This window comes from Lineus longissimus, chromosome 13 (genome assembly GCF_910592395.1).
Source record: "Lineus longissimus chromosome 13, tnLinLong1.2, whole genome shotgun sequence".
Taxonomy (NCBI): Eukaryota; Metazoa; Nemertea; class Pilidiophora; order Heteronemertea; family Lineidae; genus Lineus; species Lineus longissimus.
Genome location: NC_088320.1, coordinates 5,256,316 through 5,325,072, shown reverse-complemented (window position 1 = coordinate 5,325,072; position 68,757 = coordinate 5,256,316). Strand labels below are relative to the sequence as shown.

At 41.2% G+C, this 68,757-nt stretch overlaps 5 protein-coding genes across 6 annotated transcripts in view; 2 read left to right on the top strand and 3 right to left on the bottom strand.

Moving 5' to 3' along the window:
- The window catches only part of LOC135497801 (muscle M-line assembly protein unc-89-like), a 12,800-nt gene extending 4,719 nt beyond the window's left edge, over positions 1-8,081 (bottom strand). The window contains exons 1-4 of the mRNA XM_064787723.1: positions 7,955-8,081; positions 5,559-5,606; positions 1,708-1,899; positions 982-1,341 (exon numbers count right to left, since the gene is read on the bottom strand). Of these exons, the coding sequence (XP_064643793.1) occupies positions 982-1,341; positions 1,708-1,845 (498 nt within the window). The 5' untranslated portion in view covers positions 1,846-1,899; positions 5,559-5,606; positions 7,955-8,081. The remainder of the gene's footprint in view (positions 1-981; positions 1,342-1,707; positions 1,900-5,558; positions 5,607-7,954) is intronic.
- Positions 8,082-19,382: 11,301 nt separating this feature from the next.
- On the bottom strand, positions 19,383-22,064 carry LOC135497917 (UDP-glucuronosyltransferase 1A1-like). Its single transcript, XM_064787941.1, has one exon. The coding sequence runs from the start codon at positions 22,016-22,018 to the stop codon at positions 20,438-20,440; it is 1,581 nt and encodes a 526-aa protein (XP_064644011.1). The 5' UTR covers positions 22,019-22,064; the 3' UTR covers positions 19,383-20,437.
- A 24,106-nt stretch (positions 22,065-46,170) lies between these two features.
- LOC135498002 (cytochrome P450 2J4-like) lies at positions 46,171-52,786 on the top strand. Its single transcript, XM_064788107.1, has 9 exons — positions 46,171-46,217; positions 47,167-47,394; positions 47,796-47,911; positions 48,240-48,384; positions 48,982-49,202; positions 49,713-49,925; positions 50,253-50,441; positions 50,848-51,009; positions 51,319-52,786. Exons 2-9 carry the CDS (start codon positions 47,174-47,176, stop codon positions 51,510-51,512), a joined length of 1,461 nt encoding a protein of 486 aa, XP_064644177.1. The 5' UTR covers positions 46,171-46,217; positions 47,167-47,173; the 3' UTR covers positions 51,513-52,786.
- LOC135498003 (deoxyribonuclease-1-like) lies at positions 51,836-56,330 on the bottom strand. The gene is made up of 9 exons (XM_064788109.1): positions 55,985-56,330; positions 55,662-55,750; positions 55,233-55,319; positions 54,899-55,011; positions 54,406-54,518; positions 53,782-54,033; positions 53,533-53,584; positions 52,526-52,697; positions 51,836-52,076 (listed from the first exon to the last, which is right to left on the bottom strand). Exons 1-9 carry the CDS (start codon positions 56,156-56,158, stop codon positions 51,836-51,838), a joined length of 1,293 nt encoding a protein of 430 aa, XP_064644179.1. The 5' UTR covers positions 56,159-56,330.
- Positions 56,331-61,405: 5,075 nt separating this feature from the next.
- LOC135498494 (insulin-like growth factor-binding protein complex acid labile subunit) lies at positions 61,406-68,146 on the top strand. 2 transcript variants are annotated; one of them, XM_064788799.1, is made up of 3 exons: positions 61,406-61,721; positions 65,075-65,230; positions 65,741-68,146. In XM_064788799.1, the coding sequence occupies exons 2-3, from the start codon at positions 65,075-65,077 to the stop codon at positions 66,803-66,805; spliced, it is 1,221 nt and encodes a 406-aa protein (XP_064644869.1). In that variant the 5' UTR covers positions 61,406-61,721; the 3' UTR covers positions 66,806-68,146. The 2 variants fall into 2 exon arrangements, with proteins under 2 accessions (XP_064644869.1, XP_064644868.1); XM_064788798.1 differs by lacking the exon at positions 61,406-61,721 and adding an exon at positions 63,470-63,630.
- Positions 68,147-68,757: the final 611 nt, after the last annotated feature.

The window sequence follows — 68,757 nt, the reverse complement described above, 5'->3', positions numbered from 1 at the left end:
GAAATAAATGACATATATATCTTCACGGACACACGTTACATATTTAAACTGCGATGATATTATAAGCATTTGCTGCAAGCACACTTGTACATTTGAATACAAATATAAAGACAAGGGCCTTATGCGCGATACAGACAGACCAACAATACCATTAACCACCACCGCAACATTGATCAAAATTCGCAGCGAACACTCACGCATGACATAATGTACATACATGTACACCGCACTGATCGGACGTTACCAAACACGTGTTCTACTCACTACGTGCGTTCACTCTACGGAGGAATATTCATTTGCCCGTTTAATGGAGGTTCTGTTCTTCTGTTTTCGGCCTCCTGATAAAAATCTTAATACTTTTAAAGCAACTGCAGAAGGACACCAACCATCCTTTCTGACGAAAAGAAGGTCTGGTAGAGAAGTTCTAGGGTTTAAAATTCTATATACTGTGCTGTCCCAGGTCACGTCCCGACTTTGAAATATGATACATGTGTTCTTCGCGTATATCATGTTATGATTTTGGCGATATCTATTCGCTGCCTTCCCCAAATTTCCGAACCCGTTTCCGAAACAGGCGTGGATGTCAAATAATTTTAGTGGTGCGCAAAGCTTTGGTTTCATTCTTATTGGTAAACCATGGGTTTTTTCGTAATCGACAATGGATATGCCAGGTCCATTGGAAGGCTTTAGTGATGCCATCTGAACACAATTGCGGCTGTCATTCCACTTGTATTGCTTGCAATAAACCATCCGCAACAGTATTCAATATTGTATTCGAGCATCTGACCACGTAAATACCATACGCACTATGATGACGGTAATCGATTCAAACTCGACAATATTTTTCCCATATATACTTCATAAGTTGTTTGGCGAATTATGTGCGAAGTTTAGCAGCGGGTCCATCTTCCTTCCTTTCCAGTCTTACCGATTCAGTTTCAGTGGCAGCCAACCATCCCCGCTAATTAATCCCTTACTCACCATTTGCCTCTGCACCTTTATCATATCGGCCAAATTAAACACGCGTTTCGCATTCTTCTTTTTATGAAGTCGCCTCTTTAACTCGGATATGTCTCTCTGCTGGTTGTTTACTTCCTCCGCCTCCCGCCTCCTCTCCGAAGCAATGATACGCAATTTCTGCGGCTTTGACATGCTCTCCCATTTTTTCGGGTCAATGTTTCTCCCCGTCATTATCTGCTCGGCAATGCCTGCCATCCTGAATGAGTGATTACCCCCGCTCTTTCCCCATGTGGAGTTACTTGTACTGTCCGAGTTTTTATCGCGGTCGCGGCTGTCTTCGCTTCTCGACGTACTGGTCCCGCCCCTGGCCATACTGTGAGCCTGGAATGATGTAATTTGTTAAATGAGAACTACATGCAGGAAGTTGAGGTCTAATTGGTCTTCTGTTCAGTTCAGGGACTGGTCCTGTTTGATATATTGATAAATATATTCCTCGTACAACCACGTATATTTCTAATGTACGGTGAGATAGGAGAGACCCCTATTGACAACTTCGTGTAACTTAATATGACCTACCTGGCTTCTACCCATAGTCTCCCTTTAAAACTAGATCCCACAATGGCTGAATATATGATAGTAGCATGGAATGTTGCATTGATTTACTGAAGAGAATGACTCGTTCTATCGTCAACAGCTGACACCAAAATAATAAAAAAACAATAATATTGTCATCATTAATTTTCATACCTGCGAGCCAGATTCCGCAGAGTCGTCATTTGCTTTGTCCTTCTCCAAGTCGGCAGTTTGGTCTAGTTTCAACTTCTCCCGCAGCGCTAGTAGTTCGTCCCACTTGCTCAGCGAGGAACTTCTCCGATAGGCAGCCATATTGTAAGTGGTTTTCAGGCTTGGGTCTTTAAGTCTTGCTTCCCTTTTTTTAGTCTAAAAATAGAAAGAAGTAGTCATGGTAATCTCCCTGACGATTCAATACCGAATGTTTTGTTCTCTTCTGAAGGACATCAGTTGGTATCCGGCGTTTTTCGCAGTGTTTCATCCAATTTATTTTTAGGGGCTTCCCAATACGCAGTCCGACATCTGAATAGTGGTTTTCAGTGTCGAGACTTTCGGGTCTTGCTTCCCTTTTTGGAATCTGAAATCAGAAAACTAATCTTGGAAATATCGCTTAAAATTCTTATGAGTGCATGTATCTTTCTGTTCTTGGGGAAAACAGTTAATGTCCACCTACCGTGACAGCACGTCCATTTTATGTGTCCCGAGGAGCCCCCCGAAACGCACCATTTTATTGACAATGGTTTTTAGGGTCGTGGTCTTTCAGTTTTTTAACCACTTTACCGATCTTTTAAACACTAACGCAGGAAATATTACACGTGTTACGAGATGGTGTCACGTGATCTGTACCGGATGTTACCAATTATTGGTTTCTGAATCGCTAATTGTCCTTTTCTTACTATTAGACATGCCCTTATATTGAGAGACCTGGATCATGCGATGAATCGATATACCACAAGTTGGTCCGAGGGCAACAGCCAAGGCAATTATCAAGAACCGAAGGAACGGGAAAAGAGCGATGTTTTGTTTAATCCGGTTACCATGGTCACCGCATGGCGTACCATTAACCGTATTAACCATTAAAAGCTCCCAGTAAATGCTGCATCAGTTTAAAAACACTTGTTGCGGCTGTGAGGTTTAACAAAGCTTGGGTCTTCTATTCTCTACCGATGTACTATTATATGCATATGGTAAAATTCAAGAGGTAAATAGAGTCATGCATGTTGATAGTGCTTCCATCTGTGGGCGCAGTTGGGAGTCAAAGCCTCATCCCATTTCACCGGTCGCTGCGATGGAAAAACTACGCTCGGTCCAGTAGTGATTTGGTCATTAAAACCTACCGCTGGTCCGGTTGACACATTTTAATGATACATCCGCTACTGTATACATCTACCGCGCTGGGGGAAAATCTTAATTCTATATAAATATCCACTGGGGCCCGGCAGAGTCTCTTGAGTTTCCCCGCGGAGGTGACCACAGCTTTACGTACCAACGGGAATTAGGGCCCGCTTGTTGAAACATGCAGGTTAGCCACTGTAACTCTAACTTGTTTTGAACAACCGCGTGGTGGAAAATAATGAAATCAATAGAAATAATAATGGTGGAATAACATGAATAACAAGTTCAATACTTCTATTTACATTTCGTGACCACAACAATTCTCATCGGAGCGAAATTCGATACCATTAAACACCGACTTCCCAATGAACGAGCATAGCAATGCGGTCTCTAATGAGACACGAGCGAGAAACGTGAATAGACATTTTAATCTATATCTGCAGTTTTTAGAGGCGGCACTCATCTCCTTGTACCTGCAGGTCTGCTTCGAGCAACGCTGTCTACATGTACCTGATCAGACATTCTATTAGTAAACCCCACTAACTTGATCACAGTAAATTTTAGTGCAGTGCTTACATAATACAAGGAGCGTCTATTTTACGTGGAACCTGGTGAGGACCTGGTAAATCTATGTAATACTATCCTTAAGCTCATGATCAGGATGTACGTTGTGATAGGGTAGTTAACTACTGCCTCCAAAGGTATTTAAGCTTTTGAAAAACCTTAAATGATTTTTCGGCCAATGCAAATATGCACCCGTAAAGGTTAGCAAAATGAAAAACCGTTAGTGGTCTTTCCTGCGGAGTGCATACAGGTATTTGCGTTAGCCGAAAAACCCTTTCTCAAAGGCTTAAAATACTTTATTTCTCAGAGTGCAAGACAATATTTCCACCTAAAACATGCACGAAATAACGAACACAATAAGTTGTCCGTCTAAGTAGTTATTGATGACATACTACATCAATATTTTATTTAGCTACCATGGATACGGCGACAGGAAATCGGTACTCGGTCGAAAGATTGTCATTTTTGATTAAAACAAGTGGGGCAGTACCGAAGGAGATTATTGCAACAAATATTAACTCTAATCGACAGAGTCATCGTTAATTTTCCTGGCGTGGAGGTACTGTCAAAGTCTCCCTCTTCAATTCTAAACATTTTTGATTCACTGATTATTGGTAAACATGATCACGACACCTGATTGGTCAACATAACCGGTCCCAATATTTGCAAGCTTGTTCAATTGGAATCGCTTCTATCTTGGTAAAACCAAGTGCAGGGCCTCTGATTGGTCAATAGCGATCGGCCCCAATTATTTAAACATGTCAAACAAATTGTGATTGGCTCAAAATGATCGCGTCGACAAAAAAATTGTATCCATTGAATCGGATTGGCTTAGGCCGCGATATTTTCCCCGGTTCTGTCCCGATCCTTGGGTGGCGTCGCGAATCACCTGCACGACGCATACCAAAAGCATCCTGAACTTCAAGGCCTTTCACTCGCCATATTATATGACCGAAACGTGCGAGTGGAGGAGCTTACAACTAACCCTGGTAAACGAGCCAGTACCAAAAGCTCCTCTTGGGGCTCTTCTAGTAGATGCCATATAAGTTCGTAAATTGAGTAGGCCAGACTCGTAAAAAAACCGACGGGAATTTGATTCGTCACCTGCCGGCTTCCACGCAAATTACTGAATGGCTGGAGTTTTAATTACTTTCGACCCGGGTTGAAATGTACTTACCGGTAGATTTGAATGTTGCGGAAGGAATGATAGAAATGAATAAATGTTTCCTAAAAATTGGGCGGGGGGACACTTATTAATTTAATTCTTATTAAAGTAGACGTCAGAGCCAACAAGTGCACGCCCTAAGGACTTGCTCCCCTCCAACACACAAAAAAATGGGGAAAAAACAATCAGATTATTTTATCATTCGGAATCATACTCCAATGGAATTGCTGCCAGCACGAGGTGTGCACGTACAGTTCGATAAAACGTTGATGGCAACGTGTAAATGAGTATTTTGGGGTAGTGGCCAAAATCGGGGCAGTCACGAACGAGAAACTCGTTTCAATTTTCAAGTGGCCTTATGACGTGTGTGCATGCTGTCAGTGCTTTGTTCGTGGCTTATCGTTAAGCATGACGAAATATAATGAACTCGAAGCCGTTTATTCCGTTGCTATAGCCGCGAATTGCTCTTGTCTTCCTGGATGTCTAGACCGCTCTGGGCTCTCCTGGAGGCTATCGGTGTAAATATAATGAAGTGCAGTGGTGACTTCCTGACGGGTTCCCCCGACCTCTGGTATTTATTTCACCTTGTTCACATTCCGTAGGCGCGATGCTTTTTGAAGCCAGACAGTTTGCATACAAATGTATCGCACTGTCCATTGTTTGATCTGACCCGCCCATTGTCCCAAAGCTGATACCCCATTGTAATGCTCGGCTAGCTGTTCTGGGATTAGGCTCACGGCACAATAGGCCCAATCTTGGGAGGACCTGAATTGTTCGAATTTGGTTCTGAGGGGCCTGTAAACGTGATGTCGAAATCAATAAGCTGTCATAAACTCTCACCTAAAATCTCATTATCTTATACTTTGTGACATTTTGCGGCATATAAAAATATTTTGAAATGATATAAACCTGTATGCTTTCCAGCAAAAAATGTGACCTCACCTGGTATTGGAACTGAACTTACCCTTTCTTCACGCCTTGCTGCTTTAGCTTTCCGCGCATCCTCTTTTTCCTGAAAATAAAGGAGGGCTGTAATTTTAGCCAGTATATATTTTTAAATTCATCAAAACTTTCCACATTGTGAGTTCGGTACGATACGACAGGAAGAACGTGCGCTGCGTGGCATGCTTCGGTTGTGCTTTGCTTTTTGGCAAGACTTGGTGAGAGCTTCATTTCGCAGAAAGTAGATTCTCAAGTCTTTGACATCTTAAGAAGTTTATATGCTTCTTCTTTATTACGGATATTAGTGATACGAACCACGGGGGGGGGGGGCTGAAAAGTATGATGGGGTGATGATGATGATGATGTGATATGGGCTGTTAGAACTTGTTTGTTGGTGTCTGGTTGTTATAATACTTATAGCGCTAAATCTAACTGGTTTCTGCCGCTCAAAGCGCTTCACATTATCACCCCTATCTATTGGCCTGCACATTCGTGATTCAAGTTCCATTCTCTGGGAGCATTACAGGTGCAACATGGTCCATGTTATTAACTGCCTGTAAGTACTCTACCGCGGTCAGTTTTGGACAAACATTACTGAATACATTATTCGAGTGGTTCAACTCACTGATGAAGTTTGGTGATGATAGATAAAACTAAAACGTTTTGACCAAAGTACCACACTCTAACAGGTGCCAAAGTGCAGAACGATTAGCGAGTTCCGTTTGATGTATCCGTATCGATTTGCGTTTGACGTAACCGTATCGATTTACGTATGCGTGTTTCAAAAACCCAGTACGTCATACTTATGTAGATACATGTACCCACACCTCGTGCGTTGGATTTTTTTATTTTGAGAGACTGGTTATCAGCTGTAAATTTGGCTCTAGCATTTAAGATTGACACATTTTTGTAAAATACAGTACTACATTGTGATACACGTATTTAGCTTGATTTGGCATTCATGGTATTCGAGTTTATTTTTATTATTACTTTTTTTAAAAATTATTATTATTTGAAATATTTGTGATAATGGCTCGAAATGAGGAAACAAGGAAATGCCTCCAGCCATACTATATAGTTTCTGTGAACAAGAGTGGTTGCAATATACATGTACATTGTTTCTGCCCCTGAATAAATATCTATAAATCAATATCTATAACTTGGGGCGAAACGCATCCGTGCTATTCACAGCCTCTTCCGATAGCTGTGCCAATTATGATACCTTAGATAAACTAGTGTTATTGCAAAACAATTAATATTGCATACAACCATTATTATAAATCGATATTTGTGGAGAATAACGGTCGTGAAAATTCGTAAATGATTTAAAAATTTTTGAATGAAGTTCTGTGATGTAAATAGTTATAATAGTCTGAATTTGATGTGTGTCTTTTTTTCGGCCGGATGCATATTTGGTGTATTTTTGGCGCATTAAAAGCACCAGAAGGAAGGTCAGCAACATCAATTATCACTTTCAAAACACATTCCTCAATCTGAAAACATGGAAATGTGTCTAGCTGCTAATGCCGTTTTACAATTTTGTCTTTTTTAGCCTCCCGCCAGCCTATGTCTCCTAAGTTTGCAGGTGGCAGCAGAAGAACCCATTTTCATGTTCTACAAAGTACCACCATGATAAATTTGTGGTGCCGATATATATATTCAGAAATTAAGGTGTTTTGTGAAGCTTTTGAGGCCACTGGACCTTGTAAACTTGTTGAGCGTTGTTACCAAAGTACGAAATTAATTGATTTCTTAAATCTGGCCTAAACACGATTCACACACAGCCCGTTGCTCCGATTACGTATCACTCCGCGATTGCTTTCCTTTGAAGATGGTTGCCAGAGAACAACTTCCGGTAAACTAAAAAGCATTTTTAGTAAGAACATGCTCTTCACAGTCTATTAGATATTTGTTCGTGTAAAGTGTTTGTTTGGCTATCATGCATGGTGACAAGTCGAGCACAATAAAGATTTATGTCAAGACATGCTATATGATTTTGTCATTTCGTGTTCATTAGTGTGTCCAACAGTTCTTCACGGGTGATAGAGCCAGGCCAAAAGAATCTTCTCGAAAGGAGGATAAGAACTCGACTATTAGAACGAGAACGATTTGAACTCATAGTGATGCCACAGTGAAATGAGGAGATATTCTTTAATAGTCAATTTGCGAGATTTCTACCATGAAATGGGCTGGTCTCCTTACAGCTACAATGAATAATTTCGGTGATGGTGTCTGTTGTCGAATGCCTGACTGCATTCAAGCGGTTGAGGTCTCGACACCAGTTGTTTTCAAGATATACCCCCGTCACGAGTAGGAGTATCAAAAACCTGTATCTCGGGATGCGATTCTGATAAATTGACCCGCATAATTTTACTAAAACGCAAAAATGAAATAACGCATACAAAGCACAACACTCACCCGTTTTTCAGTTGGTATCAAATCATTCGCGTAGATATCGTCACACGCAGCACGAATAATGCTATCTCACTGCTTTTTAATCCACCCAGTTTCTCTAGCACTGTCGCTGCTTCGCTCCCAAGCAACAGTTGATATATACCTAGCTTCACAGTCTACCAGACGATGCTGTGCATTCAGCCAATACAAGTAATTGAATTATTGCTCGTTTCAAAGGAGTATTGACTGTTTCAGTATGCTGTGATCGATTTTTAATTCACCATCGGAAAGGTCATTTGTTTTCTGTTTAACAGCCCCTAAGGCATTTTTCACTTTCTACTTACACCCCCCTCCACCCCTCGCCCCAAGCCCAAAAAATGGCACCTAAAGCAATTTTTATAACCGAGAAGCATGTGCCGCTCTAGAAGGCAATGACACCTACCAGTTTTATTTCCTGCCTCCGACTGATAATCCTTTCCAAAAGGGGAATATTTTCTGCCGTTTTAGACATTTGTGGTTCCTTTGGTGCAATCTGAAAAATAAGAGTTAAAGGCTTCTGAGAAACCATTTTCAGCCAACACGAATAACCACCCCGTAGAGTTTTTTTCAGGCAAATGAAAAATCCTTTAAGGTTTTTCACAAACTCAACAACATTCAGGAGTTTGTTCGATCAGTTCTCTGGAAAACCTCTGCGGGGTGCATACTGGTATGTGTGTTGCCTGAAAAACCACTTAAGGATTTTTCAGCCAATGATATTTAGACGTCTTAATTCTAAAGTTAAAAAATAATGATTAAGTTGGGATTCTTCTCACCCCGAAAGGCTTAATCCTAATCTTACTCCATTACAGTTGTATCAGAAAGCAAGAGACCACTTTCAGAGGCTGCAAAAACGGGTTCAATGCCAAAATCCTATAAGCGGCGATAAGTTAAACGTACGTATAGCATTAGGACATGAGAATGTCAATAACAAGCACACTCTAAAATGCACAACTCAAGTATGTTCAAAAATGTCATACGTACAGTAGAGTGTGTACAACAAACATTCTCTAACACAACACAAATCAAACAACGTCAATTTGGGTAGTGATGTACTTGAAAAACCCGATTTCGACTAATTGGGCGTATATGTGTTGTCGTTGGGATGCTGACGAGATTAACCCTTTGAAGGCCGAACCACGTAGATCAACGTTTTCTATAAGGTCTATAGAACGTCAACGGTACGCACTGTTCACTTAATTTTTTTGTGTTGTTTTTGAACCAGTTGTACATCTATGGCTATGCTTTTTCAAAGTGGCAAGTGTCTATGATGAAAACTGTTGATTTTATGCCAATTCAAATGACGGATGAAAATCGACGGATTGACTCAGGTGGTAGTATATATATTTTAATGGTAACAACATTCCAAAGGCACGAAAAAATTATTGTCAAGTGTCAGAACTGTCATTTTAGTGGTAGAACTTTTAATAATTTGGTACGTGAATCACTGCGGCGTTTTGTGTGCCTGTCATCACTTTTGACGGCGGCATTTGCAGGAGTGTTGATGTTCTATCGTTTTTTGACCGCGCTATCGAACACCATTTTGAGATATACCTAACACATAACAGAGCTTTTAATGGCGAGTTTGCAGTTTGCAGCTCATCGGACACATAGTGGTACAGTGTAAACTGTATTGGACTCTAAGTAACCAGCCAGATTCCTTTACAGCATTGCTGTTTGGGAGGTCCCCATCACTGAAGTTAAGCACATGATTCTGAAAATCCAACCTGATTTGTTCATCGTTCCTTGTTTTTAGGCCAACGTACAATGTGTCAAAATGTTTTCTGAGTACATCTATTTATTCCATTATCTTCTTGTGTCATTGAGGCTCATCTTCTGTACGACCTACGCCTGGTTTTGCTGTGACGGATCATATTTATAGATTTTTTTTTCTGTATGAGTAGCATTATGGAATTCTCAGACCTCCATCCATTCATGTTAGCCAATGGCTGTTGGTCATGTTGGTTTCTTCACCTAACGACAGTCAGCGCTGGCAACCTTCAGATATTGGACCATCACACGCACGTGCACAATGTTCACATCGTATCGAATTTGTCTTCAAATAGCGCCATCTGTCGTGATTGATAGTAACAATCATTCACCACGTGGGAATCCGCTGTTTGTAATTTTTCGGAATTTTGTTAGAGTGTCTCAGAGATCGCAGGATGAGCAGATAACGGTCTGAAGGTAGGGTCCCTTTGATTTTCAGGTACAAATTGTTCCAGAAATTCCAATAAATTGTTTTAAGGTGGCTGAAGGCCAAGTGGCCGATAAAAGCAGCATGACGTAATCCTATGCTCCCCGGACATTCTATCCTTGGACATTTCAAACTTCCACAGATGTGTACATGTAGAAGTGAAGAAGGAGTGTAGAAGTGTAGAAGCGCAAATTGATTCGATTATACGCTTTACTTTCTGAGCTATTGGCAGTCACGGCCGCTACAGAACCATATTCGATAATCCGTCAAAATAAAATAGGGCGGGACACTTTTTCTAGGGGGACATTTTTTACTTCTACACCGGACCTAACCGCAGGTGACCCGTGTTGAGGATCTCACGTCGTATTTCCCTCGGTTGATTACCAGTCTTGATATATTTATAGAGGAAGGTATAATCCGTATAAGGGAGAATATCATTACGAATAGGAAATGGACAGCTGCTTACTTGATATAATCAGAGTCTTTATTGAAAGACTCTGATATAATGAATGTAAATATAGATAGTGAAGACAGTAAGCTCTTCTTCTTCTACTACGTTCAGATGTTACGTGCATGTTGCATCATATCCTCCGGTCATGTACCGTGACAAAATCAGCTGTTCGCTGGAGGTCTTCGGCGGTGAGCTCTTATAACACCGCACGTTATTTATGTTGATCCTTTGCTGTTCAAACCGAAATCTTATTTGATTTTTGTTCAGCTAAAAAGTTATCAGATTGCTCCGATTTGACCTCCAATTCGTTACATGTAGGTCAATATAAAGCACTACCCGAGGTACAAAACAAATTCAATTATACGGCAGACAAATTAAGTTAACTTAATATCCGTTGGCCGTAAGTAGATTAAATTCAGTAAGTAGAACACTTTTTATTTCAATGACTTCAGCTAATATCCCTCAAGAGGTTTTCTTTCGTTTTCTAACATGAAACACAGTGGGAAAGCAATAAGCCTGACTTCTACTGTAAATAGTCAAATTTTTCCGCCCCTTTTTTGACGAAAATTTCTTCAGACCTTAAAACGTTACGATTTCTAATTTGACGGATTTCTACTTCCACACACCTTATTGTGGTCAGTATCCATCTATTTTACTCAAAAAATCCCGCGTGGTCTTATCCTTTACGACGACCCTGAAGATGAATCTTGCGTAAAACAAATTCAATCTGCAAAGTGACTTGAAGCATTCGAATTTTCCGGTCAGCTTCCGCTACGAATGTCGCAAAATAAACGCTGTTTTTTGTTACTTCCGCAATACTCGCCGGTATTGAATACAACCATCGCCAACGAAACGGGATCCTAGACAGAATGGTACAAAAAGAATTCTGTAAATAAAGTGCCTCGGCGCGCTCAAATTTTCTGTTCAGCTAACACCAGTAGTGTCGCAAAAGGATCATGTTTTGCGACATCCGTCATGGCGATCTTGTTAGACTTCCTGGCCGGCGTGTCCTCGTTGGATACTTTTAGGCAATGACGCGACTAAAGTCACATCGGTGATTGAAATTTTACTGAACGAAAAATGTTTCGTCCCCCCCAAGCAAACGATCTTTTTTAAAGGGTTACAGATCTCAAAATACTCATAAATAGTGAGTCTGCCTTGATTACTTTCCAATGAATGCGTAATGTCGAAAAACATGTACAAGTAATGTACGAAAAACAGTAATAAGGCTTTAAAAATGTGAACTCTTTTGTCTTACTTGCAGAAGCGGTACCCACTCCTGTGCAAATACGCCCACGTTTCAAGGAAGATTGGTCGTCAAGTGACCAAACTGGAGCAAAATAGAGTTCAAACGCGACCAGGGTTGTCGCCCGCTAAGGGGAACGGCATACTCCTAATGCACAGTAAAATTTGAAACGTTCACAAGGTAACTAAGAGTCTTTTGGTGACACTGGAATTGAACTAATGGTTCCTGGAAGTCTCGAAGGGTCGGAGAGCCGGAACAGACCAAAACGATCACAAAGTTCATCGCATCTAGCAACCTGAACAGTATCCCGTGGTCTGGACTGAACCCCACGACTCTTCTTGCAGAGCCTGTTTGGGTTGTTCGCATGGGAATCTCTTTCCAGTGCCTTCATCATTACCGGGATTTGGTCCATGTGGTTTTCTAGTTTGCAGTAAGCTAAAACCTGGTGGAGAGCGGCGTGGGGGTTCTGCTCGATGTCTTCAAGACGCACGGCAGCAATGCGATTGCCACGCTTGTAGTAATCAACATATGTCTTTTTAAGAGCCAGCGTGCTGAGGCTAAGAGTTTCAAACCTCGTAAGCTTCACGAGTGCGTCGCCATGTTTTAACTGTTCGTAAAGTTCACCGTAATAATGCCTCAGTAATTGTTCTCGCGGAAGATTTAACCATCTTGCGGCCGTGGGGTGGGATTGGGCAAAGTGCAGCAGCCTGAATTCCACAACCTGGTCGGTGACGCGCAGTCTTGACGTGATTTGTGGAAGCGATGCTCGGTCGGCAAATAGCTGGTGAAATCTCGGAAACAGAGTGGAAACTTCTGGCACCAGCCTAATCCAGGTCCCGAGAAAAGCCTTGATTATGACCAAGGGGGTTTCGTACTTGCAAATGACGCGGAATGAACTGCGTAGGATTTCGAGGAACTCGAGCTCATTGTATTCACTCCTGTTGCTGAAGATCGGTTCAAAGCTTGTACACTCTGAAAAACTGACGCTGGGTTTGGCAGAAGTTTTACCCAGACGAAGCCGCTCCAGAAGTTGCACCAGCAGTGTTGACCCACAACGCTCCGTGTAATGGACCATGATCACTTCCTTGTCATCCGGGTCCCCTATCGCCTGCGAAATCCGATGAAAGGAGGAGATGGGCATACGAATCAGTCGTATGGCGAAGTCGTATTGATGCCTAAAGATCAACGGATACTTGGAGCAGCTATACAGGTCAATATCTGGCGGTACCTCGACGAAAATTGCTTCATTTCCCGTCACGCACATCAGTGACACTGCGTCGGATCTGATAACGTTTGGGTGCGTGAAGTTCCTGTGAGTGGTCGTGAAGTTTTCTATGCAGTTAGCATAAGATGGCATAGGCTTGAAACGCCAAAGGATATCCAGCACATGCGCTGATCGTTCGTACTGGTCACCGTTCCAGATTCGATCCAGGCAGGAGCCCACTCCATTGATTCGCCAAAAGAAACTCTGCACTTTTATGAAAACGTATCTCCCCAACAGGTGAAACTTGTAAATCAAGTACATGGCAAGGACAACCATATTCCGCCAAATTTATAAGTCGGCTGGTTTTGTTCACCTTCGGGAGCGACACTGCTCGAGTATTGAATCCGTTTCGTAGTGAGCGTATCCTAATCAATATTTATACAAAATAGCAATTCGAGCTGACAATAACAGCTGGTTATAGTTAGAAATATGCACAAAGTAATGCATGTAGTAATGAACTATCCTGTAGATGTGTTACAATTGGCTACATGATCATGAATTTCATATGTATACTGTTAAACTATGTATTGTGTAAAGTAGGCGTAACTTCCGTATACGACAGTCCAGGCTGACCGTGTGGATGTAATAACTCTCAATGCCGGATTTACTAGATTTTAGGGCTTTATGTTATTAAATTCGGTAGTTTAATAGCCGTAAATTGTGGTCGTGTAAAAGGGGACTTATCACCGTTTGTAACCTTTCTCAGTAGTAGCCTAACGTTTCTGCTGCAACCAGGATGCTGTAACTGGGACTCCGCTACATATGTATGTACATGTGTAGTACAGATGTGGTCTCTTCCATATTTAAGTAGTCGTTTCGTTCAGCATAAGTAGTCGTATACATGTATACTTCAGTATCAAACAGTTGTAATTTAGAGTAGCCAGCTGGAAGTCAAAAGGGAAAAATGTTCCTTTGAAGAGACAACATAGGTGGCAGCTAGCCAGGCAAAATAAAGTTACACGAAGTCGCCAATAGGGGTCTCTCACATCTCACAGTACGGCGAAATGATTCATGCTTGTACGAGGAATATATTTAGTGCTGAATCTTTCATGACCCAGGGCCCTTACTGTGTATATTAGTCACCTGATTATGCCCAAATTGGTCACCCTGTTCCTGTCTATAGTCCCCCTGCACAGATACCAACTGTTTACCAGCGTTTTTGCCTACGAAGGCTGTATTCGACTCCCCCGTTCCCTACCGTTCACGAACATGCCAATCACGCGGGAACGAGTTCAAGCAAATGACAAATGACAACATGTCAGTACACTTGTCACATCTGTTAGATCTCAGTGTCACATCTGCTACCTCCAAGTTGACACTCGTCCCCACGCTTCTGCTTTGACATAATCTCTGTACTGGAATATATCGGGTTATTCAGAGCATGAACTACATGTAGTCATATGAAAAACATTGTTTGAAAAATGTATTCTCAAAATTCAGGATACAAAATGTGATGTCGATTTCGATGGGGAGTTCAGAAAATGACTGCTACCACCGCCGAAACTTGAGAGTAACGGTGAAAGGAAAGACCTAATATCCGAAGAAAATAAATCTTATGGAGGAGCGTCGGAAAGGTCTGCTTCTGTGGACCCGATTCCTAAAGCCTCGGGGGCACATTCATGCCAGGAGACACCGGACAAAATTGAAAGTATTGACCAACGCAACGGACGCATCACCGGAGAAGTGAAGTCATTCGGAAGTGTATCGGATACAGGTACTGCTGTTCTGCATACATCGACCGACCCTGTGATCGAGAAAGGTTTTGCCGAAAAAACGCCGACGAAAGATGTAGCGGGGCAAATCATGGGATCAAATCAGGAATGCCGCGAGGTTTCCAAAGTAGCCTCTTATAAAGACTTGCTCCAGGACTTGGTTGTGAATGAAGTAATCCTCCTAAGCATTATCAACATCATGGCGAATTTCATGATGCTTTCTACCGCATATAACAGATCCATTAACGTACTGCAGGCAGAGCAATGGCAGCTTGGAATAATCCTCGGGCTCACGCCCGTCCTTCAACTTCTCGCATGCGCCGTAACCGGATTCCTTCTGCGGAAGGAAAACCTCTGAGTTTTATGGTGGTTTCCATTACAGCAACTACGGTTTCCTTGATTGTCTACCCTCTCATTACGAATGTCTGGTTGACTATATTACCAGAGATAGCACATAGAGGTGGGCGATCATGTGCTTATGTCTTCATTCCGGGTATGTACCACTTGCTGTTTGAGCACCGCCGCAAACAAGCCGCCGCGAAGGTGTTCGCTCTCTCGAAGGCATCCGTTGTGCTCGGACACGGAGTTGGATCATTTGTCGGAAACCAGTTCAAGTACGTCTCGTTCATGACCCTGTATTACAATGTTGCTGGCGTTGTTTTGCCGACGATTCTTATCGCGTTGCATATCAGGCATGTTGGGAGGAAACAACGCGAAGAAACCGACCATAAAATGTAATCAGTTCTTTATAACTTCGAAGTAACGAGAGACAAACTGATATATGTAAGCTTATGTATAACGCAGCCAGACAAGGCAAGTGCGCGTTTTCAACCCACTAGTACATCATGATCTTACTTGGCAAAAGACTCTCAACCTTATCGTATCGCAACAGATTCACGGAACTCTTTTTTATTGTGACAGGTCTAACTCTGATACATTGGGCAAATCAGCGATTTATGTAGCTTATTGCAATGATGGTTGATAGAACCAAGATTGTGTTTTACATGCAGAACAAAAATATTCTAATGTAGTTTTCAATAATGATATACAAATAGCGAATGTTATCACGTATTGCACTGAAGGCACAACTCAACTGGTGTATTTATAGTTTCTTGAACAAATTTTACTTCGCATTTAAGCGCCACTCGTTACTATTTATTATTTCTAGAAAGTCTTGCTTAATGAAGAATATTCAACGTATTGGCCTAAGACTAGCGGCCAATGTGGCAAATATCAAGATGGGTGAGAAATATCTAAATCACGATTGTAGTTCCGTTATTAGTTTTTCGTGGCGCACTCGATATAGCCGAACTTGGTACCCATCGCCCCAGAGTGTGCAAGACAAGGAGATTGCTATGTAATCGTGCAAGGTTCTACATCCTGATCGATGTCCTAGTAATTACCATATCCATTCCTCTTTCGTTTCTTCGGAAAAAAACGTCCGGGGACGTGGCTCGAATACGTCTGGATCACGACGCCTTATCAGTGCAAATTGAGTCGGCGCAGTGCTCGATAATGACCATCAGAACAGCTTAGGTTGCGGATGCTGAGATATCAAGCAAGACAGCGTATTTTTCTGTGACTTCTGAAGACGCCAGTGTGTAAACAAGCTAATCTGGTAACATTATTGAATAATGGATCGGTATATTTCTGCCAGGTAATGGCTATGCTGTAATTGATGAGTTCTATTCAACGCGATTCCTATTAATACTTCAGTATCACTGCGCCATGCAATAATGCCGCAAGTGGTCGATTTTCTTTTGCGTTGCACGCGCCACGATGACGAAAAAACAGACAGGATTTTTCACAAGCTACGTTTACAAATCAAAACAAACTGCTTTTCTTGCGATATGTGCAGGTCACCCGGACGTGTGGGGCTTGCGAAGCAATTTTCCGCCAAGGGGACGCCAACCCGAAAGTCGGTAACATATTCTGTGTGTATCCCAAGAAGTCCAACACCATGACTTGTAATAGAACAAGTTATTTAAGTGCTAAATCCTTTTAAAATTATGATACCGTATTAAGGAAGCCCTAAGAATCTTAAAATTGGCCCCTGATCGAGAATGTTTAAATAATTTGCCAAACTGAAATATTACAAGTCAGAAAGTGTGACGAAGTTTTTTTCTGTGACGCCCTGTGACAATTCTCGGGTCTCTTTGCTTAACCAGTCAAGATGTTTGTACATGTATGGCGATGCATACACATATACATGATATTTGCCGCGGTAACTCGTCACCCATATCGATTAGGTCAATCCGGTGCTTCAATCTAATCAAACGAACTGTACATATTGTACTCCCGTTGGTCACTTGCGAATATTAAACATTCTCTGAATGAAGACAAATAATTGGATTAGCTAGTCCCGACGTGTCTCTGAAGGCAACTGTCATGCCTCTTGCGATTCCTTATCTGACCCTTTGTCCGAGCACGTCACGTGGAAACGTGAGTGGCGTACCAATGAGAAGTGATGTCTAAGCATGATAAAGGGAACTTTAGGCAGGAACAGGAAGGGGGGGGGTTAAATTGGCCATTTTCGAGGGACAAATATGCACAGTAATGGCACCGGGTTCTGTTTGATTCAGCACTTAATATTTTCCTCACACAAGCGTGAATAGTTTTGACCGCCTGTGAGATGAGAGAGAGCTCTATTGGCAACTTTGTGTAACTTTACCTTGACCACCCAGCAGCGGTCTATCGAGTCCCTTAAAGGGAAGTACAGATATGAGGTGATCGGATACAGGACACGACGCATTAATAATTAGGAAGACGGGTTCAATAAACATCGTGACACCAGCTTAAAAAAATGGCAGAAGACGTATTTCATCATGTAAGAAAGAAGTTAGTAAATGATCTAACAGGTCTGCAGAGAATTTTTTCGTTGAGATTTTGCGTGTATCCTATACGTTTCCCTACAAAGAAAAGAAAAGAAAAGAAGCGTACGCATGTCACTGCAGGCCCTAGATTGTTGATGAACTATAACGGGCGTCGATCAATCCAGAAAGTGTCAACGAAAAATAGACTGGCTACAAGACATAATTAGCAATTTACCTGTAATGACTTTCTCTTCACGGTAACTAGTCATTTCCATACCTCAATTTGCCGGGATTAGTCTAAGATGTGACGGTAATAAGTAATTAATCACTGTAAGATTCTGAGGAGACTGATACCAGAAAAAAGTAGAGTCACATTTATTCTTTTACGCCGATTGTGGCTGCAGACGGGTATTCGAAAAAGCTGGATCGCTGGCCTGCTTCATTCACTGGATTGTGACTCATGGATCACCACCGCCTGGATGTTCGAAAAAATGGCTGCTGAGGCTGGAACTGAATGCTGTTCTGTAGTGTAGCCTACCAGTAGGATTACCATGCATGTTGCAATACTCGGCCTCGTGCTGTCATTATCACAATCGTTCGTGTCATTATCACAACCGTTTTCTCTCAGAAAAATCCACCAAGACCCTAGTACATGCTTTTATCATCGCCCACCTTGATTATTGTAATGCTCTCCTAAATGGTATTCCCACCAAGTTGTCAAACCGAATCCAACGGGTTTTCAATTCTGCCGCGAGAGTTGTGTGTTTGGTGGGAAAGTTCGACCATATTTCCCCTGTGTTGGTTCACCTGCACTGGCTCCCAGTGGCTCCCAGTTCAGGATCCAGTACGAGATCCTGCTTCTAGTGTTCAAGTGCTTGAATGAGGAGGCTCCAGGATATCTCAGATCCATGATTCAATTAAGAAGGTTTTACCGCCAAGGCCTTAGATCAGGACCTGCGATGTTCCTTGAGGTTCCTCGATTCAAGTGCCAGACTCTTGGTGGTCGTTCGTTTACGGCGGCTGCCCCAAAACTGTGGAACCAGCTGCCGCAAAAGCTTCGTAACACTGATTCCCTCCAGACTTTCAAATCAATCCTAAAGGCCTTCCTTTTTGCAGAAGCCTTTGGGAAAAAAGCGCTCTAGAATACCCACTCGCTGAGTAATTGGAGCGCTTTATAAATGCCAACATTGATTGATTGATTGAACCGTCTAATCGATTGCCCCGACTCAAATACATTATCATTCACACATTGACTTACTACTGGAAGTTCTGCAACTACATGTACAATACAAACCTTCTGTCAGCTTTGTAGTTCATGCCGGTAACAGCCTGGTGAAGAGTCTGATACTTGAAATCCTAAAGCCATTAGGTCTAGCCAAAATGGTGGTGCCTATATATGGTCAACCTTATTCTTTTGTTTTTATCGACATTTCTTGTGAGTTATTCCCGAAGTCTCCATTACCTTTATAGAGCCAATCCCAGCCGGATTATGATGACCATCATCCAGGAAACGAGGGGCTATATGCTCATAAACCACAGCATCTCATTTCTATTCTGCAAGCCAGGCTTACAGATGAGCGCTAGCGGTGCATGGAATCACTTCTTTTGGTATGTCGATCTGGTCTGGAGGTTTGTTTGACCACAAGAAATATATCATGAAGCATGTTATGTCGAAGCGTTATGCCGCAGTGATTATTGCAGAGAAATTAACATTGCGGCCAGTCGAGCGCCGTTGCTTCTACCAGAGTCTTTCAAATAATTTTTGAAAAACAACTCTGCTCCTACTAAGTCAACACTCCTCAGACGTAAAAATAACTCACTTAAAGGTAAGATGATTTATAACCACAATCACGATCGAAGACATAAAAGTTTCATGTTAAGTAGGACTAGCGCAGGCTGACGCGAATTCTAAGCTTAACCATGGCCGTTATACTTGATTTACAAAGATGGAGGGAACCTGTACATTAGAAGGGTGACACATGGGGCGTGCATTACAGTGTTTCACTCCTTTTTTAGATGTTTAATTAACAAAACTGCGACTGCGTGCAAGCTGATGGAAGCTATATAAGGTCGCCTCTCGAGATGGTATCATTTTATAAGCAGCAATATCTGACATGTGTGGATGTATTGAACAAAGTACATGCATCAACATTGATATATGAAAATGTGAAAGACGACAGTGCCATCTCGGGCGAGGGTGTAACTTATTTTCCGTCGTCTCTTTTACATCGAATAGCCGGTTTTCTTTCGCATAGCTATGTCTGTCGATCTCGGAGAATGTGTTAAGAAACAGGAGATGGGAAAATATCGGTGGAACATCTTCATTAAAGTTTATTAACAACTACAAGATAAATGGCGCCTTTGCAGACGATCCGTGTGCATCGTAAATGGAAAGAGACCATTTGCTTGATCAATACGCCTCAGCATCCCTGATTTCCCGTCTTTATTGCGTCGGTTTCCCGGGCCATACAATCTCTTGGTCATCTAGTCTAAACCAATGCTCCGGCAACATATATATTGGTCATTACTTTCAGATGATTGTCTTATTTAGTTAGCCACATCATTTGCCAGACGAATCACGCCTGGTTGCTAGGATCAGTGAAGGTCCATCTTGGACTGATAAAGTCAGTGTGATTGTACAGCAGTGTATTGCTGATATTGTAATGCGATTCGTAATCACAAACTGGAAAGTTCCTATTTGCTTAATCATTGTAACTTTTGTATGCATTTCTAATTCGTATTGTCTGGTTAGGCTTAAATCTGGTAAAACCTGGCACATCTTTCAAATTTATTTGGTTTTCTTCTCAATTCGCCCTTGTTTTGAATGGCAACACTTCCTACATAAGCCTATAACACATTTTCCTATAAGGTACGTAAGTAAACAAACCACTACTATCAGCGTCACTACAAAAATAAGCACATCGATCATCAGTATCTCGAACCAGGACATCTGATTGGTCCGACTCATAAGGTGATCGGCGCCATGTTTGATCACGTGATCGATCCAGTAGGCGGCAGTTTCCCGAGGCGACATCGGAGAACTCCGGAAGATTTTCGAGGCAACTGCCATATTTCCCTTGAAAGATGTGTCAGTGATGACCTGCTTTATTCCATCGATGAGTTTTTCTTTGGTAAGGTCTTGTGGACGGATGAAGACACCAAGCCAGCGCCTTTCCATCCGTTTCGCATTGTGCAACTGATCTCCAAACAGCGGGATACCTAGCATAGGGACTGCGTTATACAAAGCCTCATGCTGTCCGCCATTCCCACAGTGCGTTATGAAAAGCCGGATATTCCTGTGCCCCAAGACGTCATTTTGTGGAATCCAGTTCACCGCCATGACATTGTCTGGCAAAATTTGCCCCGGTTTTAATTTCAGTCTGTTAAACCTCCAAATAATTTTGTAAGGGACGTCTCTGAATGAATCCAAAAAAACTTCTATCAGTTTGCCAGCGGTCTGCCTGGCAATGCTGCCAAACGAGACTAAAATAAAACCCTCATTTGCAGAATCGAGGAACTGTTTCATTTTTTTATCCTTGACTTGTCCCGGCTTACGTACATTTAGACCTCCTACGTGTATCACATTTGAAGAAACCGGCAGCGCCGTGTCGAATATTCTGCTATTGTCATACAACCATAACAGGGATTGCTTTTGCAAACCGCTGATGAAGCGCGGAGAATAGTCACCGAAACCTCCCATGAAAAGCGAGTGCAACGTCGTCATTGATATGCGAACTATCCTCGTGAGGGTATTGTCCGATTCCGATATTAGGTCATCCATGTGCCCACGGATGAGCATTGGGCCCTGCAGGGCTGCGTCTGGTATGTCTGGAGGCAGGAAAGCCATGAAGTTAGCAAAAGGAATACCCAGTTTATGGGGGATGATCATCAAACATCGCATTAAACCGTTAACCACAACAAAATCGAATCGTTCCTTCTCTAGGAGTTCATAGAGTCTATCGTTTCTCACAATCCTTTCGCATTCCTGGTGGAAAAGTCCGAAACCAGTCACCTTCATCTTAAATCGCTCGAAGAAAGTCGCCTCTTCGTCCGAGTCAATGTTAACGTACGCTTGGAATGCCGGGTTAAGGAAAATTGGTACCACTCCCGTGTCGTATGCAACCTGCCTGACCCCTCGGTTGATGATTCCGTCCGGTGTCTTGCCCCTCACGTCAATGGGGATAAACACGTCATGTCCCTTGGCGATCAGGCCCTCTGCAATTGCATTCGTCTGAAGAAGGTGACTTACTGCCGGGGGCGAGAGCAGAAGGATCTTCTTTGCGCTTACTCGAGTGAGAAATGTCATGACACATCCGAACAAGAAAAGAAGTTCGCAAGGCGCTTGAACGCCGAACTTCCGGTCCGCCATCTTGCAGTATAGAACCGGTATTTTCTGTTCAATCCGAATTTGTGTCTTTAGGTCACACTAACGGTCGCAGCTAGTAGGCATATGATATGTGATGTATAACCGCATGGATATAGTCGAAATCCAATAAATGTTTGTAGGTTATCATTACTGAACTTATTTTCAATTAGGCTAGTCGTAGTAATCAGTCAAAGGTGTCAATCTTTTATTATGATACATGATCATAAAATTGATTTAGAGGGAGAATTTGGGTGTGGGATTTTAGGTGACCATGGGAGGAAAATGTGCTTATTTCCCTCCATGTGCCTCCTCGATGTAGCAAGAGACTAAATGCTAATCACCAATAACGATTTCCGCAAGTGTTGTAAAAAGGACATCCCATATCTTTTTTTCAACATGAACATTTTTTTTCAGGAAATATATCGATCGATGGACTTATTATCTCCAGCGTAACTTCGCATATGAACATGGTTTCCATTATTTCCCTTATCTCCTGACCATGTACTGTGTTACCAGGTTTCGTTGATAAGTAATTTCACAGTTGGGTATGCTTGCACTGGGAATGGTGATATCACAGATACACAGAATTCCCCAGGCGGATTATCACACTGGTTGTAACAATAACAGTCGGAAAGCAGAATAATGCAGAATAGATAAATTGACATTTTGACCCAGCTAAGTCCTCTCAGGATGGGATTTATCATCAGTACGTGCATACGTAAACGTTTTCTCCACATCTTTATGAGAATCGCCAGCTAGACGACTACTAAATGATCTATTTCGTTGTCTCATCATTAACTGATGCTAAATAACGATTTGTGGACAGGTGCGGCCGGCCAGACTCATTAATGGCATTCAGATGTCGGCAGCCCAGTCAAGTGCCACTCTACAGAACACGAAAAACTGACTGAATCAACACACTCTTCCGATTTTAATCTCCACTGGACCCGATGAGTCCTCCGTGCAGCGACCACCTTTGTGCGGATCCATCTTGGCACCGACGCAGATAAGGATCTTTGTCGCGGACTTTACCTCTGATTAATCACTTAGTGAACGAACATTGAGAGGGTAATAGTAAAATCACCTCTCACTGGCTGAGCCGATACTCACCTAACACATCTGCTCTGTTGACCAATGCGGCCCCGAATCTACTTATCATGCGTATTGTCAAATCTCGTGTAGACTATCAATATGCGCCTGAGGAGTTACTCCCTGTGATCAAAGTAATGTAACCACTTAAGGTGATGGCATCCCCCTGGAGCCAATTCTCACTTGCCTGCTTGCCGCACTTTTTGAGCTACTCCAAGGAAAGCCAATCGCAGCTTGGCGTCCTAATTGACTTGCATGACAAGGGGTAAATGGATGCGTCACATGTCGAGGTCAGTGGCTGATAAACTGGTGATAATAAAACAACCAGTAATTGTCGCATGGGCTGTCGGAGTGGTCCGCGAGAAACATCAGTGCTTGTCACCTCTGATCGAAGTCCCGGATTCACGCTACACTCATCTGTAGAGAGAACGACTCTCCTTCTAGCGTAGGTTTCCTCATTCCAGGGGTCACCAGTTTCCTTCTACTTTTATTAGAATCACCCAATATCGTTTGCAGAGTAATAATGTACCAGTTGAAGAACAGTTCTCTACTCAATATTTGTCTTATCGCACCAAGTCAACATTTGGTGTCATGTTTTGCTTCTTCAAAGGCTATAGTTGAAATGGTTTTTACTTGTACTACTTCTCAACATGGTTCTGAAGGGCATTGTATGATAAAGTGTGTGTACAGATGAAGCTGTCATTGCCAACTTTGGCCGTGTGCGATTGCCTCCATCGCCAAAGATGTGTTGGCTCTTTTTTTACGAGTGCAATGAATGTACAGGAATTCGCATGCCTGTAGCGGGCTATCAATGAACAGGCTTCCTACTTAATAACAATGTCAAGTGCACTGGTAATAACGTTAGATTATACATAGAAATACGGACGTTGTGTAGCTGAGCATGTTGTCATGTTGCGTGATATTTTCACAACCTCCAAGGCTAATGGCAAAGTTATGTTTCCACCTTTTATTGTCCAAATAATGAACCCATGTTGCATGACATAGGTTGAAAACGCAGAGGGGTACGCCGTTAGCAATTACTTGTGGTCCAGGATGCACAATCCTGTTGTGCAGTTATTATGCATACGAATTTACTGAAACTTGGTACTCGTAGTATTTGTATATCTCTACATACACAACGGCATTGTTGAAATCCATATTCATTTTACGTAATTCACAGGTAATTACGAACGGCGTACCCCTCAAAGGGAGTGCCAAGCACGTGCTCCTAACGAAACGGGTTGAGTTCCGATCTGATCTGCATTTGCGGCTCAGGCAATAGTTCAGGAAAACTATAAAGGCTACTGTGCTGTGTTGGTAGCTTTTTTACCTAATAATCTACGGGGTTTTGAAAAATGTCTACTCTGTAGTAGGATCCCGAGAGTTTTATCTCCATGATCTGCTTCCCGGCCTATTTTACTTCCGTGACAAAAAGCGACGTTGAAAGAAAACTCGAGTTATTCTTCCGAAGATGACACAGGAAGCTATGCGTGGCAGTCATTACCTTATAAAAGAAATCTCCCGACCTATTCAGTTCTCTCATGACTTGGAAAGGATCGATATGGTTGTAATTAATTTTTATCTGTCGGGAATGTGACGTATCTGTGCTATTATCATTGTATTAGAGGAACACCCATATGGCTTTCGAGGTGAGGCAAATTACTTTAACCCAATAGTCAGTTAACGACCATCTCAACAGGTCGTGCGCCGTGACAAATTCGGCTGTTGCGCTGCAGGTCGTCTACGTGTCCCCACAGCTTCTTTGTTGTCAGTGAATTTGACACCGGCCAAAAATTGTCAAAAGTGTCACATAAAATTGACACGAACTACAAACCTATAGTGTACTCTTTTCCACACAATTTACCTGCCAGCCGTAGTCAGACACCCCTGAACTCTCAGTCATGGAAGTCAATTAGAACAGCATGTAGGAATTGGCTTCCGTGAAAATGGCTAATAAGTGCGGCAGGTAGGCAAGTGAAAATTGGCTTCCGAGGGTGTACCGCCACATGAAGTGGCTACATTACTTTGATCAGATGGAGTAATCCCCTCAGGCACGCGTTGATATTCCATACGAGCTGTGACAATACGCATGCCAAGTGCTAGATGTTGGGCATTGGCAACAGTAGAGCGGACCGGATGTGGTGGGTGTCGATGAGGCTGGCAGAGGTGATTTGACACAATGATCCTGCCTGCGTCGGTCCGTGGAGGTAATCACTTTGTCGGTTCAGGTTGGACGTACTTACTAGGTCAATCGAGATGAGATGAACGACGTATGAATTTCATTGGAAAACGAGTTACAAGAAAGTGTTCGAATGGGTGAATGTCTTATGGTTTGTGATGATCATTACACCATGATAGCTGATAGCAGAATTTGTTATTTCTATGCAATGTTTACTGTACCTAGAACTGCCAAAGGCATTACAAGGCCAACCTATTCTTAGTGTTTAGTACCATGATCGCAAGCACTAGGATAGGATGGCCTTGCTTCTATCACGTTGTCATGGTCTTCGTGAGGTAAATCAGTTCCTTGTGCATGGTTCTCTGTAGTTAAGATTTTAACTAAGAGTCACACAAGAATCTTGTAACGAATGTATATACATGTACACACACTGAATATTTTAATATTCAGTGTGTGTACATGTATAAGATCTTAAAAGATCTTAAGAATCTTATCAGTATTTTCAACCTGGGTACTTTTATCCACAGAACAGTCTGTGAGAAAGTGCGATCCACAATACGCATTTTCCCAAAAATTCCTAGACCCCCTCTCGCCTCTTCAGGCGAACATACAAACTGGATGGCCCCATGCTATATCAGCTGTAAATCTCCCAGTCCCCATATTGATTACAAGTAAAAGGCTAATGCTGTTACTTGCTAAAACGTGGCTCAAAGTTTAGATGCAGCTATAGAGGGTCACGACTATTATGGATAAACAGGCAACATCTGGTCAAGGCTTTCGTCGATGTTAACCCTCCACAAATTAAATTTCAAGAGATGATCTCCTAATTTGGTTTCTGGGACCCAAAGTTGAAATTACCAAAGGAGTGACATTGATGGACTGGTCTGTTAAAGGAAATGACCTATAATGTACCTTGTCAAGCAGGTTATTAAGATTGGATTGTTTCTTTAGAATCTGCCCTGTAATACCTAAAACGATTTCAAGCAATTATTTAAGTGCCGTACGGTGTATATTTTTTTGTCGCAAATATGTGAATTTATGCGTTGATGTCGCAAAAGAAAACGACAAATCTTTTTATTAATGCTATTAAGCGTATAAAAGTCACGCCAGATAAGCAACTTCACGAACTAAAACCTAGGAAATCATTTGCCTTATCTCGATCCGTTGAAAAAAATCATCCAATTATGATCAAGAAGTTCTCGTATCAGGCGATCAAAACGCATTTTATGTCTGTTTAATCAGGCTTCGCCTCTCGCAAAACCCTGGATCTAATTCCAACTTTATTTGAAAGCGGGTATCGTGTCTCAACATAGTTAACATGTGACATTTCTTAGCTTGAGTGACTGACATGATTTGCAATTTCCGATTTTGTTCGACATGCACGATGCTTTCTACGAGGGGAGACTTTTTCACTTATGAATTCCGAAAGTTCGATCAGTCCTTTATGATTTGTGTCGTCTGGTCACGATCATTTGGCGTACAGTTTCGATATTAATATTCACTTACAGACGCATTTAGTCATCTATATTTGAATTCCAATTACCGGACATAATTTCATCATAAAGAGCCTCTAAATACTCTGTCTACTTTTTACCTATTTCCCAGTGCATATATTGAAGTTTTCTTCTGTGATATTTTTCCCCTTCTCAGCTACTTCGCCCGTTTTACAAATAAATGCACTTACATCAAGCTTATTTGAAAAAAAGCTTTACGTCTGCCTGTTTCGAAAGCGATAACACAGCATGTCAATACGGTCTTAGTGGGTTGTCACGTTCATATTTCTTACGCTACTCTCAAAATACCTCGGAAGAAAGACTAAGGATTGATTTATGCGAAAATTGAATTACCCAACTAGAGAATTGCAATAACTCGCTCCATTTGCAATTATTACGATCTTCATAAATCAAATGGAAGTTAGTTACTGCTCAATAAAATCTGGCGAAATCGATAATTTACGAAGTGAATTAAGCGACGCGGTGTGCCCGTTGCATTACCTGGGAAAGACGGATTGAAGTGAATGGGCACTCTCTCGAAAAAGTCGGTAGGTTTGGCCGGCGGCCCTGTATAGATTCGTTGCTCCTTAAATAGCCTGATACGAGTATATCCTTTACGCTTATCAGACCAAGAGGTGTACCATAGGGCCTGCAAAATATCCAGGGGAAATTCGCAGGATTCTTCTACGGAAAACATGAATCAATCTTTTATTCCCTGAAAGTGCAGTCGCTCTAAAATCGACCTTCCCATAACGCCACAAGGATTACCTGTGATGATTGATTTTCGATGAAAATCTCACTATTTCACCAAATACGATTGTTAAATCAATAGATATTGCCAGACATCATTAGGCTCCAGACAATCATGACAATTTGGCGAGACCACGCCGGCTTAAGAAGTCATTCGCGTGCACGGCAAGGACCCCTGAAGAAATTACATTTGTAACGTTAAAAGCTTTGGCGCAGCGCAAATTCAAGCCAAGTATATAGGCTAGTTGCGCAACCACTCGAACGACGAAGTACGGATCCGTGTAATAGTGACAGTAATAAGATCTTAACTAAGAATCTTACAGGACTCTTATCGAGATTTTCGACTTTGGGATTGTTTCCTTCAAAAAACTTTCTTGGTTGGCGTTCGCGATTGCTTGTCCTTGACACGGGAAATTTTATTTCACAAGTACAATGTACATATTCTTGGTGGGCTTTTCCCACTACGCTGCACGTATCCAATAAATAAAGCAATTCCTTGTTAATAAAGGCGTCTTTTATTTCTAAAAGCCTCCAATGAACAGCGAAATAGCCGTGAAAGCAGTTCTGACACGCATTTCCTGCAATTTTGGATTAGATATCTGTAGACCTTGTAACACGCCGCCAATCCCGTGACATGGCTTTTAAGAAATCGCTAGAGTTAGGAGGTATCTGGATCAATAGCTTTCAAACCTGTAGTCCGTCTTACCATTACAGTCACCAGTGTTGGAGGCCCAACCCGACTTGTAGCCATGCGAACTACACACTTATGTCATACCCATTCACCATTTCCTGGTGTTTACAACGAATCTCGGCAGGTCTCGCAACCCTAAAGAAAGACAGCTAGTGTACGTAAGAACGTCTACGAATGTCATCTGCAGTTTATTTATTTATACCTGCAATTGACATTTATTATCCAGCAACATTATCTCAGTGGGGTGTTAAATTCTCACACGATGACAGCTATTAGATGAAACTGATTTGAACGATTGCACCTTTGAAATTGATTTGAATTTAGTCATTGATAAAGGGCCTTGCCAGCTAAGTGTCGATTGTCCCTCTGGTTGACCATGAAATTCTGCTGAAACTGGGTAGTTGAATCTGCCTGGAGCCTGATTATATAGATGCTGTTCTGTTAAAAGGTATGCTCAACAAACTTTTCAAAAGCCTTCTGAAAGCCACGTTTAGATACGTTTCCTGCCATTCCTGTTTACCACCCTCAAACCCCAGACAGTCACAATGCACCTTTGAATAAAAGTTGAAACACCATTGGTAACGGCGATAAAATGAAAGTTGTCACATGGATCTATACGTCCTGGTTACGTATAAGTCAGTCGGCGGGGAACAATCCGCGGTGAATCAGACACTGATTTGTCTTCGCCGTCAGCTTATGCCGTATTCTTCAAATGTTGTGTTTCGTGTTGCAAAGTTCAAGGTACGCTGGTAAGCACACATCCAAGTGTAAATGTCGGCTGGTCTCTGAAGGATTACTGGTAAGAAGGATAACGATTCATTAGTTGAGGCTTGGGATGTGTGTTACGCCTTTCGAAAATTTGGGAAGCTGATTCGCCCGGGAAAATTACGGGTCATTATGTGATTGCAGTAACCGGAATAGGGCCATTTCTTACAGCAAGGATACGACATAATGTTAGTAATTACGGCTATGCATCTTTAGCTGATATTCTGCTACAGTAAGGTATGCCATCGTTAATCCTTCCAAACCCACCTTCTTAATGTCGTCCAACCAAACTATTTACTCCCCCCCTGGAACTCAGGTCGAAACGTTCGATACGATTCTGACGTACTTATTCAGTTTTGTAAAAATGTACATCTAACATGTCTAAATTCGTTACAAGATATTCTTGCAAGATTCTTTGTTTAGAACATTTAGCTAAGAAAGCTTTTTACAAGAATCTTTGAAGATAGATGAAGGTATCCTCAGGACTCGTCGGATGAATGAGTTGTAGTTGCTTGCAATCATCATCAGCACCTGCCCCCTCCGCGGGCCCGATCCTGTACTTTTATGCTTGACCCCACTCTTCATCTAATATGATTGCCATGGGAATACAGTCATATTTCTTTGTCTGGAAAGATTGGCTTCTCCACGTAATGATTAAAGATTAATCAAAGTAGCATATTGGAAGCAAGAAATATCCGTCGTAATCAATCAGTAGTTGTACAGCATCTCTGAAAGGTGCACCTGCTCATCATAGATAAGGCATAAAGCTGTTTTCTAAATCAAACGTAAAACCTGACATTAGCACGCATACACGTTTTAGTTAGCGATTTATGAGTTTTTTTCCATTCGTTAAGAGAGAGATTTACACCTGAAAAAAATGCGCATTTTTTCACTGGTTTTAGTATTCATTTCTGTAACCTGATGTTACTAGTAACACCAGTCGTAATGTTCACCTCAATAATATTTGTAGCACTGTTTTTGGTGTCATCGATATTGTGCATTCAAACCGATTAGTTCCCAGTCTGAAGGCGTTGCATGAACTATTGTCTCATTATGTGTCATTAGAACTAAACACAAAACGACGCTGTTTGATAGACCCGACCTTACCTTTGATTTTTCAGGGTATAAAGAAAAGAAACCATACCAGTAGAATAATCATGGTGTTTCTCTCACGCATGAGACAATTCACCCTGCACGATCAGGTACAAGGTGTCACAAAAAGAAGATATCACTTTTTATCTTGAATATCTCTGAGACTATATTTTCAGCTCTTGAATCTTTATGAAATTTCTGCCACGTGCAGATGTGATCAGTACTTTAATCTCCAGTTAGTATGGTTAAATTTTACATTTTGATACTTGAGCAGCCGAGCACACTATATAGGTCATCAATAAAACTCTCAAACTCAAAGGAATAAACTCCTCCCCATGATTAGTTTGATATCATGAGGATGGTGTAACATATAGACGTTTGCTTTCTTGTCCGATCAATCAAGCCCTCGGTGATACACTGCACAAATAACCCATTGGCAATAACGAATGAATGATTACTGCGGTCTGAGTGTTTGATTGGTGACTAATGACACCAGATAAAACCTACTCTACCGCAGAATTGTCGGAAAATGTAAATGTTTTTTTTGCGTATTGATGAATACAGGTAATGAAATGAAAGAAATTGGAAAAGCATTGATCTCGGCTACCTGTGGCCGAAATGTGGTTAGGATTGTCTGTTTCTTGAGGTGATGACACCATATTGAAATGAGTCCTGGGTTGGCAGAAAAACCTGTAAACCGTTTTCAGTAGCTTAACTACCCTTACCATTCCGTTTATTCGCCCCGGCTTGTCGGTTAATGCCTTTCGACCATCCTGCAAAGGTGTTTTGTGGGGGTCGATGTTATCAATATCTGCCCTGATGACTCTTTGATAAGACTGTAGAAAAATAAAAATTTGGCATCGGTGCGAGCGGGTATTTTTTAAAGACAATAGACTGGGCTAGGTCTGAATTCTTTTAACTGCAAAGGCAGTGGCAAAATAACCTAATGATCTACAAGGGTGTACGAAGAGTATGTAAACCGATATTCGAAAGGACGCGCCACAGCTGCTTCATGCACGGCTGATTATGCAGGAGACATTACATGTGTTGCGTGACAACCTGCATGGCTTTCAAAGGCATTTCAGAACCAGCGACACATTACGTAAAATCTTGTTTGAATGGAGGTCGGGTTGCTTTTGTACAAAAGGTGCATCTTCAATAAATTAGGCTTCAAACAGCATACACGCTTTGAATCTTTCTTAGGTCTAAATTAGAACTTTAAGAATTCCAATCCATCAAACACAGCGCATTTGATACAGTCAAAGATCTTCGTTCGAATCTGACGTCGTATAAGAACATTTTTGGATAATCCTGTTAAGGTCAACTTTGATCTTTAAAATGTTATTACTTGTTAAAGTTAGAAGATTTGGGTTTATAGTTTTGGTGAAATACGCCAGTTTTACCCAGTTTTCCAATCAAAGCAATCTTTTAGCGTACTTTGTATTCGCGTATCGATGTTATTAGAGAGTTTTCGCAAAGTTCCAAAACGTCAACGTGAACGTCTATCCCATTGTTCGACATCGTCATCAGGAGGTCGAACAATGCGATAGTCGTTCAAGTTGGCGTTTCGAGAAATTTGCGAAAACTCCCTATTTGCAATATCCGTGAAAATAAAACACCCGCGAAAATGTTCGCTTCGCAGGTCGAAAATCCAGATACGGTTCTGATAAGATTCTTTAGTTAAGATAGTTATGACCTTATTCATTTTCCCTACATCCCCAGAGCTTTGTCATTGTCATTCAGCAATGTTGCCACTAGTCAGTCTTTATTGATTCTTGCATCTCGTATTTATTCGGGTATTTTTTCAGATTATCCATGGTACCCATAGGGCTTCTTTATCTGATGCCCGGAATAGTATGGACAGTTCAGCTCGAAGGGCTTCCATCAAAAATATCGCTCCTTTCTAAACGCTGCAACGTAAACAATGCAGGATAACTGCGCTGCAGGAGAAGCAAAACAAATACTTTTGTAAGAACGAATCGTTTGGAAAAGCGTAGTACACGTCTTGCAGCGACAAAACCGTATTTTTAGTAAGCGATGTGGGCGAAAATGAGAAAATTAGAAAAAATTTATATCTTAGTTAATATTGTCATTCAAATGACAGCGCAAGAAAATGTTTGAAAAAAATTGGAAAATTTTCACATCTTAGTTTATATTGTCATTCGCACTCACCCTGGGTGCCTTTAAATGACAGTTCAAGAAAATGTTTGAAAAAAATTAGAACATTTTTATATCTTAGTTAATATTGCCAGTGTCATACGAATGACAGCTCAAGAACATTTTGGAAAATAATTTGAAAATGTTCATATTGTTGTTAATATTGATATTCGGACTCACCCTGGGTGCCTTCAAATGACAACTCAAGAGAAGTTTTGAAAATAATTTGAAAATGTTCATATTGTTGTTAATATTGATATTCGGACTCACCCTGGGTGCCTTCGAATGACAGCTCAAGAGAAGTTTTGAAAATAATTTGGAAATGTTCATATTGTTGTTAATATTGACATTCGGACTCACCCTGGGTGCCTTCAAATGACAGCTCAAGAGAAGTTTTGAAAATAATTTGAAAATGTTCATATTGTTGTTAATATTGACATTCGGACTCACCCTGGGTGCCTTCAAATGACAACTCAAGAGAAGTTTTGAAAATAATTTGAAATGTTCATATTGTTGTTAATATTGATATTCGGACTCACCCTGGGTGCCTTCGAATGACAGCTCAAGAGAAGTTTTGAAAATAATTTGGAAATGTTCATATTGTTGTTAATATTGACATTCGGACTCACCCTGGGTGCCTTCAAATGACAGCTCAAGAGAAGTTTTGAAAATAATTTGAAAATGTTCATATTGTTGTTAATATTGACATTCGGACTCACCCTGGGTGCCTTCAAATGACAGCTCAAGACATTTTTGAAAACAATTTGAACACTTTCATACACAATGACATCATAGAGCTGGAGTAGATCGGGCAAGGCATAACAGATAGCGGTCGTGTTCTACGATCACAGTCAGGAAAATCTTGCCTCTCGTTAAGTTATATAGATGCCTTGTCCATTTTTCTAGTAAGTAATCCAACAAGAAATTTCTGTTTTAACTAACTTAATTTTTACAAAACTCGTAGTTGACCACGTTATGCCTTCGCATCTTCAATTCCGAAGAGAAAAGAGTGCTTCCCCAAAAAAATCCTCACTCATCAGATAAGCTGGTGATAATCAAGACCAGCCGGCCAAATCTCCCACCTTTCCTTTCTAGATATCTTTGAAGAATTCTTTTCCTTTTCCATCTTGTCCCATGGACAAAACACCTTTCATGTTGATTATGGCGCCGAGGATCCGATGGTCCATCACAGATAATGAAAGGATTAGGCCCTGTCGGTCACTTTCACCAAGATAATGACAATACCATTTTCTTCTTTTTCAATTTCATTTATATGCATGGTTCGACGATGCTGATGAAAGGCAGGGGACAGCATTAGTTCGACAGTATTTCTTAGTGTATTACTTGGAGGACAACCTCTATATACCAAAGGTAGAAATACGACTGTTATTTGAGATATTCAGTAGCATGTTTTGATTAGGACATTTATTAACGCAGACAGAGATATCCATGTCTCCATCCTTATACTCGACAGGGTTCCAAACTGAAAAGAATGCCACTGTGTACATTTCGGGAGAACGTTTTGATGTTTCATCACTTAAAAAAAACATTTGAAAGTTTTCGGCCAACACTTATATGAAACCCGGCGACATTAATCGGAAAAATGAAAATCACTAAAAGGTTTTTGATATTCTAAAAAATCTCTAGTCTATGTCTATATTGCTAAAATTAATGGTTTTTCATATTGCTGAAAAACTCCAAGGGCCATTTTCCAACCTACGCCCCTGTACTTAATGTTAAGATTTCTGCGCACTGGATGAGGATGCATTTAAATTACTTTTAACAAGCCATACCATGCCGTCTCTTTTATGTTGGCAGTAATTGAATATTTATAAATGATTTACATTATTTATTATTTCTTCGCGAAAAAAAATACAATCGGGTTTGATTGATGAGCACAAGAGAACATAGTGGAATATAACTGAAAGCATTTTAATCTGCATGCTTAAATAATAAACTGTATGGAGTGCCATGGGAAGATGATTAATGTGCATCAGATTATTTTCTAATTCTTTTTGAGACAAATTGATGTCTACCACGGTAATGCGGGCATTGCAATTTAGCGTAATACGCGGAAACTGCGAAATCCGTGGAACTTTGCGGAAACGGTCGAAAACAGTATGAGAATATTGATATCAAATACAGTATATGATAAATACTGTAAACTAATCCGCCACGGCAATTGTGGAAAATGTTGACCATTTTTAATGCATGTTTTTTTTCTCCCTATAAATGATTGATAAATATTGTGGTTTAAATTGTTGATACTTGATTTGGAATATTACTACATGTACCGGTAAACAGTGCATAGTAGGATGCTTATTTTGGTGATTGGCAAGGGGTCATCTCAAAAATGCGTAATGAAATGAGACAGAGATGAGTTTTTCCTATATTTGGGGAGGGGGTCAGCCCCACCAACATTTCGTCTTTATCAAAGTACAGGTATCATCCAAAAGTCAGTGTTATATAATGCCTGGCATCAGTGTTTTTTTCGTCGTTTGGGAGGGGGGGGGGGGGGCAAACACATCATAGGGTAAAATAATTGTTCTTGTTAGTGTTGCCAGTGATCATTCTAAACATTCTCTGTGGCTACCTCATGCATTGTGCACCGAGTTCTTTGATTTCTTTCAGGTGTTAGATTACGAAGACTCTCAACGGAGCGGCCGCCCACACGAAGAGGACCAGTGAGTGAAGCGTACGCCTATGATGATGGTACTGTACTTGCGCTGTCGGCTTTGGTGATGACTCTAATCTATCAATTGTTGCTTTCAGAAACCTAGCAGTGCGCTGATTGTCGCCGAGGAGACCAAATTGGAGATGGTTCAGGTGCGTTGCGGACGGATGACACCAAGTTCTCCACCTCCACATTTGGTTAACGATCATGGACATTCTTGAAACACGTGAGGATTAGAGCCATTAACAATTCTGCTCGGGTGTGGGAACGGCACATTAATATTTCTCTTTGGCAAAGCGTGTCCTTCTGACCTGTAGGGGAATACATTTCAAATAGGAGCAACTCTCGTTCGGCTATTTAATAGTTCGATGCGTAATGTACATTTCCGATCTCTAAATGAGATGTATTGGTAGTCAGTTGGCCGCTTCGAAGTTGGTGATCTTGAACAGATTCAGTAGGCACTGATTGAGGAATGATTAACAAAGAGTGTTCTCATTTCAGAAAGGAATTTTGTGGATTTTTTTAGGATACGTAAAACATGGGAAGTGTGTACAACGTAAAGCTGATGAATGTTAACTGTACATTTTAATCAGAAAGTTAGAACTCGAATATAGTATCAGGGTAGAGAGGATACAAACAAAATAGGAAGTGTGTACAACGTATAGCTGACGAAGTCAACTGAATAGTACATTAATCTCACAAAAGTATGTAGTATCTCACAGGGATCTTTCATGTGTGGAGCAAAGCCGTCTTCTTGCCGAACAAAGCAGGGTATTACCCTAAAGATGTTCACTGAAATCTGGAAATCAGGAGCCTGTTGCAACTTTCCATATTTTCCGATAGATCTCTGTTTCGTGAGGCTTTATCGCCTCTGATCCGAAGTAAGACGATCGTTGTCTCGATTCTGGCATAGATGAATAAGGGATTAATTTTCGTTTTGGTTCCTGGATGTATATACTGGTTTTAAGCTTGCGGTGGTGTAGAATCCAGTGTATACCTCTGCTACTGTGTAGATCCACTGGTCATGATCCAACTCACCTATCGCGGATGGACCGGAGTTTACCTTGATCACGCATGTCTGTTCATCAGATTGTTCACACAATGCTGCGAGGTTCTTTGACGCCTTTTAGCCCGTGGCAATGCAGACGGGTCTAAGTCTTAAATACGTGAAACTTAATCAAAGAGCAACGGATTCAAAGTAATCTTGTAGCTTGATATATAAAGGCATCGAAGAATAAGTAGAAGTCTGACATACTATATATTGGCTTGACATTTCAAGGCCAGGCATGCAATTTCAGTTATTAAGTCATTTTGTTTTGCGGCACCGAAGAGAAAGCCTTTTTAGCTACTAATTAGGTAAATAGTACATACTGATTAAAATAACAGAAGCAGAGAACGCAGACAACTAGCCAAAAAGACAAACTTCATTTTGACAAGGAATAATCGCAAAATTAAAGGCATTTCAGGAGGAAGCTCACGGAATTTAAAAGGGGCCTTACGTATACACATCACATTGACGTTAAAAGTTGAACACCTAAGATTCTCATTCAATTCAATAAGCTTTTGCGGGAAGTAAATGAGCAGAACAACACCATATTGTTATGTATTCTAGGGAGTGGATTTAGTTCAGAAGACAGAGGAAAAGTTATCTTTGGATCAGTGGTGAGGAAATTCACTTAGCTTTGTTACACTTTTAACACCCTTTTGACATTTTCTCTCAGTTGTTTGATCAGCCCTACACCAGGCACAAGTATTCAGAGTATAAACGAGAGTCAAAGGACGAAATTCTAAGACCTACACAAGGAATATAGATGCGTTGAAGCCACACGATCAGCCTGTGTAATAAACTTATACAGATGAAGCACTCTCATTGGTTTCACTGCCATGACAACTGAGCATAGTTTATATACATCGACAACAACAACGGGTGTCTATAAAAGAAAAACCGTAGGTTGGCATGTGGAATATTCTAAACGCGGATCTCTTGGATGATATAATTATTAACAACGACAACAATAACGGCGTTTCTAAAAGGAAAAAACATTGACTTGTAAAATGCAAGCATTCCTAGCACAGTTTTGGTTTGCTTGCAATTGGATGTCTACAAAAACAGTCACTGCTTCTGCTTCGTAGATTTTTCATGCTCGGTGAACCTCTACGGAGACAGAAAAGACATCGCGTCGTATCCCTACTGATTGGAACAAAAGACATCCGAATGACGCTTGTAGAATTGCAATTACTTCAGAATCTCTACAGGGAGCGATATGATTATTTCATGATGTTGTTCTTTGCTAAGAAGCAGCGTGTTGCAGTGGAATAGAGGCATCGTCCCATCGTAAAGAAGAAGTGTGTCCGTGAAATAATTTTCAACGATCATATTTTCGTGAACCCTTGGCGTGTGGTCGTTGTCTTTCTAAACGGTGGTTGTCAGGGGAATTGTGAGTAGGACGTTCATATCCTTAGTTGGCATTGACCGGTATGGAGTAACTGTTGATAGAGAACTGGTATTCCTCTTAAACCTGGTTTGTCTCTGGAAAAGACAAATACAGGTTTTGTACGACATCAGCGTTTCTTTTGCCTGTTGCTCTTTTGTGAGAACTGCGTCGTAAATTATTCACGCCTTTTTTTGCTGCCCAGAAATTTAAGCAGTTTCGTCGAAGATGTTGCCAACTACTTTCAACAACATAATGATAAAAGGCGACGGGTAGAGTTTTTTTTAAATAACGGGTAGCCATAGTAACAAAAATGTTGTTGTGTTTCGCTTAGCGATTTATACTAACAATACCCTTAATCCATAGTACAATGCTAACAACATGACGTTGAGTAGAGTTTCCTGCAATATGGACATTTTCCATTAGACCATTCAGGATTAATCTTCAGTATCTTATTTGACGTTCGCTGCGGGAGACCAACTGTTGTTCCTTGCAAAACATCATAAAGGCGCCCAATCAGAAACTTGCTGGTGAACTAACAATGCCAAGTAATTGACAGGATACGGATGGCATTATCCACAAGAAGAAACTTCGTGTTTGCGGAGAGCATTTCAACAAAAAAGGGACACAGTGTCTGCGGTCTTGTTTGAGGTATAGATGACATTATAATTGATGATAAAAATTTGACTGGATACGCTTGACAACTGTCTGACTTCTGTTACGAATAGAGGGAAATACTCATGAGGAGACTGTGATATACTTACTGGAAGTAAAAGAAACACAATGTTGTGAGCAGTGAATCTTTGGTGTTTAGATGCAAATAACAGATGGTGAACTAGATTTTATTTTTGGCGAACTAAAGATATCAAACGTTTATACAACGGCTTCTACAAATGATTTGATGAAGCGGACTTCGTCAAGATGAATTCGGATTGATAAATCTATATTTGTTGATGACAATCACGGACACCGATTAGGTGGAACTTGGCGATTCTATCTTGGGGGAAGTGGGGTCACCAATTCCATAATACCCACACTGGCTTTTTCATGGGCATGTGGTGAAGTGACTTCGTCAAGATCGAGAATATCTGATAGGTAAACCTAATATCTTTGTTGATGTTTTTAATGACAATCACAGACATTGATCAGGGGGAGTTTGGCGATTTCATTTTGGGGGAAGTGAGGATGTTCCCCTCTGAAGTCCTCATAATCTTCGCGGCCGCTCTCATCCTCATTCTCGTCATTGTTGCCATAGTGATACAGTGTTGCTATAAAAGGCGGAACCGGCGACGGGACAACGTGGAGTATATTGACGAATCGGACCTATCGGAAGCAACCTCGGATAGTTACGTCACAATCGATGCGTCTGAGGTAGTGCGGACACAGACCCCCGAGGACGTGGACAGCTGTGAGGAGGAGTCGCTACTGTGATTGGTTTGTTTATCAAAACAACGACTTCAATGCTTGACGTGAGCTGTTAAGTTCTTAACATGCATTTATAAAGATTGGTAGATTTTAATTTAAAATACAAAATACAAATTTCTTTAAAGATATCTTAAAGGCAGTACTTAAGTGGGTATTAATCAAACGATCTAGAGGGAGCAAAATAATTTGTAGTTTATGCCAGAAGGGAGCTTTTCCGAATGTCTGTATAATTGGCATTTTGTGTCTCTTTATCGCTAAATAACGAAACCCAGGAGTAACTAGAGGCATCATTGTATGTACAAAAAAAACCCAAAGACAAAATCAGTTAGGCCATGGTCACGAGACAGTGTTTCGGTTGGAAATGGTAAATTTCATGTTGGAATAAATTTCATGAAATCTCTGACATTCTATGAAAGCATTTCAAAATGCTGGTGCGTCTTAAAAGGTCTGAGATGTGCGTGATGGCCGATATATTGACGAGGAAGTTGAGCTGTGAAAGGAACGGTCTACAAGAAAAGCGCTTTGCCTCGTCACTCGTGAAAGACATGGAAATTAACAAGGCTGGTTTAGGAACGCTTTGTTATAAAAGGTCTCGCACATTTCGAACTTGGACGCTCCACAATGGCTTTGGCTGGGAAAATGTCATTAAGGTAACTATGGTGAAGCGGTCTCCTGAGTTGTTTCGATATCGGAAAGAAGGAACATTTGCAGTTAACGAGTGGGAATCGCCCCCAGTAATAACAGACAAATTGCTGATCCGCGGCGCACGTCGCTACTGCCAGAGGACGTTAGCATTAATGCTATCGAAAAGAAAGCATGATTTCTCCCTCATGCCTGAAACTAGACTGACGTATCTCCCTGTCTGAGCCATGCAAATCATTGCAAAAACTGGTTACCTCGAAATAATGATTGGAGTATCCGTGATTGGGCAAATGTAGTTAGTTTTTTTGGTACGGTTGTTCTACTTAGTAAAAGCATCGCGATACTCGTACTCCAATCATCATGTGTTATTACAATGTCAATGCAGTTACGGCATGAACTGGATCTCTTAACATATTCTTTTATATAAGATGTATTTTTATGTCTCTTCGTATTTCTTTGTAAGCCGTGCTTACGTCTGGATGAGAAGGTACATGTACTGATCCATTAGTTTCTGAACTGAAAGAAGGCAGGCTGACATTGACAAAAGAAACAATGATGGTTAAAGAAAGTACAACGGCATGGTTCCGGATATCTCCGCACTCTTTTGTACGTACTAGTCTCCTTTCTATTACTTAACTAAATACTAAGCTACAGAAAGTGAACTTACACTCATAAAGATAAAGGTAAGTCTGTAGGGGGTGCATGCTTGTGTTGGCTGAAAAGGTTTTTCAGAAGTTCAAAAAGCTTTATTTTCAAGAGTGTGCAAATCCCTCAACTGATGGAGGCATTTGTTGACTATTCATAAAGAAACGATGATTTAGAAAGGCTATTCACTTGCAACACCGGTGTCTCGTAACACAAACTTTCTTAACACAAACGTACTTTCTTGTGTTTCGTGCTGTATTAACCATGCTTACGTATGGGCGACGAGCAACAAATCCGTTAGTCCCTCAAGTGCTGAAGGCGATTTAGCAGAAAAAAACAACGATTGATGAGGAAGATGCAACTATACATTTATCCGGATTTCGAACACACTTTCTCGTAGAGATGTCTTTTCATGTTCACGTGCTTTGCTTCTATATCAGACATCCTAAAGTCAATAGAGGAGCAGTAACAAATCCGTTAGTCACTGAACTGATGAAGGTATTACGCAGCTCGATAGAAAGGAAACAATGCTTGGTGGACATGCAGAGCAGAAATGCTGAATGAGAAAGCTCGCTGCAGCTGGATGAGGCTAATGACAAAATACAAATTGAAAATTGTGATTGTGTTTTTTGTGGCGATATGAGAAAGTATAGCAGCATGTCAGGCAAGCAAGGTCAATTTCGAGAAAGCAGGTTTTTATGACATGTGGCTTAGAAGGGGTACCAGATTCATTTGTTTTGGTTATGGCAGGTTATTACCATCGCTGCTGGTGAATGGATGTCATCCGGTCTTCCACACTACAGTCAGAGATTGTGACTGCGTGCATTTTTGGAAATGTGAGCATAAATTTTACCACGCATTTTACTGGTTGGATAATAAATCCCCAAGAATGACATTTTTTGTGGGTACTGTGGCCGGGGAGAGGGATGGTTGCTGGTATTCATACGATGCTGTACTGTTTTGAAAATGTGTTTGATGTTCAAAATCAGGTCATTTAGAGCAAGTCTTGCAAGTAGAGCTGAGTTTGCCATTGTAATTTTCGAATAATGTGATACCGACAATAGAAAGAGGGAAGAATTTAAAATAAAAACGGTCGGGTTCATTCATTCATTGACAAAATCTTAAATCAAATTTTAATTAGAGAGTTTTATATCTTTAAAAATGGACTGGTCCTAATTTTAACAATGATGTTTTTGCAATGATGTCATCAGATTGTTGCTATCATCTTGTGACTTCGTGATTGACTCCCCATCCACAGATTTTCTGCTACCGTATTTTACTGTTTTTCAGTGCTGTATCTAACGATACACATGTAAATAAAGGAGTACACCGAATGGTAAATAAAATGGCCCTGGGTGGAGTAATTTCCCAAAGGTATCGCGAAAAAGAAATCGTTCGAAAGAATCCCCATGTGGGATGACAACTCTTTACTAGAACATATTAAATTATTGATGGAAGTGTCTGGGATAGCTCGGAATGATATTTCTCTATTCGATCGCTCCCTACTTACAAAAGCTTGTTTTGCCTAAAGCGGGTTTGATTATATCTTGTTTCAACTGTATTGTATATTTGACAATGAGTCTGACTTAACAGTGGTTATCTTCATATTTAACCACTTGGATTTTTTTTCACATCTTTGCAAGAATTGACCATAGGCATCACGAACTTGGCTAGAACGAGAAATCCTAAAGCATAAGAAACTCCTTCAAAATGAAGTAAATGCATATTTAAAACTTGGGAGGATGTTTTTTCTGGAATAAAAGGATTAGAGTCCCTTCCTTAAAATTGGCATTCACTTCGTTGTAAGAGTTCGGATTGTTCGAGGATTTCAAGTTCTAGCCAAAATGGTGATGTCTATGGTCAACCCTTAATGAAGAATTTAACGATAAACATCTTAGATCAGTGAAAATAAAGTATTGACGAAAATGACACTGATTTCGAGCAAGATAAAGTTTTACCATACCTGATTGGTCAAGAACAGATCGCGTATTACTACATAGACATTTCGACGGGATGATTGCTTCGTAGTGTATCTATTAGGAGCCATCGGCAAATCTAAGTGGTATAATGACTTATCATATGCCGGAACTGCTTCAGGCAAGTTGTCTCGTTGTATTTAATGACGTTGGGATTTATGACATCGGTTTTAACCCGTTCGTTTTATTTTGAATATCATGCCTAACAATAAAGATGTTTTGAATAGATTCTGAATTCTGATTGCATTTACTGAACAGGCAAACGGAAAGTTATCATTTTTGATTTTACCTCACAATCACCGGGTTTTCCACCATAGAGTTATATACATAAGGTTTCACTAAAAGCTACGTAATTTTGCCTTTCTTGCTATATACAGAGAAGATTGAAAAGCAATACATTGGTCGGGCCACCATGAAACCGTTATCGCTTTCGAGATTTAATTAAAAAGAATGTTGGTTTTCGCGTGGCGTTCGTTCTGTTTCAAACCTTCTGAGAAGATACTTCTTGAGAAATTCACGAATGAACATGTAAGCGTAAGTTCTAGTGATAATTCTATGTGTATTCCCAATCAGTTCGAAAGAAATGTTGTTTGTGGGTACAAATAGGTTCGGTAAATTCGAAATTTAATCGGGCATGTCAAGAATATGCATCGGTCATTTACTTTCAACGACTTCTATATGACTGTGACTATGACTATGAGAGAGACAAGCTAAAACTGGTTTCACATGCAGGGGTCTAATTTCCGAATCGGTCAGATCGGATTAATATCAACTTGACTCGAGGCAGCTTATTGCTAAGTCATTATTATTTGCACAGAGAGCTATAATAGCTATATGAGCGCGTAACTTGATATTTCATGATGAGATTTGACCTGAGGGGCCTGTCTTTCAGCTCATGTAACTTTCAAGCACTCGCCTGGTCGATTTGTCACAAAGTTAACCCGGAGTGACGGCCTGAGATTACGGAGCTGTTGCTACCTTATTGCGATACTCTGAGAAAATTAATGTGGACGTTGGTAAGATGGCCTGATTGATTAAATGATGAGGCGATTGGATATGTCAATACTTGCATGATGGCCTTTGATCTCAGAACTACTGGCGCATTACTCCCTGAGATTGGAACACTAAGTACGATTTGAATATCTAACGAACTACAGTCCAATTCACGACTGGGAAATGTTGCCAGTACATTGTATTTGACTTCACGAATCGCGGTGGTGGCTCAAGTTAATATACCGGTTCAAGCTGCGACAGATTGGATTTGCTGAAAAATCGTTTATATCTTAATTTGAAGAGTTTAGAAGAGGTCAAAGTCACATCTTTTCAGTTTCAACTGCCCCTCAATTTTACAAGCCACAAATGTCGGCGAGTACCCGGTGGCTAGTTCTTTATCATGCTTCAGGTCGGTATATTTAGATGCGTTGGAGTTCGAATGTATAGATCAAATATGAACATCATTTTCATTGAACTCATTTTTGACGGAATCCGGTGTGCAAGGGATAGTAGTCCTAGGGCTGATAGTCCGTGTAACAATAGCCCGCATTGCTAAATGTTTTGGTTAGGGTTAGCGGTACAATACATCATGCTGCTTAATTGATCAAATACAATGCTACTGGACTATGACTCCAGGGGGACTATATCCGCTGTCACACCGGTTCTTATCGCCTCCAATTTCCAAGACACTTTCCAGCGCGGTTGCTTACTCGAAACGATTTCGAGCAAAACATCTTTAGCTTTATGACACTACCCTTGATGTAAATAAAGCCGATTTTATTGGCATGTGGCTGTGAAAGTGAAACATAGAAATATATTTGTTCAATATTATATCGTTTTGATAATAAAATGCATGAATTGTATACATTCTCATTGTCTTGCTTCATATTCTTTCAGGGACCTAGGGATGTGATTTTTCAGGTAGATACTGCATAGAAACCGCCCATGAATTTAAAGAAGACTAAACTAATAGTGTTAACACATAACTTTCTGCTACTCATGAATCACTGTTCGTTGTATCCGAGTATCCGAGTATCCGTAATATGCCGTGGGCCAATTCAAAAATCTGTCATTTTCAACAACACTTCGGGGGGCAAAGTATAAATGCACTTATCATGATAAAAAATGTTATAACATCGCTTGATGATAAATGTCCGTGATAAACGGATATACTAACTATAGAATATCCAATGCTAAGAGCAGTTATTGTAGTTAATCCTGATTTTTAGGGTCAATTTCTTAAGATTTGCACCGATAACCCTTAAATAAAATAGCGGAACAATGGCAATTTAGGCCTAGGTGTAAGTGGGCTTTACAGACAGCAGACCCTATTTGGGTAAGGCAAAAACATAATGAATGAATGAATGGATAGTTTTATTACCAAAAAGTAATCAAATTTAATAAAGTGCATTTTTTGTTTTGATGAAAGTCTCTTTCAACTTCCTGCTCCATCATTGATATGCTTGTATGGGCCCATTGTAACGTTTTTAGTAATGGAAAAGCACTCCTTATTATTTGTCGTTGCACGGGAGAAATTCCGTTTTAGTGTTTTTGATTGAAATTTTCATAGCCCTCGGGCTAAATGAGAGTCTTATGAAAACAGCCGGGCCACAGCCAAATAGTCGGGATAAGGCCATCTACTAACCGCTCACAACACACATCCAGCCATGTTGATGCAAACATTTTATCTGCTTGTTAACCTCCAAATTGGCAAACGAAGAGATAATCTACTCATCAGAGATGTTCTCATGCCCCTGATTACTTGGTACAACCTGCCATAGGCTAATGATAGCCTCCCCAGCGAATTACGTGACAACATGTACGCTTGGTTCATTTGTCATTCGAGTCGAATAGCTGTGCTGTTGAGCACGATCAAGGGCGAATTACCGAGTTCTATAATGTACCAGGGTAAAATATCCGCATCAGGGAACATCTTTTAAAATAGAGCGAGGTTTTTCCAAGCCCACGTGTTGGCAAAATGAGGTCGTTATCATTCGGCGAAGACGAACCGGACGAATGCGATTTTCTTGATTTTTCAACGGCGGGTATTAAAACAGTACAAGCACTCAAGTATAATCAACATGAATGAGATTTACATTTTACCTCAGAATCTTTGGACTATAGGACTGTAGCCTGTCTACCACGCAAAGGGAAGTGGATCCGCGTGCGATTTGCTCTGTCCTCATTCTAATTTAAACGACCAACATAGTTTCAGAGTAGTGGATGAATTGCAATCCAAATCACAGGGTTTACACCCAATTTTCTTGTATTGTCTTCCAAGCAAATAATATTAAACTGGATATTGATGTATTTTGTTCATTTATTTCTTGGGTAAACGTGTATTGAAATTGGTCGGGGCATTACCAACATTACCCATGTGAACCTTACCGGTGACGTCCAATTCAGTGGCGATTTCGGCTATCTTTTTCCTCTTTTCGTTCCTATCGTGGTACAGAGGGGACATGTCGTTGAAAAGACATTCTTGCACCCCCACCCAAAGATCACAAAATCTTGATGTTTTTTTCTAAATACCACGAAGACATCTTCCTGTCCCATATGAGCAACAGGTCTCCAAAAATTGAACATATTCAATTCAGCTGTCCACAGCTTTCCACAGGCTTTCCACAGGGGTAAACATGCCCACAAAGGTCACTGAGTGAATACACACTGAATGACTTTTGTAAAAGATGACTCAAGATTTTGAAGTGGGAGCGGCCACCTGAAACACGGTCACAATAGTCGTAATCATCTACACACCTATTGACTTTTGTGGTTAACGTTATACAACTTTCAACAAGGCGGGACATATGAATACTTCGTAAAAAAAGTTCGAATCGTATACACATTGCAACATTTTTTTTTTGAAACAAGCCAAAAAATGACTTTTGTCATGCAGTGCACTGAGGCCTTAACACAGCAGGTGGTGTCTGTAGTGCAATAGCAGATGTCTAGGAGCAATCAATCAGCTTATCTCACCTATTATAAACATCCAGCTGAGAGGCATTCAACCTATTTTGCTTGTCTTTTGCTAACGGGGTCTTGCTCTCATGTATTCAGATTTCGGGCAGAGGCCTAGTCTAATACATGATAGTTGATGGGCCGTTCTAAAAGACCCAAATCTTTTTATCAACGACATAATTCCGTTATCAGTTCGTACCAGTTGTCCCGGTCGCTCTACAATATAAACTTAAGGCAAAGGGTAAGTAGTCCTTCAATTTTCTCTGGCTTGAGCGGGTGTATAGGCTAGAGACTGGCGTGTGTGTGTGTGTGTGGGGGGGGGGGGGGGTACTAGTTACCTCTCCACTTTATAGAAAGGCAAGATCCTTGTTCCCGTTTACGATTTCGGCCTAATCCCGAATCCTGCTAAAAATGGACTTTCGTACTTTTGGGGCCAAAAGACAAATATTTCGGCCGCCGCGAAAAACACCATTTCTCCTTTGGTGTAGTCACAAACTGAACTTACAAAAGTGAATTGATGAGTCCTTTTAAATCATGCACTTGCTGCTGGTCATAACCGAACTGTACAAGCGCTCACATTTCCCGCGAAACAAATTGCCAATCGCTTCTTTCCCATTCCATTGCGTTAGGCGACACCGAACCTTTGCCTTTAATTCTCTTAACATTAGTCCAAAAATCAGTACTATCTTTCCCGACCATCGTTTTAGCAAGTTTTTCAGCTGAGACTTTGTCCCTTTCCCTTTTCGCTCTTCTGACGGCATAGTGATACCTGGCCCTTGTCTGCCTTCGAATATTCGCTATAATACCAGCTCTGGGTTTATCATTATCTTTACAAAGACCATGCCAAAAATGGCCGTATTTCAATGCTGGGCTACAGTTTCGTCCCACCCTGCAATACCGGGCCGCCTGTGCTGGACTACCAGGACCATTGACAGGCAGCGTTTCATCACCAGATGCTAAACATGAACGGATTATATCGTCATGGAATTTTACTATTGCCTCTTTATGGTCTTCACATATGAAGTTTTGACACTCAATTGCCTAAATAGCAATTTCTATTGAATCAAGATATCGATCGAGAGTTATTTTGTAATGTATGTGAACATCTCACCGACAATTCAATGTACGTACAAACACGTTACAAATCTCACATCCCTTCACTCATATATAAAAAGGTATTACCATTTTAGTTCCGAAATGTTACTGGACGGCACCAGCCTGACCCTGGCGGTCGGGGCCCTTGCGGTCATCTTGCTGGTCTACCTTCTCTTTGGCCAGTATCTCCACCGCTTCCCGCCCGGACCCAAGGGGCTACCATTCCTCGGATGCTGGCCTTGGATGACGCATGACTGGCACAAGGACTTCGAGAAACTGGGCAAAGGTTACGGGGATCTATTTACTGTCTGGCTTTTGAACACGTAAGTGAGACATTTTATCACTCATGATTTTGGTCAAGTGCCTTATAGTTTTGTTTTAGACTCATGATATATACGTGTATTATAAAACTATAAAACTAAGACCCAACTATAACACTAAGACCATAGGACTATAAAACTTATACCAAACTAGAAAACTAAGACCCATAGGACTATAAACCTTTCTATAAGGGACACCCTCGGGACTGACAGTTGCTGTCCTTAATAGAGAGGTGTCCTGCCTAGAAAGGTCAAATTGAAGGGAAACAATCAATTCGGGACCAAACCCAGTGTAGTGTCCTTAAAAGAGAGGTTTCAGCCAAGGGCAGTTCCACTGTAAGTTGTATCAATTTCAATGAACGAATGACGTAGACTTCTTATGACTTCCTTTCATCATTTTGCAGGCCAGTTTTGGTGTTCCAGGGTTGGAGAGCTTTCGACGAAGCCTTCAACAAGCAAGCTACCGTGTGGTGTAATAGGCCAATTTCGCACGGATTTCTTGCACAAGAAGTCACTCCCAGTAGGTAACCTTCAACAGAGGGTCATCATCTCAGGGTTTGTCCAGGTTACTTGGTCCGAAATCTATAGCAGTGATCATATTAACCTTCTTTTTGCATAGTTTTTACACGTATAGTTCAGTCTTTGTGGATTGATATGACGTCATCTTTGAGCGCTGTTTCTAGACGCATGAACGAGGGAGTCGAAATTCAGGAATACGAGACAACTCGAAACCTGTGTTTGGTACGTGATGCCCGGAGTTCGGGGATTTTTATTCTTCGGGGTGAACATGATGAACACCCGAATGTGGCAGAAGGTTTTACTTGGATTTCTTTCCTATTCACTTTCAGAGACACTCTTCAAGACACACTACACAGAGAAGTTCAAGTTCAGAAAGAAATTCCTTATGGCCAACGTCAAGCGGTTCAGCTTTGGCAACAAGGACAACACAGGCTTGATACAGGACGAAGTGGAAGCCATTATCATGCTTTTAAGGTGGTTATATTCGGCGTAAGAGGGCGTGCCCTGTCCATGTGCGACAGCAATATCAGTATACAATGTATATATCTTGACTCCGTCTTTGTGGTCAACTTTAAATGTGCGTCAGTTGAAGCTAACGGAACATGCTACAAGTTAATAACGCTTTTAGAGTTCTGTGAGGTACCTTAAGGCCCGAAATAATCTTTGCCTTATATCGCTTTCTTCTTCAAAAATCACATGGTAAGATCTAATCGCCTGTGCCACGCCCCTTCGGACATGCGCCGAGTGGATGAAAACTCCTACCTAAGGTTGTTGTCTGCAATGTGTGTACATTTGAGGGCAAATGAACGAAAAAGTGGGTCGCTAAATATATTACAAATGTTTGCTAACTCATTTTTCATGCGCCACATTGCCTTAACTTCACTTTTAGTACTTTGTACTGATGAGAGAATCGCCTATCGGAAGCCTTGTACCTTGGCAATGCTTTCCGCTCCGTCAAGCATAATAGGCGTCTTCTGATTGGTGAGTATTATATCCGCCAACTCGAGCCTGACGATAGTTCCAAATTATTAATTGCAAAGTTATTTTAAAGGCATTTCCTTCATCTTCTAGGGGTAAGGAATCAAAGCCGTTCTATCTCCAAAAAGCCATCCGAATTCACGCAGCCAATCCAATACCTATTCTCTTCTTCGGGAAGGCCTTTGACAATGACGACGCGGATTTCGAAGCTTGCTTGAATAATACGGGCATATGGTTCGAGAAAATGGCCGAGGCGTGCGAGGCGGATGTTCTGCCTTTGCTGCGGTTCCTGCCGCGCAAATGCATCACTGATGGTAGGTCCACAAAAGAAGCATTTGAGAACCGAAGGCATCAAATGTTATAATGTGTTTCCTCTGTAAGTGACAGGGTGTGATTTTCGATGTAATCGGATTGAAACGAATCGAGTAAATCGCAGGCTCCGCATCGCGTCTTCTTTTAGAACGAGGGGAATCGGCCAATGTCCATATACACTCTATTTCAAAAGTAAATGAGCAACAGTATATCTTTCCCTACTACATGTATTAGTTTGCATTACTTATATCTAAAACTTCAGTAGGTTTTCCTCTAATATCCCATTCAGTTGCCTAAAACATAACAAATGATTGGAAATCAAAATATCATGAGTATAACATTAAAAACTCAAAAAAGCATCCAAGTTTTTAGCATATAGCAACGTTTTTCGAAAGACGACTAGCGTCCAAGTATTGTCTTACCTGAACATTTCAGTAAGATTTTGGTGGATAACTTACTCAGGTAAAGAAATTATGATCGCTCTATACCCATTTGATATTTGTTTCACACAGGCAAAGAAGCAGGAAAGAAAGTGATAGCATTCTTCAAGAAAACGATCGCAGCATGCCGTGAACAGTACGACCCGAACGATCTCCGATGTTTTGTCGACCAGTGCTTCAATGCCGGCGTTGACGAAGAAGAGATTCTGATTCACCTCCTGTCTTACTGGGGCGACGCAACCGACTCAGTACCAGGTGGTTTTCGACTGTGGGTGCATCAAATAGGTACTACTGAAAAATAGAAGAGATTGGATTTTTTGCTGATTGTAATTGATCGACCTTCACTATACTGGTTAACCTCAGAAGACGCTGCCCAAAAAGGCTGGCATATTCACCAAATTGATTTCACAATCAGCACTTATTTGTGTGAGAATGAAGAGACACTGACAGGAATCCTCAATTCTTAGGTGAAAAAACCGCCTACTATGGATATCAGTTGTACACGAGTTGTTGAGTTTTGGAGGGGTAACGTATATCGATAAAATGGAGGATAATTCATAATTTCAAATTTTTTTAACACACACAGTATCTCTAGTACTTCTATATATTCAGCTCACCATCCTGACGTACAACAAAAGATCCAGGCAGAGCTTGATCGAGTGCTTGGTGATCGCGTTGCCAGTTACTCTGACCGGTTAGACTTGCCCTACTTGGAGGCGAGTATCTTGGAAGTCCTCCGGATATCCTCTCCTGTGCCTATCTCGCTCCCGCAAGAGACGTTGCTGGACACCGAGATATTTGGTAAGTCATTGGAAAAATTATTGTCACGCCAAAGATGGTACGATTTGAGGAAATCATTTAAGAAATATCGTCTCGTTTGGGTTTGCATCGGTCAGAAGCTAGTAATGTAGAGTATTATTTTCCACCAGCTGGTCTGCAGACCATTAACTGACAAGAAAAATAATTTGGAAACTTCAAATCATTAAGCCACAAGAGCATACCTGCAGGCATTGCATTGAATATTAAACTGTATTTTACGATTAAAACAAAGTCTTTCCATGATAAGCAATCCCTTTGCATCATCTGAATGCTTTTAGATCCTCGGTTTTGGTATGGCCTGTACTGGTGAATGAGTGAACACAGCTACACCGCTACGTATACCTCAATTTTTCATTCACTGTTCTGGTGTCTCTTCACGCATTGCTAGGTTACAAGATCCCAGTCGGTACAAAGTACATGATCAATTTCTGCATGGCCCAAAACGACCCAAACGTTTGGACGAAGCCCAAGGAATTCGACCCAGAGAGGTTTATCACGGAAGAGGGGAAGTGTAACTACAAGCATGATGGGTGGTGTGCCTATGGAATAGGTAAGATCGGGAATCATCACGGGGACGGTGGAGACGTACACATGGTCATTGAAAATTCCTTTTACTTTGATGATTAAGGCTTCTGAATGAAACGTAAAGCCAATATTCCTTCTACCTCATGAGTTCTATTCGCCCACGCCGGCTGAGCTTTCTCAAACACCGTGAAACTGTTTCGTGGGGTCTGTGTTGTCAAGATTTCCCCTGATGACCGTTCGATAAGTCAATAAAACCAGAGACTGGTGTTCTTTCTCCCCTCTCGATCTCGGAGATTTACACTTTTCCGGCAAGATGTTTTTCTGATTTATTCAGGTCGCCGTATGTGCCTCGGTGAGCCGCTCTCGAGGCAACTGATGTTCATCTTCGTGGCCAACCTAGCGCAGAGGTTCACATTCAGTTTTCCAGAGGAGGACGTTCCACCCAAGGACCCCCTTCAAATTGCTTGGTCCGGGGTGACCAATATGCCACGCGACTTCCAGATCATTGCTACCCCGAGAGACAATTAGGTGCTCCTCTGCGTGGGCTGTGATATACACTCTAACCCGTATGTGGTCCAGCTGCACTATAGTATGACGCAATGCACAGTGAGTTCACAGTTACAAACAGTTGTTGGCTGTGTTTGATGAATGATTTAAAGCCATCTGTATTCTTAAATTTGTTTCGATTTTTAGCATATTTTATTCATTATTTCAAGCCGTTTGAGTGGCGCCTGTACAAAACAGACCGATTAAATATTATAAGCCAATGTGTAACAGACACAGCTCAACCAGCTTAATAGTGTCTATCATTGTAACGGTAAAAAGTCTTCATCGCTGATGTTCTAGCATGTCTAATGAGTTCGCCTCTCCACAGTCACGCTACAGTCTAACGGGTCTTGGAGGCTACACCTTACTTCCACATCAAAGGTCAACCTCGGGTCCTCATCGAGTCCGTACACGTACGGGGGCTCCGCTTGCATGGCTTTCGAATCAAAATGAGCCTGGACCATGCTCAGCATATTGTCGGAGATCACCCCCGGGTAGGCCTCCTGGAATTCCTTTAGGGAGTTCATGACGTTTGAGATACGGGACCTGAAATTTGATCGAAACCATGCGTAAACCCTAAGTTTACCAATGGAGGAAACTAATGTATTTATATGCCGGATTATCACTACAAGATCATGATCAATGAGGCTTGTGAAAAATGTAGTGCCAGATTTGTGCGAACAACCAATATCGTTAAATAAACATAAACGAGGAAGTGAACCATGAAGTACAGGCACAGCATATAAGTGCATCATGTATTTTTCATGCTGTGTACATCTATGGTCATGGTGTAACATTTTATGACTTGTGTTGAAGGCCTTCCTTCCTTCCTCGCTGAAGGCTGTGTGTCTTGTTTAACTCTGCCTAGGCGCCCAACCATAGTGGCATGGGACAAACGCCCACACAAGCGAAGGCAGAAAAGGGTTGGTCTATAGTTTGCCCCGTCTATTTCATTACTCGTATGAGGGCTTTGAATTCATGTACATTACACATACCTCCTAGCTATTGCTTCATAGTACATGGTGCCATCTTTGAGTCCCATTGTTGTATATGATGCTGCTGGCGACCTGTAGATGGCGCGAATGTTGTTGACATTTGTGACGTAATTTTCCTCCAGGATTTTGAAGGACCAGTAGGTTTGTAAGTTGGTTTGTACGCCGTATATTTCTGTAATAGGGAAAAATTAAATAAAATTGCTTTTCTCCAACTATGCCAAAAATGAATTTATAAAGAATAAAATCATGAATAAATAAGAATTTTGAACTTCAGAATAGCCAAACTGCAACCCGAATTTTCCTGTCCTCAGCTGGCCATCTTTTATCAAGTTTGAATACCAGTATAAGCAAGACGAACAAAACGATGCTTCACCTAGCTCTAATCTCCCAATGACAAAGAATATATGGAGCACTTTGACACGGCGTCAAATCCTCTATTACACAATGTAGCCCACGCCTTTCCTTGGGGGCGAAATTGGGCACTCGCATGTCCGAGAGACGTTTCAGGACCACATAAAAATACCATATCCTTATTTGCTTTAAAAAACCCTACTGAATTAGTTTACTTACATGTATTCGACGCGTATGTTTAGTGACGAAAATCAAGCTACAACAGACAAAATGACCGACACCCAAAGCACTAGGGCCGATGTAGCTTGTAAAAGCCCCCTAGTGTTAGAATCTGGAACCTTGTGCTTGAAATCGTGCTGTAAAATTGTATTCCTTCAACATTCTTAGTGTTTATTCATTCTTGATTATTGAGCAGAGTAGAGTATTTTAGAATATTAAAACCGATCGCGCTGGAGAAAGTTTATAATTGATAACGAAATGTGGGTGTATTTAATCTATAAGTTCTTGGGAGAGGATTATGTTACATCAGGAACCAGCATGAGCAGGCCAAAGCCTTTATCACACTGATTGAAAGCGTTTGATCACACTGCAGTGAAAAGCGAATCTACCGTCCCAGCAATGCCATCTGATGTTGTATTACTTATGCAATGACTTACTTTCTCCTGCTAACTCTATGACGATTGGAAAATGGTCACTGACTTTGCGGGTCTGAAAGGTGAAATAGGTTTAAAGTCAGCGGTTCGAACAAGGGGAGTACATTATTCCATGACATTTTACCTAGTTGCACTGCGGCGCGTTATTTGAAAAATGTAGCTTATTGGGATCAATTCTTTTGGGGCTTGGATGATGTCGCAAACGAACCACAAACAGGAATCGGACACAAAAACTATGAAGCAAATATTTACTTGTTCCTGTGTCAGCCCGTACGCCTCCTTAAAATCAAAAACTCCCGAACTACCAGGAACGACGCTGTCTATCAACTTGGAACCGGCGGCCACGAATCTGTCGTAGGCACAGTTGGTACTCCCGCTTGTTGTGTCCTCGCAGTCCGAAGTCAGCCAACTGAATCTCGAATCGGTCCGCAGTGAGATGGACTTGAATTCCTCTTTGGTGACGTAATTGCAGTCGCCGTTGAAATCCCCAGCGAACATGATGTCCTGAAGAAAAGTTATGGTGAAGGTCATATGTGGCGGTTATACCGAAGACAGTCGAACAAAGGGAATTTACGCAAAGATGTGAGCGGGCTTTGTTCAAAGACAATAGACCGTGTATTGGACTCGGCCCGAGTTCTTTTGTCTACGGGGTAACGGACAGAAACAGGTTATGTTAAGTCAGTGCAAACTTATTTTGGACAGACCTTCTGTTAAAATGAGAAAGACTGGACCTCTTGCAGTGCACAGAAGCAACAAGGTTTGATCAGTAGCATCAGAAGTTGGAAATAGTATTTTACCCTCATCACTCGTTTAACATTACATGCATTTATATTGCCATTTTGATGACACAACTGAGCAGGTATCAATCAGACCTACCTCGAGATCCCAATGGGCTTCAACGGTATCATAAACATGCGTCAAGTCGCCAATCTCTCGCACAGCGTCATTTGGTTTAATGTGGACATTGATGATGGCAAAATCACTCACCTCTGCAAACGAAGGGAAAATGTGATTGACGGTGGCTTGCTTGCCTCTAACCATAGTTTTGCATCCGTCTGAAGTCAAGGCCCGGCATCTCCTTTGTCATTTCCCTTTGCAAACCATGAATTTGGTATTTCTATCGTAAAAAGGGAACATGGACCAGGAAAATGATCGGAAGAACAGTGTTTCCCGGGAACAAAGAACCCGCAAAGGAGCCAGGGAACATAAAACCCCTCCACCGACACAAGTACAATTTCTCTTTTCGAATGGAACAAGCAATCCCGGGCATAAAAGTGATCATCATGATACACTAAGTAGACTTAGCATAGGCTGATATAAGATAGCCGTCGCATGTGGTGCAGAAATGTAGGAGGAAACCAGAACGTACCAGTGGTTGGAGAGGAAAACCTGACAGCGAATGGTTCCCTTTCGAATGCATCTAACCCGTCATCTGGCCCATCTTCGTACTGATATGTGTCCGTCACAGATACCTTGTTTGGACTGAAAGTGGAGGAATGTTATGGTGTTATAGAAGCAATCCACGCCGCGTATATCCGTCATGTTTGTGGGCTAAAGTGCGTGCAGTAGCAAAGGCCAAGGGCGAAATGCGCCGCGTGAAACCCCGGGCTTTTATGTGGAGACGTTTTATTTTCATGTAGGTAATCGAACTGCATTAAACTCCTCTTCATTTGAGATTTAGCAAGAAACTCTAATTTACTTACTCATAAAGGAAGCCATACTGCTCCTTGCTATTGGTCCGTCCGAGGCGAGCGCTGACCACACTCTCGTAGGGATTGCTTGGGTCCATCCTGAGAAAGATGAGCAAAACATGATGATATGAAGATAAAACATTTTACACCCGATGTACATATACAATGAGTTGACATTGTACCAGTCTGAAGTGGCTGTAGCGCCAAAACAAACCAGAGCACTTGGTGTCCGACCACATATTCTTTTGTTTGATGCTGGTTTGTTGTGCTCGCAATGGCTTCCTTCCTCTTCACTAAGGTATTTATTTTAACCGCGAGTAAAAAGCCGTTCAAGTTCATAAAAAGGCAGTTTTCCATCCGTACTGGAGGATATCGGGATATGAGCTCAGCACATCCGATCTCTAAACTCGATCCTTTGTTCACCTATCAAGAGATACGTACTGGTTGACTTGGGCCAAGAGATATGGAAAAGCCGTCATCTTTGCATCTCTAATTTCTTGTACCACAACAATGTCATAGCGGCGAATGATCTGAAGAACAAAAAGCGTGGAAGTAGGTTGGTAACAAGATTTGAGAACGAACAAAATGAAATGAGAAGGTGCGTCACTGCAACTATAGCTGAGAAAATGAAGAAGAAGTTTGTATACATTCAATAAAAGTTCTGACCATTCGACGTACTGACTTATATTTATTGGTATTTCCCTGTAATACTAACGGATGAAAAAAAAGACAATTCAAAATAACGAGGTCCCCGATCACACTACCTCCTTTATGACTTCAAAAGCCTCCAATTTTCGTGTCTTACTCCCTCCGAAAGCCTGGATATTGAACGAGGCGATCTTTAGAGCGGGGTACGCTATTCCTGGGTCACGCTGCGTGGAGGCCAGAGCCAGCCCTAGCACGATGGCTTGGCAGAGGACGACCCTTAGAATATCCATTGAAATATCAGAGAGTGAGTCTCGACTACATGTATTTGCAACCACCAATGCAGATGTCGCCAAAATACCAAGTGGCCTTTTATATGCCAGTGATATGACAAAAGCGTGGGTTATGTGATAAGATGGGTAGGCTGGTAGGCCCAGTATAGTGTATGTAGGCCTGGCAGAAAACGTGCGGGCCCCTACGGGTAATGTGAACACTGCATAAACAGGATCCAGTGCAGCCATTTACCCAAGGCCAACAACGAAATAATCATCATTGAATAATTGTCATCCTTCAGCCAATTATCTTCTGAAAGGCTGTAAGATCTATTACCATGCACGTCGACACAATGATTCGATAGGCAGGCTGTGATCAATCGTTTGTTAATTGAATCACTGGTTCACTTGGTCGAGATATCACCACGGGAGAGTAGTGTCAGTTGATAAAATACCCAATGTGCCCCGCATCAGCACAGCACCCCATACTGCCGAGCTGAGGAGCACTAAGGCAGATCAAATGGTTTGTTTAATGCTCACCTCGCCGGCACTGCGCGCTGTGCATAGACGGAGAAGCGAACATAAAGTGTTGACCACAGGCACCACCATTTTAGCGAGAACTTGAAAATCCAAAAGCATTTAGAACTTCAATTTCAAGGAGAGAAGTCTGTCCTTTTCCAGCGAACAGCCTCCCATGTTCAAATGGCCATTCCGTACATTTTGATGGAGTTCTAATTGCTTTAAGTTCTAGCCAAAATATGGTGGTGCCTAAACCCTTAACCCATGTGCGTATGGACGGAGAAGCGAACATTAAACGATGGCTTCCTCATGGATGTTGTAATTCCAGAATATGCAAGAAACAAGCATCAAGAAGGTGTACACGCTATGGACCTAATCGAATTGACGGAATGAAGTGAATATGATGGTACGTGATAAAATTATGCTGTATCACCAAAGGTTTTCCACCACTCGGTGTGGTCTACTGGTGGTACGTGAGGTTAGGCCCGACGACGACATTTATCTATTGTTCGGGTGAACTCACACAATAGATAAACGTCGTCGTAGGGCCGAACCGGGTTGTTGCGAAACCTCACTAGTAATGTATATGACACGTTTCTCGTTTTTTTGGGAAACTGATTCTCAAAAGGTGATCACGAAACTGTGCTAAATTTGCAATTACAAGGCCTAGTTATCCAGCAGGAAACGATTAAATCAATCAGTAATCATTGAGGATGCCCGTGTCCTCGTTGACACGAATGCATTATTAACTGCATTGATGAGCAGATAGCATTGGTTGGCGAACCAAGATTGGTGGTCCATTTTCACGTGGTGTACGTGCGGCTAGAGATACATTCATCGGAAATAGTCTAAAGTATTACTTTCCGCCGCTGAATGGGGCTAACTGGTACGATCAAATAAGTTACAGTCAGGGCCTTGGCGCAGCTTAGTTTGCCTGACGAATTCTAGATGGAGATGCTTTATTTCCGGTAATGAATAGCTCGCGTTTCCTCTGACGACATTTAGGTCTGCATTTGATAAACATCATCGATCCGCTGTAATTTGTGGCCACTTAGCGCAGATACCTCGATCATTGTCGGTTAGCTGTAGTTTTCTTATATTTCAAATAGAATGGGACTAACAGTGTCTGGTTGCAATGAATCGAGACTGCCTGTTATACCAATCTAGGTTCCTTGTGATGGCAAAAGCACTCTTGCGATGTCAAAGACATGGCGGGTCAAGGTGATTAAACCAAGCGCGATGTCTTATGACAGCCCACACAAGAACAATAGGCCTAATGCATCGCAGTGCACAATATTTCTCAAAACGATATAAATTTATTGTTTCTGTCATAAACGGCTCGTCGCCATCTTAAATTTCTTTCCGCTTATGCTATTGAGTATTACGATATGTATACATGTCGTGTATTTGATATTGTAGTGTCCGCATCGATTTTCCTCGCTTCGGTTGGTTTTTATTTGGTATCTCCGACTTAAGTGAGTTCACGTTCCTTCTATGTTCTGTATACACAACGCAAAGTGTACCGAATCATTACATCGGCTGGTAATAAAAACTAACGGAATTATGGATGCTGGTTTTATCGCCCTATCACCTTCCAATCTACAGTGGCTGTTACCCTCTTTCTAATGCCCAAAAAATTAAAATACTCAAAATCTGAGTGAATCATCATTACGCTACTCGGAGTTCAATCCCGATTGGCATATGCAGCCATTTTCTTAATGCGGGTTGATGCATTGTCGACGCATAGCGGCTGTGCGGAGACTAGAATCTGCACCGTGACGTCATGGACGTGACGCTAATAATTATATGGTTAACCAAAAATGTATGTTAAACCCTACCTCGGTTACGATATCGATGGTTTCATCATCCTTTATAGCAGACTGGCCAAAGATGTGCAAGTTAATAGACGCAATCGTCAGCTTCGCCTTCGCCAGGCCTGGTACTTTTGTTTTACGTTCATAGTATGATGCATTTGAATTAACGAGGCCAACAAAAAAGCAACACAGAACGAAGGCTATCCCATCATGCGCCATGACTGTGTATGGTATATACCATTCAAGCTTATATACTCTCCACAGTTTTGGGTATGCTATAGGGGGGAAATAACACAACATAACATTATTTGACCTATACTTGAAAAAGCCAAAGTCCCTGCGTGTACACCTGGGCTAGCAGGTGTACACCTTATTGTTCACATTTTGGACATGCAGTGTGATATTGAATGACTTGAAAAGCCTTTGATCGAATGACCATGATATCGAAAATCTATATTCATAATGAAAACGCAAATCGTTTTTGATCATTTCTTCCATTAAGATGCGCCCGATTCGAAACATTAGAAGATCGTTGCTCTGTATTTGTAGGTCAACATATCGGTAATAGCCTGAATAAAATAAATGTATATCTAAATATTTCGCGCACTTCAATTGATTAGACTCTTACCTTTGTGAAGACTTCCATGGTAATTTTGTCAGTGATAGCTGCTTGTCCAAATACACACAAGTTAAGGGAAGCTACCCTTAAGGTAGCCCTAGCTAGGTCAGGCATGGTACTGTTTGCTCCATTGGCGAAGTTACTCCAATAGCAAGTAAAAAAGAATAAAGTATATGTCCAATATGTGACCATGTCTGTAATGAAATATTGAAATCACACAGGTCTAAAACAATAGCCTCTGATGTCTTAAGCTTCGACAAGACAATATAGGTATATGCACTGAAAGCAAAGGCCATGATTTCTGACCTAAATCATGTTGAATTATCAAGTTTACGTCAAAAAAGTACCCAAACACATGCGCCTACTGATTATGACTTCTACTTCGGTGATATTAAGTACGGATTAGAATCCATAATTGGCTACTAGTGAATGTTTATTGTTATGCCCTGCATCTGTCTTAAGGTTCTTCTTTGTTTTGACGAACTGGGGTCTGCCCTTGAGATCCTGTGAAGTTATAGAGTGAGTGAGGTGAGGTGAGGTGAGGTTGGGTGAGGTGAGGTGAGGTGAGGTGAGGTGAGTGAGTGAGGTGAGTGAGTGAGGTGAGGTGAGGTGAGATAAGGTGAGGTGAGGTGAGGTGAGTGAGTGAGTGAGTGAGTGAGTGAGTGAGTGAGTGAGTGAGTGAGTGCGTGAGTGAGTGTGTGAGTGAGTGTGTGAGTGAGTGAGTGAGTGAGTGAGTGAGTGAGTGAGTGAGTGAGTGAGTGAGTGAGTGAGTGAGTGAGTGAGTGAGTGAGTGAGTGAGTGAGTGAGTGAGTGAGTGAGTGAGTGAGTGAGTGAGTGAGTGAGTGAGTGAGTGAGTGAGTGAGTGAGTGAGTGAGTGAGTGTGTGAGTGAGTGAGTGAGTGAGTGAGTGAGTGAGTGAGTGAGTGAGACCTTGCGCTTCTACGACGAGATAGTGCACTAGCTCAAGCTCCTTTCAAGACCTATCGTTGAGCGGGCTAGGCCTTCATGTTTAGATCAACATCTTGAATTATTTCTGCACCTGCGTACACAAAATAGTTGCTGAATAGTCTCAAATTTTGATAGGTAAACATCGAAAGTATATTATCCTAGACCTTTGTGTATATACAGTACACTTATATTTTCATTCAAGAACGTTGTGTGTACTTTGCACTTATATTTTCTCTGATTGTAAACCTTGGTATTGATAGGCCTGACCATCCTACATGGTCTGCTTCAACAAATAATTGACAATTAACATGTTTCGTGATACATGTATTTTTGAAGTTTTTGCGGCCAGAATCATTTTTGTACCTGTACATAATAACATTCCAACAAATCGAGAAAAAAAACATGTACACGAATAAGCCCCTCTAGCACTTTAGGTCTTAACATTGCGAGAGGACTGCTTTCGGCGGTATCTGGTAATGCAAATTACCTACTAGTGCGGTTTAATGATAGCGGAAGTATCATCATAAGTGGCCAAGCGCACCAAGCGGGTAATTTACGATAACCAAAATGGCGCTGGAGCCGAGCAAAGTTCTACCGCAGCGTTAAAACGCTTTAGTGGAACCAGACATTTATAATTTTCTTCTTTGTATCCACCATGAGTAAGGGACAACGCTAAATTTGATTTTGAAAAAAAGATATACAAGTATGTATGCGACCAGAGCAGTGAGTAATAGTCAATTTGCTGGGCAAACAGTTTAGGACTTGTAAAATTATTGCAGGGCGGTGGCCTTTCACTGTCAAAGATGAACTGCGTGTCAACTTTCAAAGAGCTCACTATTGATATAGCCATGCACAATTACCCGGATATAAATCAGCATGAGATTTAGTTTTTGACCAACTGATAATTGGTAAGGTAGCATTCATAACTATTTACATTTGTGAGACCCAAAACCCGTATGAAGCTCCTTAAAGATAGAATGCACTGAGGTAGACATCCCGGACAGGATGAACCATCCATTCCTACGTTTGCTAAGCATTCAGAGTTCTGGTAATACACACTAAGGCCTTTTCAGAAAGGCTCACAAGTCTTACATTTTGAAGGGGTGCGGCTTTGGCAGCAAGCCAATGTTGACTGGGTACTTTTAGCATTGTCGAAATTTGTACTTAATGCTACACGATAAGAAAGTCTCAAATTCAATTTCAAATTTCATCAACCAACCAGCCTTTAATGAGTGGTTGTGTGGTCTCAAATTTACGAAGAAAGGAAAGGTAGCAATAGAAATAATGAATCGAGCGGAAGAAGTATTTAATTCATGTCTTCCTGGGCTGGCCTCTACCTAACCCTTGTCTAACTGGCCTGTTCCGGCGGACCGGTCAATGGCAGTATTCAGGAAATATCACTCTAATAGGCAAATAACACGCGCCGAACGTGACATTCATTCAATAACTATACGAAAGGACACATGTAAACTTTGATAATTCGTGAACATGCAAAGGTATAAATACCCGATGTATCGGTTCAGTTCAGGAGAGTACACCGAGAAGATTCGGGTCCAAGATCACCTCGCGTTTTGATGTGTACTTAACCGTACGACGAGAGACGATGATTCGTTCACCTTCGTACCAAATTCGGAAATGAAAAGTTGATATTTCTATCGTTGAGTAAAGAGAAACTACTTGCCCAGGTATGTATCATTATTACATAACTTTTCAAACATTTATTCAATATTACAACTGTGTCGTGTTTTTAGAAACACCCTGCAATATGAACGATCATGGTTTGGACCCTGGTTTTTTTCTGTGACACACTGTGGAGTGCATTGATATGACAAGTAACAAGTGGCACATTGTTTTACAAGAACTGTTGATCAGTGGAAACTAATTAGGAAATTTGCATTATTAATAAGCGCTATGATTACATTTGTATTGTTATAACAATGTCTGCAAAGGGAAATAAATTCCTTAAATTGTCCACGCTCCCGTGATATCCGTCTGGTAAAACAATTTGAGCCATTATTGTTAAACCGTATAAATAGGAAATCTCGACAAGTAATATTTTTATTTTTGCCTTTGCCGAGGACAGCAAAAATAAGCAATGACATTGCAATGACCATTGACAATTACTAAGGGATTCATTTTTTTCTTCATGGATAAAATTTAGGTCATGCATAAAATAGCATTTCTGGAATCGTCGGTAACTTTGTTATACTAGTAGATCATTATTTTGTATCAGACGTCCATGCCTTTTTTGGTCTTCATTTAGCAATTTCATCGCAATCATATGTCAACACGTAAACGTTCAGGCCTATTTTCATAGCTGCATGCTTCGTCACATCACAATATTTTACAAGAACTATAGAAACAATAATTTGACCTATCGGCACGAAGTTTTTCCTTTGAAGTACTTTTGATCATGAGTACAAACAGGCAAATTGTTTGGCATAATTTTACAATCATATCGTGACTATAAAGGGAAATCATTCACCTGATGGGCAGCGGTTGTGATGTCATCGCGATGTGACCTGCATGTGCCTGCAAGGATCCTTTTCTGAGAATGCCATTGTTTTTTTGCTGGTAGATTTTATTGTTCTCGTCGTTATTTCTGTTATGATATCGTATGCTGAGATTATTTAATAAAGGTTTCCTATAGGATTACTTCGAAAGAAATTGGGCAATTCTCTTCGATTTTATTGATAGTTCAGGAAATACATGTACTGATGCGTACCCTTAAAGTTTGGACGCACACATCAGGATATCGATCACAGGGATGCAGCAGACTTCATTACACTAATTGAAATTTACTCTTGATAAATTGATCCTATGTACTATAATAAAGCAACTATCAACCGTTTGCACTGAGCACATTTATCATAAGGATTTCGTGTTGATACTGGCAACAGCCAGTGCACAGCAGTGTGGGGATGTCGGGAGCGATGCTATATATTAGGGCCAAGGGGATATAAGAGTTCATATATCATATGTTAACCGGGCACTTAAGTAAAAAGCCAACTTTTCCGGCCTCTCAATTTTTGCGATTTCTGAAGAAAAAAATCCCGATTTTTATTTTGGCGGATAATGAAATGCTCGTCGGTTTTCAAATAATAATAAAAAAATTATCAAGGTCTCTATTATTGTACTGTGTAAATCTAGTTAGCTTGCGAAATCCGTGAAAATATAACTTTGAAGTAAACATTCAGAGCATTCCTCACCATCACACATCTCGTGTTGGCTGATCTTTGACTTTCTTCTCTTACACCAAATCGATTAATCACCCCATCGTTAGGTCATACGGCGGCCATTTGCCCCGAAAATTACCAACTAATCTCGCCTATGTTTATTTATATTTCCTAGTAGGAAATGTCATTACCAATATACTTGTCATGACCAGTTTATATAGGAGAATCCAATACACTTTGGCATAGTATGATGTGGTTTGCGATCTGAATGGGTCAGGATGAATGGATATTCTCTGTATTGACAGTTGCATGGCTGAATGATATGACGCCGATTTGTGACTCGATAGCGTGTTAAGTGAACGATATATATACTAGTGCGATGAAACGATGTGACGAGGTACAATGAATGGTTAAAATGGTAAGTTAATTCTTTGCTTGAGGTTCGGGAAATAATGTGATGGAATTGCATTTTGGGTATCATTTTCCGCGTGATCAGTGGTTCTGGCAGTATACATCATGCCTATAGAAAATACTCCATCCAGCGACTTCCTCGACCAGGATAAGGGCTATCAGTAACAGATGAGGGATCATTTCAAAACTGCTTGATGCCATGGGGGAAGTGACTATTTTCCATCCGTCTAGGGGGAGAGTGGGTGGGCAGCCATTTCGCTGTCAATCGGCGGACGAACACATAACACACATGTACAGGTTACCGTACGTGTGCCATGGTTGCCTTGTTTGTTGTTTTGATTGGTTTATTGTTTAGTGTGTGGTACATGTCCGATAAATTAATCGCGTAACAGCGTATTATTAACCTTTCGGTTGTCTTTCCCTTACTTCCTCAAAAGTGTGTGTGACGCTGTCCCGGCCATTGTTCGATCTAACCCGGCCATTGTCCGAGAGCTGATCCCCTTCATTGTAATGGTCGACCATCTGTTCAGGGATTAGGCTCACGGAACAATAGGCCCAATCTTGGGAAAATGAATTGTTCGAATTTGGTTCTTAGGGGCCTGTAAAGGTAATGGTAGGCCTACTGAGAACCCTGCCGAATGTCAAAAAAGATAGCGCGTACCTACACCGTTGTCCACTTGCATTGATTCTTTCAGCTTTTCATTATTCATACATGTAGCGTTCAAATGTTCGGTTTTTTTCTACAATAATCTACTCCAGAAACAGTGATTTCACGTTTTTGGAAGCACAGTCTGATGAAATACCGGTGACGCATTTTGAAAAAAAAACTTATTTCTACCTGTTTGTCGCGCGCTGTTGTCTACAGGAATAGCCTTGGCCCAGTAACCAGATCAATGCAGAAAAAACCCCAAGAACAATAACACGTAATTGTGATGACAAGGGCAGTGGGGCATTCTTGTTGTGGCATACGCAACATCAATAATCACTGCTCATACATCAAGGACGGACATTAAACATCTAATTATTTTAAAGAGATAGCTATCATTTCGTATATGATATGTTTCACGTCAGTAATAGGTTTATTCTAACCACAAGGTGACCCGATGAAACATCGTCGCATAAAAAAATATTAATGTGCAAGGCAGTAGGTTGAACGGCAAACATCCCGTGATCTTATTCCAGGAGTAGGTCCAGGAGTAGGTGTCACTAGCCACCTCCATATACGCGAAAAAAATCCGTTCGATGTCGTAATATGCAGGCCTCGGATAGCCAAATTTTCCTCTGCAGACGGACGGAATTTACAGACTGATGAAGGCCGGAAGAGGAACTTTGCCCCCTCTCTCCCCCTCTACAAAAGAAGCAATAGGTACGGCCTGCAAAACCTTCTGTACCGATGCAACCATTGATATCAACATTGTAATTAATCCGTGCATATTTCGACCGAATTTCAGATGATTCCTGGCCATCAGTCGCTGGCTACAAGCCATTTTATTATCCTGCTTTTCGACCTAGTCATCACCTTTCACCCTGCCGCCTCCCAATCATGTCGGATATATTACAAGTACGGTGAGGCCACGCTATCATGTGCCAAGGAGAACATGAACAGGGTAAGATTTGAAAAAGCAACTTCGCCCATCCAGCAAAAAGGCCCAATAAAACTCTGGAATCTCCTCAAATTATGGCAAATGATGGGGCCCCGAGGCACAAATGCAGGGGATCGGTATACGAATACCTAATCTGGGCGGATGGTTTCCCAATTGCAAATAATCTACTTGTGTGAGCACTATAGAAGCTTTGCTCCTTGTGTCACTCATGTAGACATCATGATATCTAGGTCATTTTCTCCCACTCTTCCTCACTACTCAGGCTGAGGTTCGTGTATGTGCAGGTCTCTGAGTCAGCCAGGATTCCACGAGAGGGTGGCAATCAGAGCCTTTCCTTTGCCTCCCCGTATTTTCGGGATCCGGGAACGTTTCGATGAAGAGTTGTTAACGGATACAGATTGAAGTAGTCACCTTACAAAGGCGGATAGACGTTCATCTCCTACACGATAAGTTTGCAGTGACAAGTTCTGTACGTGCAAAGTTTTCTCGAAATTCCCTTCTTATCTGTTTCAGGTGCCTCATTTCAACCACAATATCCCACCAGTTAACGTAATCGACCTCTCTGAGAACTCCATAACCGCCATCACCAACAACCCGTTTAAGGGGGTCAAGACGAAAGGGCTAAGACTCGGATTCAACAACATTGAATACTTAGAAAGAAATGCTTTCAAGGCAATCCGACGGGACCTGCGCTTGCTGGACCTCAGGTACAACAAACTGACGTCACTTCCGATTGATGCCATAATGAAGCTTAAGCATCTCCGGAAGTTAGATCTTTCCCATAATGCAATAACATATCGTCACGAGGATGATATGAATTTCGTTTTTCACGCCTCCGAAATGCAAGTTCGTTTGGAGAGCATTGACCTGTCTTACAATCCTCTGCGGGGATTTTATCAATATCTCAAACTGGGAAGCGGAATTAAGGAATTTCGTGTCTCAAACGCGGAGCTCAGCGAGATGCCGCCAGTGCTGGTTGAGTTACATGACGCTGTGGTTCTAGATCTATCCGGGAATAGAATAAGGGACATCTCTGATGAAATTTTGAAAGGATTTAAACATTTAGAGGTACTTCATCTTGATAGGAACGCCTTCAAAATAGTGCCAAGTGGAATGAAACATTTGAAGAATCTAAAACTACTCACGATGAGTGGGAATCAGATCCAATATATTCATAAAGACACGTTCTTCCAGTTAGTAAACTTAAAGATTGTGTCCTTAAGCAATAATAAACTCACAGGAGTCAGCGCGAAGGTTTTTGAAAGTGCGCATGCGCGGATGACGGTTGATTTATCATCCAATAAAATTCGCAAGATAGACCAGTGCTTCCTCGCCTCCAGTGTGAGGAGACTTTACTTGGAGCGAAACAAAATAGAGTGTGACTGTCCTCTGTTTTGGTTAATTGAACTCGGTAAGGTTGACACATCAATTATGGAGAATTCAGACATTTGTGGCGGGGAGAAAATCCACAGTTTAAATTATGGTTTGAAGATTCCCATGTGGATGCGGGAGACAAGGAAGTATGGCAGGTGTCCTGAAAAAGACCTGGAAAATTTTGATTTGCAGATTTGTGAATAGAGTCTGACTTTGTAGATATACATGTATAAAGAGGTGAATATTGTAAACCGCGCTTTATTTTCGCGGATTTGCAAATACTCTCGATTCGCAAAACTAATTGTAAAAACTTTAATGCACTTTTCATTTGAAAAACCCTAAGCAATTTTGTCATCCGTCAAAATAAGATTATTGGTATTGACTGAGTAAGGTTAAGGAAGAGAGTTACCCCTTGTATGTTCCCTATTTCCATAATTATTTGTTTATAAGTGCACCGATGAGCATTAAATTGTACATCATAGGCTTGTAGATAATGAATGTTGATTGACCAGTAAACTGTGCTGTAACTCATTGCAGTTCGTGTAATATGTGTCCCAGAAAAAGTGTCTATGTGAAATGACCGACAAATTTTAGTTAGTGTCGTTTTTGAGAATTCTGGTTCAGGAGCTTCGGATTCGTTATTTAACGGAACAGCGAATCAGCGTTCATTCATGTTCCATTGTAATACCGCTGTGGTTTCCCGCTCTAGTGGAATCAGGCCTTTAGCATGTTATTTCTTCAGTCCGGACCAACGTTCATGTCGTCAGTCCCAGATTAAAGCCCTATTTTCTTCTTACTCCAATGACGGTTAGAAAAGTCGACATTTGTAAACGAATAGTACATCCGAGAAATAAGAGCGCATTGCAAATGAGAAATCGGAGAATGACGCACAATGTAACACATTGGGCCATTATTTTACGAATAACACTCCTAAGAAAATGGGATCTCAATTATTTTTATCAGGGCTCAAACGCACGGGCTGAAGTCGGGCGATACCCGCACCCATTCGTCGATCTCACGATATCCTGTACAGGTTCTGAGGTAATCCGCGTCACTGATTGCATTCCGATACCTATTTCCTTTACTAGTCCTGCCATCTTACACTTAATACAGGTGCGAACCCTACTAATCCTTGATAATTAATTTGCTTGGCGAAAAAGTTGCTAAGACTCGGCTGGGTCGATGTGATAAGTTTGGAACATTGTTATACCGAGACATGATATTACGTTCAAGATGTATCTCACCAGCAGGGACTATTCCCGAAACCCCACAATACGAACAGCAGATGACCGAATTCGGCACTGTGATAAAATGTTGTTAAGACGAGAGAATCTTTCAATTCTGACGAAATAAAAGGTACCAGTGTAAGAATCTTTACGCGGGTACGTGTAAAAACACAAATTCGTGTCAATGGAGTCTGTGGCTAGCATGCCTGGTATTCATGTCATCCGTATTCTAGCACTTTTGTTTATTTTCATTTATGTTTAGTTTCAATATACACATGTACTTGTATATAGTCCTCATTAAACCAACACTTTCTTCTCAGATTCGACCTTAATGTTTTGTTTCCCATGCCCCGCCCCCCCCCCCGAATAAGTGATCAGTTTTATTGTATCGTTAAGGAGTAAGGTACGGTTCTATAAAGATCATGACTGTCAATACCTTCGACATCAGCGGAATAGAATCATTTGTAATCCGGACATTATACTCTGGGACCTTTCGAACTGTTACATTGAGACAGTCCATTAGAGTGGGAATTTCGTGTAATCCAAAATGGGCAGCGCTCTTTTGTGATGTGTTGCAACTAATTGATTTGATTCGGAAAACAATTAACTAGACAAATGGACCTCTTATATCCCAGTTATCCGGCATGAATCGCCCCAGATTAGGGGACATCCGCATTTGAAAGCATCACGTGTTCAGCACAGAGTGATTGGTATGAATGGATTTCAACTTATATGTTTACATAAACTTTGCAGACAATCTAGTACCATGAAGGGTGCTAAAAAAAATAACATAAAATAAATAATGAAAAGTATTGCGAATCATGACGGCTATATTTTGAACCGAAGGAGGTTCAAATCTGGGCGCTTTGAAGCTAAAGGTCGGATCGTCAGAATTGACTATGACAATCAGCCATCAGTCATCAGCCCAAA

Coding starts and splice junctions, on each gene's coding strand:
- LOC135498003 (XM_064788109.1), bottom strand. CDS start 56,158: ATGGATATTCTAAGGGTCGTCCTCTGCCAAGCCATCGTGCTAGGGCTG. Junction 55,012..55,232: donor CAGTATGGCTTCCTTTATGA/GTAAGTAAATTA, acceptor CTCCACTTTCAG/TCCAAACAAGGTATCTGTGA. Junction 54,519..54,898: donor GTTTTCCTCTCCAACCACTG/GTACGTTCTGGT, acceptor CTTCGTTTGCAG/AGGTGAGTGATTTTGCCATC.
- LOC135498494 (XM_064788798.1), top strand. Junction 65,231..65,740: donor CCAAGGAGAACATGAACAGG/GTAAGATTTGAA, acceptor TATCTGTTTCAG/GTGCCTCATTTCAACCACAA.
- LOC135497917 (XM_064787941.1), bottom strand. CDS start 22,018: ATGGCGGACCGGAAGTTCGGCGTTCAAGCGCCTTGCGAACTTCTTTTC.
- LOC135498002 (XM_064788107.1), top strand. CDS start 47,174: ATGTTACTGGACGGCACCAGCCTGACCCTGGCGGTCGGGGCCCTTGCG. Junction 48,385..48,981: donor GCCATTATCATGCTTTTAAG/GTGGTTATATTC, acceptor TTCATCTTCTAG/GGGTAAGGAATCAAAGCCGT. Junction 51,010..51,318: donor GTGGTGTGCCTATGGAATAG/GTAAGATCGGGA, acceptor TGATTTATTCAG/GTCGCCGTATGTGCCTCGGT.